General features: G+C 39.5%; 4 protein-coding genes across 6 annotated transcripts in view; 1 reads left to right on the top strand and 3 right to left on the bottom strand.

Annotated features, from left to right (window-relative positions):
- Nucleotides 1–4,645, bottom strand: part of LOC141002000 (GTPase IMAP family member 8-like) — a 4,823-nt gene extending 178 nt beyond the window's left edge. The window contains exons 1-4 of the mRNA XM_073473166.1: nucleotides 4,618–4,645; nucleotides 3,303–4,019; nucleotides 405–1,177; nucleotides 1–326 (exon numbers count right to left, since the gene is read on the bottom strand). The exon at nucleotides 1–326 is cut by the window's left edge and continues 178 nt beyond it. Of these exons, the coding sequence (XP_073329267.1) occupies nucleotides 1–326; nucleotides 405–1,177; nucleotides 3,303–4,019; nucleotides 4,618–4,645 (1,844 nt within the window). The remainder of the gene's footprint in view (nucleotides 327–404; nucleotides 1,178–3,302; nucleotides 4,020–4,617) is intronic.
- Nucleotides 4,646–9,923: 5,278 nt separating this feature from the next.
- agpat3 (1-acylglycerol-3-phosphate O-acyltransferase 3) lies at nucleotides 9,924–32,270 on the bottom strand. Of its 3 annotated transcripts, none has more exons than XM_073473036.1 (10): nucleotides 32,027–32,270; nucleotides 18,934–18,990; nucleotides 18,598–18,828; nucleotides 18,314–18,483; nucleotides 18,024–18,185; nucleotides 15,277–15,430; nucleotides 15,086–15,188; nucleotides 13,232–13,307; nucleotides 12,251–12,449; nucleotides 9,924–12,152 (listed from the first exon to the last, which is right to left on the bottom strand). In XM_073473036.1, exons 3-10 carry the CDS (start codon nucleotides 18,773–18,775, stop codon nucleotides 12,061–12,063), a joined length of 1,134 nt encoding a protein of 377 aa, XP_073329137.1. In that variant the 5' UTR covers nucleotides 18,776–18,828; nucleotides 18,934–18,990; nucleotides 32,027–32,270; the 3' UTR covers nucleotides 9,924–12,060. The 3 variants fall into 3 exon arrangements, with proteins under 3 accessions (XP_073329137.1, XP_073329138.1, XP_073329140.1); XM_073473037.1 differs by lacking the exon at nucleotides 32,027–32,270 and adding an exon at nucleotides 31,184–31,294 and having other exon boundaries at nucleotides 9,931–12,152; XM_073473039.1 differs by lacking the exon at nucleotides 32,027–32,270 and adding an exon at nucleotides 21,698–22,044 and having other exon boundaries at nucleotides 9,931–12,152.
- A 2,641-nt stretch (nucleotides 32,271–34,911) lies between these two features.
- On the bottom strand, nucleotides 34,912–44,742 carry LOC141002425 (pyridoxal kinase-like). Its single transcript, XM_073473756.1, has 11 exons — nucleotides 44,520–44,742; nucleotides 42,648–42,702; nucleotides 40,097–40,201; nucleotides 39,329–39,412; nucleotides 38,514–38,548; nucleotides 38,188–38,273; nucleotides 37,866–37,911; nucleotides 37,655–37,766; nucleotides 37,011–37,147; nucleotides 36,858–36,924; nucleotides 34,912–36,289 (listed from the first exon to the last, which is right to left on the bottom strand). Exons 1-11 carry the CDS (start codon nucleotides 44,598–44,600, stop codon nucleotides 36,162–36,164), a joined length of 936 nt encoding a protein of 311 aa, XP_073329857.1. The 5' UTR covers nucleotides 44,601–44,742; the 3' UTR covers nucleotides 34,912–36,161.
- Nucleotides 44,743–50,371: 5,629 nt separating this feature from the next.
- Nucleotides 50,372–60,599, top strand: chpfa (chondroitin polymerizing factor a). The gene is made up of 4 exons (XM_073473698.1): nucleotides 50,372–50,819; nucleotides 52,686–53,250; nucleotides 56,312–56,494; nucleotides 56,671–60,599. Exons 1-4 carry the CDS (start codon nucleotides 50,530–50,532, stop codon nucleotides 57,931–57,933), a joined length of 2,301 nt encoding a protein of 766 aa, XP_073329799.1. The 5' UTR covers nucleotides 50,372–50,529; the 3' UTR covers nucleotides 57,934–60,599.
- Nucleotides 60,600–60,948: the final 349 nt, after the last annotated feature.

The following is a 60,948-nucleotide window of genomic DNA, read 5'->3' on the forward strand; positions in this document are numbered from 1 at the left end:
TCGATTGTGGCTTCAAACTCCTTCTTTCTATCTTCACTTTCTCTCATCAGCTGTTCAATTGTCTCTTTAAGCTCCTCTGCTTCTCTTATGCGATTCATCATCATTTGGTCGATCTCTTTATCTTTCTTCTCAGTCTTTGTCTTCTCTAACTCTTGTCCCTTCATTCTTGCCTCTTCCTCTCTTCGCACTTCCTCTTCCACCTCAATCATTTGCTTTGCAGCGTTAATCACATTATCTATCAGAGCACATCTTTTACTCAGGCTTGATATCATTCTGTCTTTCCCCATTACATCTTCTTTGAGCTGGTTGTTCTCCATCTCAGCCTCCTCTATTCTTCTTCCAGTCTCTTCTTTGTACTCTTTGAATTCCCTGTCTCCTGTCTCCCTCTCCCTCTCAATTGTTGCCTTCAGAGATTCAATCTGCTCATCTTTCTCTTCAGCTGTCCTCACCAAATCGTCTACTGTCCTCTCCTTCTCCTCGACTGTCTTCCTCAGGAGATCCCTGTTCTTCTTTGCCTTCTTGAGCTGTCTTGCAGTCTTTTTGGAGCTTTCATCGAGCCTCCTGTTGCTTTCTTGGAGTTCCCTGAAACTGTCCAGCAGGTGTCCAGAGTCATTCTTCACCTCCATTTCCTCAATCTTCGCCAGCAGTTCCTGAACGCCTCCGACCTTGTTTGAGTTGTCAAATACGTGATATCTATTCCCACATTTGTCAACTAACCACTGAAGGGCAGGCCATCTCTCAATGTGTTCCTCGATGGGAGTGTCTCCCAGTTTGTCGCCCCAGGTGAACAGCACAATGGTTCGAGTCCAACTCCAAATGCCAAGGAAGCTCAAGTGTTCCTCCACTTTCAACCGGTCGGTTGCAGTGAAAGTCTCATCGCTCCGTACAACCACCAGGACAGCATTAGGAAGGGGGTCACACAGAGATGCACTGTGGGTAATCTGCTCTTGTACCTCCCGTGGAGTGTCCTCTGGGCAGTATCTCCCATGCCAGCCAGGAGTGTCAACCACAACGACTCGCTTATTGTGAACATCAGCCTGGCTCTCAGTGGACAATGATGTTGGATGTCCTGTAGGAAAGACTTCATCACCAAGTATGGTGTTTCCAGCTGAGCTCTTCCCAACCTGCTTCTGTCCCACAATAAGAATCTGAAGCAATGGAACCAATGGAAACTTTCCTGGATTAAAAGAAAAAGCAGGATATAAGCAACAACATTTTGCCAGGAATTTGTCAAGCTATGGTCCTGTTTTCATGTTTTATTGTGGTGACTAACTCCTCTCTCGTTTTAGATCCCCATCCTGTCCTTGTGTGTTTCCCACCAGTGTGATTGTCTGCCCCTCCCTGATGTGTTTCCCATGCATCCAATTATCCCCTCCTTCCTTGTGTATTTAGTCTGTGTGTTCCTCTGTCTCGTCGTCAGTTCATCTTTGTCTCTCCTAGCAAGCGTTCCTGCATTCTTCCTTGTGTGTTTTTGACTTCTCGTGTTTTTGACCCTGTTTAGGATACTCAGTCCTTTTGCCTGGCCGTTGTTATTTGTTTGCCTGATCTCTCTGTGGATTTCCTGTGTGCTGACCGATTTTTTAAGAAAAACTTGAACTGTCTCTGGGTCGTGCTATTGGGTTCCAACCTGTGCGCAACAAATTGTCATCTCGGAAAAATCTCATGTTTTGATGCTGACCTTATTTCAGAAAAATATGTATGGTAGTGAATGGAGAGATTGTGCCATGAGCTACACACATGATGTTTGTGAATTAAAAAGAAAAATTTCAGATTAATAAAGTCGTAGTTTGTGGTAAATATGGTAAAATATCATCGGGTTTTGTGGTAAACAAATGTCAGTGAACTACACTGTCTCGCTCAACACACGTCACCAACACCAAAATGGCCGCCGCCTCAGTGACAACTGCGGTTACATGAAAGGGGAGTTCATCAGTTCTGTGAGCTACGTAATATACAGGACCAGCTCTGCAAGGTTTCGGTTCAACGAGACGACGTCACTAACGCGACTGTTTAGTGTAGTCTTATAATTAGGTATGTTCACAGTCTTATATTTCATGCTTCTCAAGTCAGAAAAATCATCTTTTCAATTTTCAGACATCGTACGTGTAATTCATAGCACAATTCAAGCAGGAATCTCCATTCACTACCATACATATTTCTTCTGAAATGCGGTCCCATGGTGGTCCACTGGAAGGGGCGTGACTTCGGCTCTCTAACTTTACTAAGAGTAACCAACTTTAAAGCAAGCAGTTGCTGATTTCCACATTCACCAGATATGAAGCAATTTGAGCATTCATTTGTTGAGTTATAATTTAATAATCACTCTCTTTTTGGCTCAGTCTTTGGCTTCCAACAACTACTGAAGGAAAAATCTGGCTCTTCAGCTCCGAGTTTTTGGGGAACACTTTAAAATAACAGTCATTGAATGATTAAACTTTTATCGTTAATAGTTATTTGACTGATCACAATCAATGAAGATTTATAAACCATTTATTAAGTAATTGTAAAGGTTTATAAACATCAGTTGCAGCTTTATAATGGCCATTCAAATAATGTTTGTACATAAACTACACAGTAAACTATTACCAAAATATTATAAACATCAGTTGCAACTTTTTTTATTCTGTTTTTGGCCTTTATATGGCTTTATTGACAGGGCAAGCTTGAGAGATGACAGGAAACAGGATGAGAGAGAGGGGGAGTGACACGCAGCAAAGGGTCCCAGGCCGGGACTCGAACCCGGGGCCGCTGCAGCAAAGACAAGTCCTCTGTACATGAGACATGTCCTGACCTTGGGACTTTCACAGCCATTTTTGCGGTGACCGGGCAGACCATAAGCACAGCGTTGTGACTAGAGATAAATATAAAATTGAACCTAAACAAATGTCAAGTAGTAACATAAAGAAACGCTAAGTTTGTAAGTTTTGCCGTGGTTAAGTGGTTTCACAGAAACATACTTAACTGACATTTGTTCTGGTGATTGGGTTGTGTATTAGCTTTTGTTGTACACCACTGCCTTGTTTGATTTTATTGATGTTCGATACAAAGCTGTTTGTTTCATTGTGACGGCAGAGCTCTACACATGTAAAAGTGGCGCTTCAGGTGAAGGTAGAGCGTCATAGTTTGAAGTTTAAGTCCTTTGACGAAGCTGCTGTATTTGAAGAGTTGGGAGTGAGAACATGTTAGATTATTCTCTGTGGGTTCATCAGTACGATCAAGCTCTTTCTGCTCATTTGATTCAGTGTTGTTAAAAAAATATTGATTGTAGTCACTTTAAGTGATGCAGCATCACTGATGCTTACCCATTACACATCTGAGTGTATCTCTCTTCACCTCTGCATCCATTCGCCTCTGAATCGCCCTCTCTTCTACCTCTTCCCTTTCTCTCTCAGTTATTCTACAAACTTCCTCATCTGTAGTCACATAACCAACTCCTCCTGCCTGTATGTTTCCTGCAACCATTTCATCAATCTTCTCCAGAAGATCTGCAACCTGAGTGTTATCATCTTTTCTCCGTATGCTTGTGTCTAACAGGTGGTATCTATGCCCACACCTCTCCAAAACCGCCTTGAGAAACCTGCTACTTTCAGTGTAAGCCTCTACAGACGACTCATTCAGTCTCTCACACCTGGTGAATATCACTATTGTGCTTCTGCATACTCTGTCACTAAGCTGCTCAAGAGGTCCCTCTACTGTCCACTCCCTGCCTTGGTGAGAGATGACAGGTATGACCAAGAGGAAGGCGTGAGGTCCTGGGGGGCACATGTCCATACATGTTGACATGTTGGCCTTCACCAGGTCGGGCTGTTGGACTGAGTAGTGGATCCACCTTTCAGGGCTGTTGATTACGAGGACTCGACGGCCATCACCGAGAACGCCACTTCGGCAAACACACATCTTCATGTCTCTGCTGGTATCAAACCTCTCTCGGCCGAGGATGGTGTTTCCTGTCAAACTCTTCTCCAGCCAGTCGTGTCCCAGGATGGCAATCCTCAGCTCCTGAGGACACTGTTTGTCCCCTGGTAGCAGACGGTGAAATAAGATAAGACTTTATTGATCCCACACGGGAAAAATTTAATTGTTACAGCAGTTCAAGAGTCGGTAGCAGAGGGGAAAATGTGAAACAAGATGAAGCAAGACACTATAATAGAAAAAGTAAGATAACAAACAAAGACTATATGTACTACATACAACTTTCACATATAATAATATTGATAATGTAATAATAATCTTTATTTATATATCACCTTTCCTAACAAGGTTAAGATGTGCTTGTATGGTGAAATAAAAAAATAAAAATATATAGACATGATTGATAATTGTGCCCATAACTGTAATGCACACGTTGTGTGTTATACAACCAATGATAATATGTCGTCATATTATCTTCCTGCTATAATACAGGCCTGTTTATTCTGCTGAGGATCAAATCCCAGAAGCAAAAATAAAGCTCATTAATATTAAGGTAACACTTTCAAATGTCATAATAAGTAGGTGGTAATTATTCTGCTACTTTCCACCAAGCAGTTAATAAATCACTGGTTATTTATTCAATACATTTCCAGGAAACTGATGTTACGGCCTGTAAGATGTAGCAAATGTAATTCGGGAACATACCTGTCAGTGTCGGAGCTGTGCAGTCCATTGAGACCCGTTTCGTCAAATATTTTATCAGAGCTGATACTCAGTGTTTTACCAACTGAGCATGTCAAGCAAAATGTCGTTAGTGATGACATGCTGAGTCTAGGCTTCATGAGTTCATTTAAGTGTCAACCCAACCCAGTCATATATATCTTTCCTTTGAGTAGCAATAAACAGTTGTGTTAATCATAGAAGAGAACATATACTGTATGTAACAGTGTGATTAACCTTTGTAACCATTATCTTTAATGCCAGGGAGTTCAGTGAAGCCCTTTATGCAACTTGTCCATACAGCAGAAAATCACAGGTACAAATATGGTGACAGAAGACAAGAGGACACAAAGTTCAGTGTCATGGGAGGGTTTTACTGCTCCTTACGTCAGCTTCGAGGCTGCTGAGGAAAAAAGCAGCCCCACTTGGTACGTCATTCTCAACTTTGAAGGACAAAAGAAACACAAGTACTGTGGATGATGCACTCTGTGGACGTCTATGTACACAAAGACACACACCTGCACCTGAAACTGTAATTACCTGACGTTTTTGTCGATAAACACACACAGATAAATCAAGGTTTGTTCATTAAAGATCAGCCCAGTCGCCAGGATAAAATGTCATGTCAATATCACGTTCACATTACATGTTCTTTATATGACTTTCATATCTTGAGGTGGAGGGGATGGTGGTGGAGATACAGGTGACAGCACTGCTAAGCCAGTGACCACAGTTACAGACGGAGTTTCAACATTTGTAAGTGTGGAGCCACTGGATGTTTTTAAGGAGACGTTGAGACAATTCCCAGCCATGTTTGTGGCGACAAAAACAGGTACTTGAAAATATTTTTTCTCCGTTGTTTCCACACACAGAACAAAATCACACATGAAAACATCATTTTCACTCAGTTCAAAATTTATAACTCAGAAAATGGATCACCAGAAAAAAAATAAATTCTCACTTGACAAAAAAAAAATAAAAATCTTACTGAAAAACCTTTTCGTGTTCTCTCGCACATGATTTTTTTTCTCCTGAAATTAATTTTATTTTCCCCCCTGCGTTTTCTCAGATGGAAAAATAATTAAGGAACTTACAAAGATTATCCTGGCAAAACTTTTTTCCCACCAGTTGTCAAGTCATAAACACAGGAGAGAAAACATTTAGATCAGACTTAGAAAATGGACCACCAAAAGAACAAAAACAAGAAAAAAAAATTTTCACAGGCCCTTAAGGCTTCCGTAGTTTAATGAATAAAGTGATAGGAATTATCAATCAAAAGTGTGAGGTACTGGCATTTCAGTTATTATTAATGATGTAGTAGTATTATTTGTCTTTCTGCCCCATGTTGTTCACTGCAGCGGAGACACTTCTCAGCTGTGCCTTTGGCTTTGTTTGTCAGCCCCCTGTTTACATAGTTAACCGAATAATACATGTTTCATGGCTTCAGTCTCTTCTACCACTGTCGAGATCGTGTCTTTCTTAAAGTTTGATTTTCCAAAGCATATGCAGCCACTTCAGAACAGGTGTGCGCTAACACTTAGCAGCTACAATGAAGATTTTGGCTCAAAAAAGGATGTAAGTAACATTTTTGCAATTCAATCTGGGATCTCAGGGGCTTCCGGAGATTTGGATTTCCCCAGACGATCTGTGTGGAGACAGTTTTTTCAGTTATTTTAACACGTCTCCATCTACTTCAGATGTTTAGGAGAATGCTACATCTCTGTTTTGCTGTGAAGCTCCAGAATTTTTTTAAACTACGAAACTTCACCAGACTTTTCATGCACGGGGGTTAAAAGATACTGACTAAATTTTAATTTTTGCTTCAACTTAGCCTTTAAGTGTCTCTGAATTACTGGAGTTATACACTGATCAGACATAACATTATGACCACCTGCCTAATATTGTGAAGGTTCCCCTTGTGCAGCCAAAACAGCTCTGACCTGTCAAGACATGGACTTAAGACCTCTGAGGGTGTCCTGTGGTGTCTGGCACCAGGGCGTTTTGTAGTGGATCCTCTGGGTCCTGTATGTTGGGGGGTGGGGCCTCCATGGATCAGACCTGCTCCAGCACGTCTTACAGATGCTCGATCAGATTGGGATCTGGGGAATTCGGAGGCCCGGTCAACACCTCGGGCCCTTTATTGTGTTCCCCGAGCTGTTCCTGAGCAGTGTTTGCTGTGTGTCAGGGCACATTGTCCTGCTGGGGGGCCACTGCCATCGGGTAGTGTTGTGATGAGGGGGTGTACTTGGTCCACAACAGTGTTTGGATGGGTGGTGCGTGTCAAGTGGCATTCACATGAATGCCAGCACCCAAGGTTTCCCAGCAGAACATCGCATTGTGATGAGATGATCAATGTTATTCACGTCACCTGTCAGTGGTTTTAGTGTTGTGGCTGTTCGGTGTATATTGCTTATACCTCCTTAAAGTAAATGTATATTATATCTTTTTTGTGTCTTTTCCTTGTTACAGCATGCTGATTGGCAATCATTTGGTGTGTGTAACAATGATGATGCTTGTTATTTGTAGAGGTTCAGTATATATATATATATATATATATACATATATAAAAAAGTTGTATGTTGATGTCACTAAACATCAGCTAAAGACTTTAAAGAAAACCAGTCAGCATTTTTGAACAATGGGTATAGCGTTAACAAAAAGGAAGAATCACACTTTGTCAGCTTCCTCAGAAAGCCTTTTTATTCAGGTTCAAATTCAGAGTTAATGCCACAGCTGTTGCATTGCCAGTCTGTAAAAGAGTCCCTGAGTCAGAAGTAACTCGATTCAGTGACTGTGCAGGAGTGCACATCATGCAAAAAGTAACAGACTACAGTAAGAAACCATGATTAATTACAAAGTTGGAAAAATGCTTTGTAAGCATCATCTGTGACTACAGCCTTCTGTCTGTGGCTTTAATTAGAAGAGAGGCATCGCTGAAAGTATTTACAGCTCCAAACCTGAAGGTGAGATAGTGTCGAGTTTAACCAGCTCGTTTTAAATGTTCTGCTGTAGCCTTTTCCATCGGTGGTACATTTGGTTGTAGCCTGAACTCATGGCCCGTCATTCAAAAGAGCTATTGCAAAAGAACAGAAGAGCATCATACTCATCATTTACATTATGTACATATTTATACAGTCTCTCAACATCCCGTCACACGTCTTGTGACTGTATTTCCAAAATGTCCTCGGGACATCTGATGGACGACTTGTTAACGTGTCATTCAAAAGGTCTACTGCAAAAGAACAGCTAAGTACATTTCTACAATTTCTAAAAGTCAGTGTGACATTCATCATTTACCTTATGTACATATTTTCAGTTTACACACAGTCTCTACATACTCGCGAGTGACTTTGTACTGTATCTTAATGGAGAGTAGTGAATGTGTCATGAGGGATGAAGGATGGATGTGTGCGCCTCTGTGAAGATGCTTCTGTTGATGGAGCAAAAAAAATGGAGGGAGGAAACATGTCGAGTGTGTATTCGGCTGGTGCCACGCTCAGCTGTATTCCTTTTATATCTGAACTGCTGAGCAAAAAGAGAAACTCACACAAATCCAAATAAGTCAAAGAAGTAAGAGTTGATTTGTGATTAAATCCTTTAATATTCTCAAGTGTTTAAATTGAAGAAAAACATAAAAATAGCCTTAGAAAACAAAACAAAAGCTGACGACGCAAGAGGTGCCACTAACTGAATTATCTTCGAGATTTAAAAATAAGTCATAAAGTGGTGTTAACTTGTCATATTTGATTCCATTTGAGACTTCAGAAAGAAAGAAAAACAACCACAAGTTACATTTATATTTCTTTCCTGAATAAAAAACATCCAGTGTAAAAAGTTGTTTTGTCTAAACTTCTCAGCATCCGTCCTGCTTCTGGAATATGGTTTTTTACTGAATGACAGAATGAGTTTCTGATGTGTATGTCGAGGGAAAAAAAAAAAAATCAGATCTCTTAAAAAGAAAAAGATAACAAGCTAAGATGCTAATACATTTGAGGTAAAGCAACTCAAAGTGTCCTCTGTATGGAGGACTGCAACTGCCAAAATCAAAAACAAATAAAGAAATGGCTCAATAAATATATTAATATTAAACATGAATGTAGGTATAAATTAAATTATAAAATGTGACATAAATTGATATTTCTGCTTTTATTACCTTTGTATTAGACCCCGTATTTATTTACTTTCCCATTTCATTTTAAATGTATTTATTACGTATTTATTTCTGTATGGTATTCTTTTCCCTTGGCATTTTGCAAGACAATATATAATACATTAGATATAGAAATAGATACATGAATAAATAAAAAACATAAATTATTCAATAAATAAAGTGGTAAAACAAATTAGTTCAATAGGGGAAAAAATACAAAGGTAAATAAATACAGAAGAAAATAAAACAAATATTAATTTATGTCACATTGTAAAATATGTGAATGAATTCCTACATTTATTTTAAGTATTATTTGATGACATATTTACTTATTTATTAAGCCATTTATTTCTTTGTTTGGTTGTGATTTTGGCAGTTTCACTCTTCCATACCTTCTTGTAAAAAATGTGAACTGATCACAAACAGAGCTCTTTGTACATAAGAGCGGACTTTATCAATTCTCATTTCACTTTAATTCTTCACGTTAAAACTTAAGATCAAGCTACTTGGCAACTAATCCCAGCAACCTGCTTGCTATCTTTCAAATTTTTAATCCTTCACTACCACAGGGGGGGTGGGGGGCTCAGTTAGCGTCTACATTATCACACAAAAATTAAGCAGCACTGTCTATTAAGGCTTGCATGAAATCTGTCTGGGTGGAGAGAACTCTACAGAAAGAGGAAGTTGCTGCTGAGGAGTGACGACCCCCCCTGAAAGTTAAACCAATAAATCAAAATATTTGATTAATACTACACGTGGCATGGGAGCGGGGGGGAAGGGAGGAGCATGTTCTTGCTACCATTTGTTTGCCTTTTGGACCTTTTTGTGTCCGGTGGCTTTTAACACTGGACGAGATCCACTCATGAACTGCAGCAGCTAATGTGTAAAAACTCCGGGCTGACCGACTTTAAGATGGTGAAATGTGTGGAACAAAGCTGCCTGCGCGCATGACATGTAAACAGCTTCCTCTAACTACTAACGTACAGTCAACGGAACAACTTTCTAACCTTCCACTTTAAAATTGAAATGTTACACTCACTCATTCACTTTGGTAAATCAAACCAATTGAATGCACACTACTCCATGATGGGAGGAGGATGTAGAGGTAAGAGGTGGGTGCCGTTTTTTTTTTTTTTGTTTTGTTTTTTAAAGGGGGTGGCGAATAAGCAATCCCTTGCCTGAGCAAGCTTGATTTAAGGCAAAGGTTAAAACATCACGACTACAGAGTCTATATCTGGACAGCAAAATAATATGCTAACAGCTGTGAGGCTACATGAAGACAGTTGGTGACCTTTTATCTGGAATCTGGAAGCAGAACAGTCACATTGTGCATTTCAGCTGTCGAGACTGGCGTCAGAGGGAGGGGAGGCGGCAGGTTGAACTACTTCAGTGTTTAGACTGGGACTGCTGGTTGAATCAACATCACATTTAGGGGTCCAATTATGATCTAAAAATGAAGGATAACATGTATGACAAGTGAAAATAGGAGTAGAAACTGGAGAAATGTGGCAGAATGAAGGTGTTGGTGCGGCGGGCTACAAATGAGACCTGTAAAAGATGGTAGGTGTCCTTGATGAGGACAGTTTCACATTTGGAGCCCTTGCTGTAGTTTAATGGACACCAGCCTCTCCGAGACGAGACGTTGAAAAGGGTCAGTTCACCAAGATTTCTAAATTTGAAAAGAAAGAAGAGATATCCCCACTTAACCCTCACGGTATCTAGTCCTAGAGATGATGTAGGATTTATATTTTGGGATCTCCTCCCGACACTTCTGCTGCTAGACCTGAACAATGGAGGCGCAGTGTTTCCTCAAATTTTAGTTTATTTTTGATTGTTTCCAATTAAAATTCTTACATATTGCACCTTTAAATATATATTTTTTTCCTCTAGAAACATCTGTCGGGCCTACTTTGGGAAACCATGGGCGAGTGATTGAAATGTTTAGATGTGTTTCAAAGTATTAAAGTGCTGTAAAACTAAATATATAATGGCGTCTGTTACCTCATGTGTTGTTTTCCTTCTCCCTTTCATTCATAATGTAAAGAGACATCATGTTGTTACGGTCAGCCGCAACATTTGGATCACTTTTGGTCTTTCACCTGGAAGGCTTGAGGAGGAAATTTTGATCTCTGTAGTTGTCTAGATTAGTTTTGGTTCAAGAGCTATAAATGACTGCAACTCATCTGTGTATATTTAGTTATTTGTTTAGGACTAAAGGGCTGCTTCTGCTTGTTTTTGTTTGTTATCTAGCTTACAATATTCAATCTCCCAATTTATCTACCTGTGGTGGTAATGTTCTTACTGTGGTGGTTCACCACTCCTGAATGAATGTAGAGGAATCACTGAGGTGGGTGCTCAAATGATTTTAAACAAAATTTATAAAAACCCAAGAGCAATGTCTCAAAACATACTACTCTGTCGATGATGTCAGTGTGGTCAGCTTTCATTATTGTTTTACATTTATAGATAAACTGTCAGAATATCTGTTTCAACAAAGACATGCTGCTGTTAAGTTTATCAAATAATTTGAGCACCATTAACAACATTTTATCCAGCTGCATTGTACCAAGTTGGCAGTAGAAGTGCCAGTGGGAAGATAAAAAACCCAAACTATCTGCCTGGCTAGACACCTAGGAGTCAAATGATAAGTGTGATTTGGGTGAAATGACCCTTTAAGATTTAAGGAAACCAGGCTGGGCCTCAAGGCACCGGTTCCCATTACAAGTCCCACTTAGTGAAAGAAAAGGGAGGGAGATGTCCTGCCTGTTACAGATTGCTGCTGCCCCCTGACGGAGGTTATACAGATACGGATCGCCTTGTGTTCTGTGGGTAAAAGGAACAAGCACGTCACCACTCCCTGATTGGCTGATGACAGGTAACAGGAAGTGGAGGTAGGTAGCTCAGGGCAGGAAATGGCTCCATGTGACCTCAGACAGGTTAGGAGCTTAACCTTGGGTGTCAGCGGGATTTAACGGGACTGGACGGGGACAGTGGGTCGCTAGCTGGATTAAGAAAAGATGCAGGTGAGTACAGCAGGACTGCATCTCCCCCTTCGTATGTTCTGTGTTACACCAGAGAGCTTGAACCCCAGACCTTCATGCTCGCTCTTTCTCTCCCTCTCTCACTCTAGTGCCATTAGTATTTCTAACTCTGGTCTCTATTATTGTTTTCACAGCTGGGTCTCCTCCCCGGCCTGCCAACTGACTCAACAGTAGGAGGAGGATGGAGTTGGGTAGGGGTGAGACACCGCAGGGCCATCGGACACACACACACACACTTTAGTTTTGTTTCTTGGCCTCCGGGTTGCCGTAACTGGAACCTGTTTTCTTCACCTCTGTGACTCCTATGAGGCGGCGGATAGCTATGGAGGCTGTGGGGAGAACAAAAGGAAGAGTGGAGTGAGCGATGACAAATCGAGCGAAAGAACGACTGCCTTCTGAGGAGGAGGCTGCTGCACTGTTAACCTACCGAAGATGAGGAAGATGATAAAGCCGATGATGAGGAGGGGGGAGCCGCTGACGGCCACTCCACAAGCAAAGTTGATGAGGGGTGAAAGCAGCAGGGTGGCCCAGAACAAGAAGTTCAGCAGAGTCCATAACCTGCGAGGGGGGATTATTGTGGGTCCAGGGAACTTTCCTTCCTTGTTGTAGGTTTCCTGCAACGCGTCCTGAGCAGGAGAGGAAGAAGAAATGGTTTGTACTGTATGATGATCAAGTGATGTATCAAAACAGAAAATAAACAAACAAATAAAGAACCAACCACTCAAACAAAGTCTCAAGGGCCAGAGGCGCATTAAAGGTGCACTAAGTAGTTTTGGGGAAGAAATGTTAATCAGAAGAAGAGAAGGAGAAGGAGATCTCCAGTGACTGACATTTTTTATGCCTAAACAAACTCTCTTTGTTTTCATGACTGAATAAACTAAAAGTCTGAGTTTGGATTTCTTCTCCAAAACTACGTAGTGCCCCTTTAAGTGTCACTAAGGAAATTTCATAGCATAAAGCCACTATTCTGCAGACTTTCAAAGTAAAATACTAAAATTTAAATGTAATTTCTGTGCATGATGTCCAATATGTGATGCTAATATATAAGTCCAAGTGAGGTTTAGTGTCTCAGTGCTCCAATGTCATAGTGTTTGATAACCACATTTGAAGGATCATTGCAAAAAATGTGTCTTAATATAGATATATTCTATGTATACAAGACTGTTGGCCGGTATTTTGATATAGAAATTTTGTGTTTTACTCCTCAATATTGTATGTTCAACTAACTCAAAAATACAGAATCGGTTGGGCTCTACTTCGAAAACAAGAATCTAACAACCATGTTACAGCACATGTTAACAGGAAACACTTGTCTGCAAAAAGACAGTCAGTCACTCTCAAATGTTGTGCTCTTGTTTACATTTTGATCACAGATTGAGCCTTTAATGCCGGTTTCCCCAGAACTTACCTTCTCCTGGTAGAGCTTATGCAGCCAGTTGGCACACTCCTGCTCATCATCTGGTATATCCTCCACAGGAAACCGCCTAGAGGGTAAAGAGTAAAAAAATCATATAGGAATGAATCAATATTTATTTTTGTGTCATACACAGAAAGCTGCACAGCAAGAAAAGAAATATAAAGTGGATGACCAAACTATCTAAAAGAGCCATTGGGAAGTTATATAAAGTATTTACACATCATTTATGAGCACTGCACCTAATTAAAAGGTTTCTTACAGGACAAAGACAGAATTACTACATTCATCAGATGTGACAAATGAGGGTATTCAGCTAAAACTATGAAAGAGTAAGACTCTTAACCATGATGTAATGGACAATAAGATGTCATACACATTTCATGATAAATCTCTTCAAGATGACACGCAGACTTTTAGTTTTCCTCCGGTCCTTTCAGAGAACAGCAAAAAAAATTGAATAACATCACTTGTGGTCTGTTATGTCAGTTTCTTACCACCAGGGGGCTCTCTCACCTTAAACCCACCTCCTCTCTGCAGAATGCATCATCTGTTAAGTGATTTCAGGCTCTAAACCTGCTCATACATTTATAGCCGTCTCCACTCTACTCTACTAAAAAAGTATCCTCCACTATAATCCTTTTTTTAAATCATTTTTCCACTTTATTTCTCTGGTTCAGTTGTGCTGTTCCAGTGTAGCCTGTGCTAAAGGAGATAAGAAAGGGAGCATTGAAGCACCTTTCCTTTGCATTTAGAGAGTTAGATCTGCTCTTGTCATGGCTGCCTCTTCCATACTTCCAAGTCATTTCACCCTGTACAATAATATCAGCACATCACCTTTATAAGGCAATAAAGGCTCTAAAATTAAATGTCGACATCTGAAATGAACATTTCTGCTGATTTGACCGGCTGATAAAGAAGATGCTCTAATTAGAGTCCATACAGACAGCTTTCATTTTAGCATGGCGGTAGCTTCTTTGTAACAGTTCTCTATTAGCTGAGCTAGCTGGATGACAGACTGTGGACAGAGCAGATTAAACTATTGCATTCTACAGTTTACAAGTTTACGCTTACGGTTATTTTATTACACCTACAGTAACGAGCGTAATTGTTGTCAACTTGAGAGAACTTCCAGTTATCTTCACTTCACTCTTTGTGGAGAAGCTCAGCAGAGGAGAGGCTGCAACTACGGGATAATCAATTAAACCAAAACGCTGAGATGTACTGATAAAAAAAAGCTAATGTCGGAGCTTATCGATACAAGGGCCTTTAATAAAAAAACCTGTTTAATATCGGGTTTTGGTACCCTTCCCTAGATAAGATAAGGGGTAGGCAATTGAAAGTTTCGATGTTCTCTTCTGTTGGGTGGAAAAATATGTGCATATATATCCGGATTGGCATCAGCACTCAGGCTATATGATGTAAAAACTGTAGTATTTGCATATTGGGTAGTTTCAAACATCCAAGATTGGTCCTCCCTGTTTCGCTCAGTTAGGTGCCTTCCTGAGCAAAAGAGACTATCCGACCGCAGACATGTTTCCGAAGCCATTCCAGTGCGAGACATCCCATTGTGTTTCCATCTCATGTCCAGCTCTTTGCTCAGTTGAGTGTCCTGGCCATTAGTGTTATTGTTCTGAAACCATAAACGTGCTGGGAAACGAGCCAACATTTTGAGCGCTCTCACCGTCTCTCTCATTGTTACGGGACAAAAATGCAGTTGGTCGGAGGCCAGAAGGTTTAAAAATACATTTTCCACTTGAAGAAACTCAGTACAGCTGGCAGTGTAATGCATCATTATCACAATAACTGATGATGCAAACGTAAACGGAGTGTATCAGTGACACTCACCTTACGCTCATGTCAGCTTTGTATTGCTTGCCGTTGACGATGCCCAGCAGAGTGGGAGTCTGGTTGTCTTTGAAGTTGAGAGTCACGTCATACACAGCAGTTACTGTCGAGAGAGAAAAAGAAAGATTAAGAACAAAAGACTCGTGCATTGAGAGGATGATGAGGTGTGTGTGCGCGTTTGTAGTCTCTACCTGTGCCCTTAAGACACTGCAGCGTGGTGGTGAATCCTTTGGTTCGGGGCAGCAGGTGGTATTTGAGCTTGGGCAGGCCTTTACTCTCTGCTACCTGCATACTGATTTGGTGTTTCGTCTCTGTGAAGCGGGTGCCCTCGCAATACAGCAGGAACTGTGGAGGGAGAAGGGCAGTGTCAATACCCGCACTACAGATCGACTGATATGGTTTTTCAGGGCCGACACGGATACTGATTATTAGTGATCAAGAAGACTGATAACAAATATTTGCAGTTATTTGTGATTTCTTAGCTTCCTAGCCTCTACCTCCTGAGCTACAGCCTCGTTTCACTGAGGACATCATCACCTGACTGTAGTATCCAACTACAGTTTAGTCAATTTGCACAGTACGATTTTGAAGCTGCATTACTGTACTTTATACTTCCACTCCACTACATTTATTGGATTACTATAGTTAATAGTTACTTTGCAGATTTAGATTAATCAGTGTTGATAGGCTATTACTTGTGATGTGTAACCAGAGGTGGGAAGTAACAAAGTACAAATACGTTGTTACTGTACTTAAGTAGATTTTTCAGGTATCTGTATTTTACTCCAGTATTGACATTTTAGAGCCTGTACTTTCTTACTTTTACTTGAGTAAAGCAGTTGAATCAGTACTTCTACTTTTGTACACAAGTATCTTGAGTAAAGAATGTGTGGACTCTTGCCACCTCTGCATGTTACCACTCGGATAGTGTTGTGGGCGGGACATTGAGTGAAACCACAGTGTGGTGACAACAGACAAGAGAACAAAAGCTGCATCAGAGCCTGCATTGCATTTTAAAATTAATTTATATAACCGAAAAAAAAAAAAAAAACCCAACACGGACACCTCGGAAAAATGCTGAATAATGACCCTGATAATCCCCCAGGACGATAATTGGTCTATCCCTTACTTACACCCACACACACATATAAAGAAGTCTCACACAGTCTTGAGGTGACCTCCTTTCTTTTGTCCCATCCACTACCGTACTTCTGCTTGGTTGAATTACAGATCAAGTACACCTCAATGTGGTGAACACTATGCTAAAATAAAGTCAACATCTTATCTCAACAAGGAGGCAGACGACAAGTCTAGTCAAGAGTGTTCAGATTGTTTATCTGAACACAGAAAAACTATGTCATTAGTGGTGGCCTGACGCCTGACTTAAGGGGTAATTAGATCAACTGCTGATCTGCCTAATCTCACTTGATGAACTAGTTGAGTCAGGGTGAAAATCTGTGACACAAAGTGCTTCACACCATCGGTTAAGGTGTACAACACACAGCAGGACCTTCTGCCACCAGGTAAGATGCCATGAAAGTAAGACGCTTGCTTACTTAAACAAAAAAAGAGCTGTTTTGCCTCTCAAAGCCGACTGTTTATGCACAGTGGTGAGCCCAGTTCATGAGGTTTCACAGAAAAGAATAAACACAAGCCCTCCTGTTGAGGGATTTTAAATACAGCTGGTGCACTGTGTGAACTTATGTGTGTGTATCAGAACAGAGTCCAGCCTACTTAAGAGGAACTGGTCAAAGGGCAGCATCTGGAGTTCTTCTTTTTTTCCCCGTGAAACCCAAATACCTGACATCAACTGATTAAAAACTGAAAAACAAACTGACCTCAAAGGACGATGCAATTTCATACCGTTTTACTTTGTTTATATTTGGCGGACCCTGCCACCTTTTCTAGCTTCAAACAGTGTTCTGGGGACCTTATTTTCCTCTGAGAACAGCTTGTTTACTTGTTATGGGAAAAAAAATATTTCTGAGTTTGTCTTATTACCTCATTAATATTGTAAATATTAAAATTCTGAGTTTGAATTTCTTCTCCAAAACTACATAGTGTCCCTTAAAAGGTGCATTAGGTAGTTTTGGAAAGGAATTAAAACTCAGAAAAGGTAATATTTACAACATTAATAAGGTTATAATACAAACTCAGAAATATTTGATTTACTTCCATCCGATTAAACAAGTCTTTAAGGTCCCCAGAACCCTGTTTGAAGCTAAGGAGGCTACTTAGAAGGGTTCTTTCAGTTTTTGGAAGAAGCTTTGTATCACTACAGTTTTGGTAGTATATGCAAATACACTATGCATCAGGAGCCTCTCATTTTTTTCCTGGCAAAAATCTGACAAAACATGTCGTCTGGCAGCTGTAGGGCTTTTGTTTCAAATACAGATTGTTGTAATTTCGGATCACGTGCGGGGCGTCTAAACAAACAACAATCAAACTGTCAAGTTAGGCAGTGCGGATAAACTATATACCATGATCCTGTGACTGCACTGCTATGTCCTTTTATCACGTAGACGATCTGCATTTTAAACTTCCGTTGTCGTGACTCTCTCGACTAAAGGGCTCTGATTCTCGGCTAAAACAAAGCACCAGCTTGCAGTATGTCACCCATCAGCTGGAGTGTTTTTTGGTCTGGTGGAGCAGAGTATTGCATTCTGGTTGTAGCATTTTTATGATGTACTCAGGTCACTACATATCTGTTTGTTACCAAGGTGTTAGTTCTCAGGGGATGTTTCACAATCCTGCTTGCCCAACTGGGCTAAAGTTGACTGCAAAATCCCAAATATGGTATTTGAGCAAATGGATGTGTAGCAGCATGAAAATGAATCTAAGACAGCTGCTAAACCTTAAACACACACACAGCTTTCTACTACGCTCTTACACTCATGCCAGAAGAGAGAAGAACACAGCATGTCTGACGTGTACCTACCCACATACATTCAGGATAGTCTTTGAGCCTGGTCAGCCCTTTGAAGACAGTCTTTCGGTCCTCTTCCCACTTTCTTTTGCAGAAGACTATTTCTAGGAAGTACCAGGTCCAGCCAATCAGAGGCACCTTCAGTAGCTCATGTTTGGCTAGCACTTTAGAACTCTAGAAAGGGAGGACAGGTGTGTGTTTTCGTTGACAAGCATTAATTCAGTCACATAAAAAACGAGAGGTTTAGGTATCTTTTTTTGAGAAGAACAAGAATCAAAGTCATATTTTGGTGCATTACTGACCCCTAGGATGCCAAATCTTTCACACATGGTCCAACCACAAAGGAAGTCGATCTCGAAGTTGTGGTTGAGGATGACGATGACATGCTCTTTTCCAAACTTGTCCACCGTAGCCTGGTCGGTGTATAGGGTGCAGTCTGTGCCCGACCACCACTCCAGCAGCATCACCAGCTCTGCATGAAGACAACAACACATCAATATAAGTGATACATGCTGAAATGAGTCGTAAATGTAATGTCTGTCTGAGCCTCAGCTGCTACAACAATATAGGAATATCATCTACTCACGACTCCAGAGGGAGTAAGAGAGTCTGCAGTTGATTCTGCGATAGAGCTGCTTGTTGATGGGCCAGAGGATGCAGGTGCAGAGCTGAATGAAGTTTATGATGAGGCCGCTAACCACGAACACAAAGCCCATCAGCAGCTGCAGGATAAACAGGCTCTTCAGGTAGGCCAGAAGAGCCATGGCTGAGGAGCCTGGAGAGGTGAGTAGGCTCCTCTCTATACACTACGACCAACCTGGGGAACAGAGGAGGCAGTGGCACAGTGATGAATAACTTAACTGAGAGATATAAAAATAAACAAGCTCAAAATTCAGAGAAACTAGACAGCAGTGTTTCTTACCACGGTGGATCCTTTTACAAGCCGCGTTTACACGGTCCTTCAGCCAATACTACAGACCTGATGAAAACAGGAGAACAGAGGATGAGAAGATATAAAACATAAAAGCTTACAGTACAGTGTCATCATTTAATAAAGTGCACTGTGCCCGTTTCATCAAAAAGGACAGGCTGAATCGTGTTAGCGGTTGTTCTTAGTGTGGGTGGCAAGTTAACATGCTGCACAATATGGTAAAAAAAACCCATCATGATGTGATTATTGTTATTTTGACAGATATCCCGATTGTTAAAGGATTCATGATTAGAGAGCATGATCATCTTTGCATCACAATTTCATTTTCACAATAAACAATAGAGCTTTTGCCCGTTTTGCAGCTTTTGCAATTTGGGTATTATGATAAAAAAATTGACTGATACATTTTCGGTCCAATATTGGCATATTTCAGCATCTACACGCTCTGATACAGTTGGTAGCGGTATGCACCTTTTCAGTTGGTTTACAATCTGCCAATAAAGAAGAGGAAGAAGAAGAAAAAAAAGAAGCACAGCATGCAACGCAATACAGGTTCCGCAAGGGTTTGAAGAGGAAGGAAAAAGTGTACAAGTTTAAACACAACAAATCTTATTATAGCTGCATAAACTACAGGCTAGGAACCTCTTTAAAATGCAAAAGCAAAATTATTGGTAATTTGGTATCAGCCATGAGAAACAGTTAATTAAAAAATGTTTGCATCCCTGTTTGTAACATTTTATAGTCTAACTGGAAAAATAACTGATTAATAACTAATAAAAATCACACAAATGCTCTTTAGTTACAGCATACTCCACCAATGACAGACCCGTTGCCAGTGGAGAAAGTCTCAAGTTTTGTCTGAGCTTGTGTGAGTTTCCTCCAACAGGTCAAACACATTCAAGTCAGGTGAACTGGAAACATTTAATTTCCCCCAGGTGAGGATGTGACTGTGTTTGTCTGACTCTTAGTGACAGACTGGGAAACTGTCCAGGGAGTTTAGATGTTTGAGCAAAGCATGCTGGGATAGACTCCACCAGTCCATGTTGCTGAATAACAATAAGCAGGTATACAGAATAAATGGATGGGGAAAAGACTGGTATGTATTATGCAGACAACCGCCACAGACATCTTTGTTTAGGATAGGTGCACATGAGATGTTTTTAGAGACAACATCTCATATTACACGATGTAGTGGCCAGAAACCTCTGCTTGTTTGACAACTGTTCACGAAAATGGAGCATTTTTTTAGGGGTGACAATTACTACCAATGAGCGTACCCATCAGGATGAACAGCACAGACCGTCCAGCCATGAATGGACTGATCCAACATATGCACCCAAGCCCATTAAAGTGTAGGTCAAGCCAACCTAAAGCTGTTCTGAGAAACATGTCTAATCTGAGTTAGTCTTTTGCAGATCTGTGTAACGACACCCAATCCACTTCAGGACTGTCAACTGGGCATCCACCTGCTGGGTTTTACATTGCAACTTTCTCTCTTTTGTATAGGCTGCAACTCAAGATTTTTTTTCATTGTCGATTAAACTGCAGGGTATTTTCTCAATCAACCGATTAGTTGCTTGAAAACGACGTCAGATGTCTTGTTTCATCTACAACACAAAGATATTCAGAGAGTAGAAAATATTTACATTTCAGGAGCTGGAATCAGAGTATTTTCTTGATTTTTCTCTTAAAGATTATTGATATTTAACCAATCAATCAAATAACAAAATAGTTGTCAATTTATTTAATAGTTGACAACTAATCGATAAATCGTTGCAGCTCTACATTTTGATAATCGATTTCAGGCCTTTTTCAAGCAAAAGTGTGAATCTTTGGTGGTTCCAGCATCTTAAATGTAAGAATTTGCTTCTTTTCTATGTCATTCATGATAGTAAATGAAAAAGGCCACAACAGGGACATTTCAGTGTTATAGCAGCAAAGAGGATGGCAAAAAAAAAGAGATAAGCATCAACACAAAAACAAAAGAAATAAATGAGTAAATAAAATAAGTAAAAAAAAGCAAGATATGAACAAGAGAACAAAATAAACAAGAAACAGAAACATAATAATGAGAAGATTTATCCATTACTAAAACAATTGTCAGTTACAGCCTCAGGTCAACTGACTGTGGAATTTAAAATTGTGTCGTGCTCCCAGTTATACTACGATTAACAGTGCAGTGCTAGCTTAGCAACATCAACATATGTACAGTCAACTGCATTCACTGCTACAACTGTGTCAGCAAACTGGCAGAAAAGAGACCGTCTGGTGTTTGTTCTTTAGAACAACAGCCTGCATGCTAGACAACAAGGGAGAGACAGAAACATTGTGTGCCTGCGTGTCACGCTGACAAACACAGACTCTCTCTTGTTCATAAAGTGTATGTAATGACTGCTTTCTTGTGTCTTGCATATCTTTTTCACAAATGCAACTACATAAAACAAACTGAAATGGATGCCAAAAACATAAATAACTTTCCATCCTAAAAAAAAATTAAATATGGATGACCAGAAATCCTACACGCCTTTCTTTCCAAGCAATCCAACCATATTTATAGCCATCCTTTACCCAAAGTCTGCATCACATTTCCTTAAAATACCATCTCAGCTAGAGGACAAACCATCAACCTTAAATTAAGCCACATAGTTGACACAAGGCCAGCTCATTGTGAGTTGGCAATAAGTCTTCTCCAGTGCCATCAAACACCGTAACACAATACAAAGACTAACAAAGTGTGAAGGAAATGAAATCTTACATGCACATCCACAGGACTTCAGCCCAGGCAACTGAGCAAAACGTGTCTTAAAGTATGAAGTTGAAGTGTTGAAATACTGCCACGTGAGCATGCGTGTCATCTATCGCCTCAGTGATCTGACTATCAGTCCAAACATCCACAGTTGTCTCTGCATCATGTTACAGATTTGACCTTTGTTCCTGGTGGTCAGAGAGTGACTGGGAGGGTTAAAATGACAGTACAGCACATTTCAATTGTGGCTCCTGTGACATATTTTGGAAGGATGGTGAGCTAAAACTAAACACTAAAGAATCAAAGAGAGCAGTGTGCCGTAAGTACACGGTACAACAACTGCTACAAGTGACTGTGATCAGTTCCTGGAAAGTTACTCAGCCTGACAGTTTTTAAACTGTATTTGTTTATACAGGTAATCTCCTGAATTTGACCTTTGGCCCAGAACATCAGATGTATTAGTAGATCAGAAGTATGGAGGACTAAAACTGCCAAAATCAAAAATACATAAGGAAATAAAAAAAAAAAAACGGCGTCATAAATAAGTAAATATGTAATTGATTACAACAAATAATAACACTAAAAATAAATGTATTTTGACTTTTTTTTCTTAAAAAAAAAAATGCTCAAACTGATTAATCCATTATTAAAAACAGCTGCCGATCAAGTTAATAGTTGACATCTAATTGATTTATTGATTAATTGCTTTGATTGATTAGTATTGGGCATCTGAGTCATCACATTATTCATGCAAATAATTCATTTGTAGATGTTTGCATTTGTTGATTTACTCTAAAAAAGATACACAGACTTGGAAGAAAAAAGAAATTGCCTCAAGCCAAGTAATTAGCACTTTGGTTGGTACTTTAAGGGCTACATTTTTTTTTGGCTTGACAGTCTATTTATTAATTTAGTTATTGGTTTATTTGACCGGGATGATGCATGTGGGCATTGTTGCATTTAAATAAAATGCAACTGATGCAATGAGGGACTTCTAGCAATCGCTTATTTGCAGTCCTTGTCCCTCATTATGTATTTTAGGAATAAAAACACTAAAACAACACTCAACAAAAAAATAAAAAATGAAAACAGTCAGCTTTGTGTTGTTTGGCCACAAGCAGCCAATGGAGAAGTTCCCCATCAAACCTCTGCTGTGGCAACAAGCAGCAACTGTGTGTGTGACCGCTCAGACAGACAGGGTAGATTTGCAGACAGGCCATGAACTTTGTTCTCATTTTCTTCCACACTCTCTTCTTTCTGCTCTTTCAGCTCCTGCCTCAGGAACAATTGTGGAGTCAGTCAACTTTGAACCACAAATTTTCACTCAAGCTGAAATTAAGGCCATGATTCACAGAGCCTAGAGAGAAGTGTGTCTTATTACTAACTTTGTTTGCATTTGTGTCACCTCTAAATATAACACCACTGTGAAAAATGCAACTAACCATTAGCACTCAACATATTTGCTTCAAGAGTTGGTGCTGGGGCAACCAAGGTCTCCAGAGAACGTTACTCAAACCAAGTTCAGACATTTTTTCTTTATCTAAAACAAATCTCATGAGAACGTTCTTATATTATTTTTTTGTTATTTTGTTTTATTTTAACGGAGATAAAGATGCTGCTTGATGACTCGCATGCCGTCAGTCGAACCACTGCACTTTTTGTTAGCTGCACAACATTGCAGGCTATAAACTTCATAAACCGAGTCAAAACTAACGAGGAACAGCGTAGCTCATGTTTAAGGCTCTCCGTTCCGGTGGTGACTGTCAATGAAGTCCACAAAACTACTTTTGAAGCAGATGCTGGTTGAACCTCCTTTACTACTATCCACTGCGACTGAGTGTTCGACTGACAGTGGCATCAACAGATCGGTCAGAGAGATGCTCTGTGGTTTGCTAAAATTTTAGAACTGAAATATGAGCTCAATGCACATTTTTACTTTTTCTGACTATGTGTTTTGTCACAGATGATGAGCAAAACATGGGACTAATAAAGGCTTGGTATAGGAGTTTAGTGTCACTGAGTGGGCAAGGGAATGAATAGTATATTTCTCATATTTGTAGGCTTAGGCGCATTAAGACAAAGTATTAGTAATAATGTTAAGTAGGCTTGGGCCAATATTAGTAATATGGAATATCACGATATCTGCTGTCATATGCGATATTTTACACAATATGTAATATCGAACAGCTGTTACGGCACCTTCTGGCTTTTATTTTGAAAAAAAAAAACGCAAGGCGCATCGATATTTGGGACGTTACAAGGGTTAACTGGCCTGATGTAGTGGCATGCACAGAGCGCTTTAACATACAGACATAGAGGACGCAGTCTGTGGGAAAGCCAGCTCGCCAATTTGGCAATATTTCACATTTGAAGCGCGACAAAATGGCGAGCCATGGGATTCGAATGAGGCTACATGTCGTCGTAATCAGGTGTTAACTAAACCGGGCAACAACACAAATTTGAAGTCTCACCTCATTATCCCGCACAGTCGGCGAGTCCAACTTAGGGAATGAGCGGCTATAACATCGCCTAATGCGATGATATCATCTTCTGGATATCGCCCAAACCCAATGTTTAGTGTTTATAAAAACTTATCAAATAAAAATATCTATAACATATGCATGAATCAAAGAAGCACATGGCAAATTAATATACTGAAGACAACCCCCTGACTTTACAGCGCCGACTCCGAAAATCCTGATTCGGGGACAGTCTTACTTCATTGATGTCAGGGAGTATGTTGTTTGCTTTTTGCACCAAATGAATTATAAACATGATAAACTCTCAAATACACTACTCAAAATTAGTTAGGGAAATTGGGATATTTAAGTGTTTCACTTGATTGATTCTGCGACATATCTGAATTGTTGTTTTGTGACTATTTACAAAATTAATGCAACACATTTCATTTGACTTTTGTCAATATATACGCATCCATATCCCAATATCTCCAACTCATTTTGAGTAGTGTACTTGTGAAACTAAAATATGATTGCATTTTTAATGCAGAATAAATACAATATTTTCAATTATCCTTGTTTACTTTCAGTTAAACTATGTTTAAAGTACGGAGAGTGTACCAGACTCTTTGCCTTGTATTGTGAATTAAACTTCTGTTGAGCTGAAGGTATTTTGGGTCACGGATGTGTGTACATAGCTAATGTTGAAATTTGACTTCCCTTTACACCACTGTTTCACCCAACAACGATCTTAACCACAGTAAAGGTTTAGAGCCAGACAAAAGCGTGTTTTTGAAACACTGCAATAAATAAAGACATCAAATTAAGAATTTAATGAAGATCCTCTAAACTGGCTATCAAACAGTTCATTAAGGATATGTATTGAGTGGGACAGTTGAAAAACTAAAAAATTAGTCAGCGCTCCCTGGTAAACAAACTTTGAATGTGTGATACTGTTCGGCTAGCTTCGCTGCAAAACCAGTCTGTTCTACTCGATTTGTGTGAGACAAGAGCGCTATATGTCCTACAAAAAACACCATATATATCGTCTGTTATAATGTATTTACAAGCATGACCAAATAATGACAATATAAATGTTTGTCTATATGTGAGGTCAATAGATAAACAGCTCTTTGTTTCTCAGCCCAAGTGTATCAGTGCTCCATTTCAGCTATCCAGGTTAGTAGTAAAGTAGTCAGAGGAGGCATTTAAATCCCAAATTGATCAAAACGTTCACACTTTAACTCACTCCTCAAAACCCTCATCAGATGATAACAAAATATTGAGCTTCAAACATCACCATGACTTCATCACCATGACGCACTAATCAATCAAATCAGCCTCTTCCTTGTGGTGTTCTGAAAGTGTTCTGGTTTAACCAAACTTCAGTTGTTCCCTTTCTCTTTTTGTCAAAGATGGAATAAAATGAGTTCAGAGAAACAAACATTGGGTTTGACCATGAAAACAACCGCGGGACCCTGTGGGTGCAGGGCCCCCTTGTGACCCCACTCAGCCTGGTAGAAAGATTAGAGACGCTGACTGGGTTAAAGCTGCTTAAGGCCGGACAGCCGCTTCTGCTCTGCATCACCTGAATACAGCTTCTACGCCCAACAAATGACTACTGCTTGCTAGGACTCTCTAACATGATAAGACTGTTGAAATGTGCATTAGAAGACATCAGCTAAATACTGGAAAACCTCAGGAAAATCTTGGCAGGTACCGCAACTTTGCAAAGTCGTTTTAATTCGGACAACTTCATTTGGCTTGCAAAATTTGAAAGGCTGATGCCCTGGAGTGCAATGCTGACATCTCTCTTTTTCACAAGTTGTAAGAAATCTAGTGGGGCCCATCCTAGCCTAGCCAAACCACTTCTACTGAATTTAACTTACCAGTAGACATAGTAGGCCATTGCCATGACCACCAATGCCCCACAGATCCCAGTGAAGATCATCACAGCGCTCTGGTTCAGCATCTTGGCTGCTGGTTCTCTCACCGAATCAAAGCCAGAATAATAAAAACATACAGAAAAGGCCTGCAAAGAGCAGTGGACAGTCACAGGCTCTCCTGCTTCACAGCCATAATAATCCCACAGAACGAAAGAGGGAGATTATGATGATGACAGCAAGAACACAGACAGATCCCAGATCCTGTTGGAAGAACTGCCTAATCAGCACAAGAGTTTACTGAGAGCCAAATGACATGAAAGTACAGATCTCTTGAGGTCCAAAATCTCCCAAAGGCGCCAGTGGATTCTTACAACAGTCCACCAATGAATGCTAGGAAGTCTGAAAGATGGCTCACTTCTGGAAGGAGGGAGGCACACATGTACTGTAAGCAGTGTCTTACATGCATTCCCATCCTCTAATCCACTGGATCAGATTAGTGCTGATTAGCAGGCTATGGGCACCCTGGATATGTCACATTTCATTAACATTAACAAAGAAGAAGGCCGGGCTCTCCCATACCAGCGTGGAGTTAGCAGAATGGCATCTGTTACGCCAAAGGAACCAATCACCACGTAGAGTTTCTCGCCTCACCTTGCCATTGGCCAACTGTTAGTGACACCTCGTATTAGGCAGAAGTGATAACCTCGAACAGAGGGCCAAGAGTTTCCTTAAACAACCTCTTCAGGTGTGTTGCCAAGCTGTGCTTTGTTTTGATCAAGTGTAATTAGGATGCATTAAGCCAAAGACTAGAAATCACTGATACCTGGAATTCAGTACCTTTTTTCTATACTTTACTCTGTACAGACTTGCTCCTAGGATGGTCCCCCTTCCCGAGTTGGGAAGTCGTTCTTCCGACTTCAGTGTGTTCATGGCATCAAGTCGGAATTCTGGAGTAACATGGAGGCCAAAAACTATGTTTTGATTTTTATCTCTCAGAGCATTTCAACAACACGTTGACGGCTGTATCCACTAATTGAGTGACAAGGTAGGGCAAACCCATCTATATAAACAACTGCCAAATAGAGCATCAATAACAAGCAGTAAAGGGCAGCAATACGCTGTTGCAACGTCTTGTCTGTCACATCCAAAAAAGAAGAAACACAGGAATTTTATCATGATGTCACAACAGCAGTGCTTGCATACTGCAATGTTTTCTTGCAAATTGTATGCAAGACACATACTGTTGGTTTGGGACTAAGTGAAAAAAACTCATACTGTTTTAGCGTACTAAACCACATGGTGGTAAGGAATTTCGGACGTAGCCAGTGGCTGAATTTTGGTCATAAAATAAGATAACGTCAACAAAGACAGTGAAAAAAGCCCAGTTATCTCCAATAACTTCTCCATCTAGCTAACTAATTGCACACAGATGTCGATAAAGTTGTTGGTGCCTTGTCAACCTTGCAGGAGGGTTCAGGGGGGACCAAGCGTTCAGGCTTTCAAACACAGCACAATCTTTAAATTATAGATATATAATAGAACGTGTTGCTCTGTCAGCTTTGCATATTTCATCACAAATATTGCAGCAAGTGTTGCCCTGACTCAACTTGCTCTAGGGCTGATACCTCAGTTGATTTATTGAGAATCAGTACTCTGTAGTACCAACATAATTTGGTTGGTACCCTTAAAATGATAGAATTCGGTACCCAACCTTAATCCTCCTCTCGGATAGTTCTGGGCAGTATGACCTTGAAATAATAATTAGTTTTTGGCCATATGGCAATATATGATACATACCTTGATATTTATGAAGTGCTTTTCTCCTCAAAAGCACTTCATAAATGTTACAACTGGGCAACAAAAAACAAATACCACAATATTTTTGACCAAATGGCCACTTCTTTAATATTGCAACAATATTGTGAGGTATTTTTTACAAAATATTAAGATTTCTGATAAATATTCATCAGAAATGTGGATGTAATGACTAAGTGGGTGAAGACAAGCATTAGAACAAATACAACAGTCCGATACATATTGTATATATTGCCTGGCCGTACTCTCTCATCTTCTTGACAGTACCTTGAAACAGTATTTACAACATGTCTGTTTGGTTCACCCACACAGAGATGAAAAACAGAGCTGGTGGGAAAGCCAACAAAAGCCTTTGGGTTCCTACACAGAGCTAAAATCAAATGGGTGGTTCAGACAAGCTGGCAGAGAGATGCATAAATAAACTCCAGGGTTTACTGAAGCAAATGGGTCAAAGGTTAGAGTACAGTCCAGAGGCTCTGCCATGGGGCATCAAAGCCAAATATAAAAAGAGATAAAAATACATTGTGATAGCTGGACAATGAAGGGCATTCATGTTTCAGAGCATGAAGTGCTTTCAGTCCTGCACCACTGTGCTGCTGAACACTCACATTTTAAAGCCACACCACTAAACTACAACTACAGCCATGTTACCCCTTTCACGCTGAAAAAATCAAAACAGAACACCCACTAACATCTGGCTTATTTATTGAATAGGAAAGGCTACAATCGGCCTTCATTCTGGTCAACTGACTCTGCAGTAGTTATGAGTGTTTATCTGCTCCAGCTCCCATCAGCAGTGATGGAAATGCTAATTTTCAGCCCAGTTTCAGTGCAATGCTATTATGTGCATTGAAGTAAAGGATACTGGTGCACAAATACTTTCCTGATTGTCTCCATTCAAGCAACACTTGACTGTGTTCAGTTGTCATTGAGTTTGAAAGAGAGACTCAAGTTAAATATCTTAAAAAGTAGCTGCCATAACATTATCACTGTACCCAAACCTTGCCAGCTCCCTCATCGGTACTGCACATGTTCAATTGTCAACAGATATTTTAAGGCAGAATGACGTCTCACTCCTTCGCATCTTCCGTTATTAGCTCTGGAAAATATAATGCCTCTAATTCTGAATGTTATTGTTGAAGAGACTCTTTTAAAACAAGTTTTAACGTCTTCTTGAGGTAATCTGACGAGGTATATGGTCTGCTGCCTTCTACGGTTACCTGCTTTCTGTTCTCAGAAACACTCAAATACTCCATATAAAGACTTTGCAGAAGGGTTCACTATCTAAGAGAGGACAGAAAGTATTTAACAAATAAGGCAAAAGGCTCACGTAGGACGGCCTTGCGTTACTTAAACATGGTCACAACCCTGCTCTGGATGCAGCCATAGTAAGACATGATGACTGATAAGGCTAAAGGATACACATGGCGTTTCTTGTTGTCAGCAATAAATTGGGACTCATGGCAAAAGTAGGAGCAGGGGTTAATGGGTGAAACTGTCAGACTGCTCAAGTATTGAAAGCTCAAAGTAGCTCTGCAGTTCACCAGATTGTCACTAAAATGATCAGGTTAACATTTTTTACAGTGCTAGCGTGTAATTACAGTCCAAGATGGCACCACTTGGATAACAGCTTATCTTTGTATGTATGTCTCAAAGTCCTATAGGGCAATACTAACCCTAACCCTGACATGATGAGCTGATAAAGAGTTCAATAGCTTACGTGCAAACAGTCATGTCACTGGACTTCGAACAGTTTCTTCAATTACCACATGCATTTATATGACTCGGATTATACAGCAAATTATTTCTCTCTTGTAGGATATTTTAATTAGTTTGACACTGGTACAGTCCAGTTGTTCTGGATAGTAATGACCCAAGTTTCTCATCAGGTTGATGCCAAAAGGTTTTGAGGTTTTCAGTTTTTTGTACATTACAGTAGAGCCTGACTGAAACTGTAAACTTCACTGGGAATTTAATAATTATAAATTACCCCAAGCATCTTTTTCTGCATTATAATCTCCCCAAAAAACTTTTCACATCAGTGCATATCGGACAACATATACGCTGATACGATACTTCTGTCATTGGCCAATATATAGACCAACCATCTCCAATGATAGTCACACAGTCATTAAGTCAGTTGCTACATGTTTTATCTGATTAATTGGGAATTTAAGTCCCTGCAGCCACGATTTCTAACAATGCTGAAAGAAAAGATTAGACAGTAAAGAGCAAACTGTCTCAACAGAAAATGAACAGATTGTAATTAAGATAAGCTATTTGTCTTGGGCGTTTATCGGATAATACCTAACAATTCGCAGCAATAATAATTAATCACTCATATTGCCAGCACTGAAGCAGTCTACACATCTCCCTGTCAAGGTCTGTTGCACGCAGACACACCTTATTAGTGGCTCTACAATATCAGTATGGATGGATATACAATATACATATTAGAGCCTGACCGATATATCGGTTGACCATTGTATCAGCCGATACCGGCCTATTACAGATATATCGATATCAGCTTGTGTGTTGCCCGATATGAAAATTTACATTTAACACATCATAATGCTCCATTACATATCTTTGTCACAAATTATAGAGGGATCATGACGAAAAAACTACACCTTCTCCATAGTCATATTCAAACAGTTTGAGCTTTTCCTGCAACTTACATCGGCGGTAAATTACATATCTATTAACATACATATATACTAACAACGATTATCTCACTGCATCACTTAAAATGAGATGTTATTGTGCTATAACAATTACAATTACAACACAAAAAAGTTGTGCAACCTGTGTGTTAGTAGACTCGGCAGTCTATATAACTTGGTTATGGTCGTAACATATTGCAATATTTTGATGTCACTTTACTGTAATGCAGTCTCTTAAAACTAGGAAAAGACAAACGCCATATGACAAGACAACAAAGACAATAGCTAGTCTCATATCACAGTAGTGATGTATGACCGATAATACTGCCCAGCCCTAGCTGAGCCAATATAAAGCCATTAATCATCCCTGTGCATACCTTGAAAACACATTAAAATTCAAGCATTTGAAGGATTTCAAGCACCCGTACGAACCCTGTATACCGATATTAAAATGTCCCTTTATCGGACCCAAAAATTGAGCATCAGTCAACCACTCCATATTCATTATTACTGTCTATCAAGACCAAACACTGTGTCCATCCTGTGACAACACAAAGCATGAACAGTCCCCAAGCATTCAAATGATCACTGCTAAACATCAAAACATCCTTTTTTTTAAAAAGACACTGCTGGCAAAAGCCTGTCATGAATGATCACAGTAACATCACTTGCCTGTAACGCTCTGCTCGCCTCGTTGGTTAAAATTAAAGCTGAAGCCTAAAGTTAGGACTGACTGAGGAGAGCTGCAGACTTGACTGAACTCTAGTAACCTCACGTCTGGATGTGTGGTACGACATTTTCACGCAGGTCAATGTGGAGTCACCTGGTCCACTTGACGTACAGCGAGGCACAGACGGCTTGCAGTTTTTTTTTTTTTTTTTAATGAACCCAGAGGCACTTTGTCTACTCTGGCACACTGTATGCTACTTCTGTACACTTTGTACCCCCTGAATAAAACCGTACAAGTGGACTGTATGTACCAGTGCGGCGAGGTTAGCTTAAAAAGCTAAATACCAAGTAGCCAGCATGCACCTTGCGTCCAACCAGTGACTGGGCTTATCTTTTGACACATGTCTCGACTGCGGCCGTAGATTAAGCTCAAAGTTGCAAACACACATCCTCACACGCCTCTGCTTTACGTAGTGAAATCAACAAATATGTCCTGCTACTGCTATGAGTAACAGCGAATAAGTTAATAACACCAGCTGACAGGAGGCTAAGCCTGACGTGAGTGTGCAACTCAGCCGTGCAGCACAAGGGCAGAGTGAGCTGCTAGCGGTGCAAGCTAGCATGCTAAGTTAGCAAAACCCAGTGTAGCTAGGGTAATAATTGTATTCAGGGGGAGGGGGGGATGGAGTCGGCTGTTTTGGTTGTTCAGCCATTAAAAGAGTGCCAAATTCACCCACATTCATTAACTAAATATTCAACTGACCCGTGTCGCTTTCTAACAGCATGCTATGCTAGTCAGCGAGCTAACGCTAGCAGTCAGAGCAAGTGTCAGTACTCTGGGCTTACCTGAAAATTATTCACTTGGGAGGCGGGCGAGTCGGTAGATTTTGTTAGACTTGTTCGCTGCTTTCTGGCATTAAAGGGGCGTAAAAATAACCCTCCTGAAGAGTCCTTCTTGTTTAGTCCGTTTCCTGAAACGCAACAAAAATGACTTGAGCTAATGCGATTTGCAAGAGCGCTATTGTTTGTCGGTTAAAGCCCCACATTTCCTCAAAGCCCATCTGAAGGTAGCATGCCCTACATCCGGTCCGGCCCCTCAGTCACTCTCACACAAATAATTAATATACACTATATTTATAAGCAACGGGCCTCTGCAGCCCCACACCAGCCGACCAAAGTACCCCAAGTATAGATTAAAAGTAGCAGAAGTATATTTACTGAAATGGTCTTCCCCAAAATGTGTTTATTTGAGTCTACTGATGCCAGCTGTAATACATCAGTCCACTGTCCCTTGAATACATGAGACTTTATATGTTTAAATATATTTCTTCAATGTCTCAAAACATGAATTTGACATCAGTTATTCATAACATGTAAAATATAAAATGCATGTTATCCACAAGTAATATTTTTGCGTTATAAACAGCGCATATAATATAATATATAATCTTTATTTATACAGCACCTTTAAAAAACAGAGTTTACAAAGTGCTTTGGCAATCGAGCAAAAAGCAGGAAACTAACAGGAAGATAATAGTTACAGAGTAGACACTCGAGCACAAGGAAGTCTGGTCTGAGGTGAGTTAAAACAAAGTCCAACTTATTATTACAAGTAAAATGAATAAAAGTGATAACACGGGCAAAGTCACAGAGAAGGAAGGGAGGGAGAAGAAAGAAAAAGAAAAGTTAAATAAAAAAATAAAATAAAAGTAGACAATTAATTTTAAAATGTGAATACAAAAAAATAAATAAATAAAAGAACAAAACAATAAAGGTTATTACATGTTAGATATGCAGTATAACAGCTGCCCAATACCAGTAACAGCTTTCTTTTATTGTCTTAGCTGAAAATCAAATGATTCTGAAAACATTCAGCCTTTATTTGCACTTTTTATTTAACACCCTACATGTTGAATATTTCTTTCCTGGCCTCAGATGTGTAATAATGCATAAAACATAAACTGATCACCAGAAAAACACATCTAGTGTTGTTACAGGCAGTTCCTGAGTAGGTGTGCACGTTTTCCAACTTTAGAGCTCTTTAGCCCTCTGCTGGTGTTCCTGCAGAGATGCAGCATGAGTCTGAAGTGAAATGTGAAATAAAGTGGTTGTGCACACGAGCCCAAAGTCCTTTTATGTGACAAATCTGTAATGTCTGGTGATCATCGAGGACTGAAGCTGCCAAAATCAAACACAAATAAAGAAACAGCTTAATAAATAAAAAAATATGCCGTTAAAAGTAAATATGAGCGTGAATTTATTCATAAAATGTGACATCAATTGATATTTCTGCTTTAATTAACATCTGTATGTATCCCCCTATTTATTTACTTCTAATTACCTCTATTTATTAATTTTTAATTTTATCGGTAATTTTATTTCCCCTTTGCATTTTGCAAGATGATATGTAAACAAATAAATACATAAATAGATATGTAAATAAATAAATACATTCTAAAATTTAATAAATCAAATGGTAAAACAAATGAACTCACTAGGGGGATTGATACAAAGTTAATCAAATACAGAAGAAAATTAAAACAAATGTCAGTCCATGTGACATTTTATACATTTATAAATGCCTACATTTATTTTTAGTGTTTTTTTTGTGTGCAAATAATGAATTACTTATTTATTTAAGGTGTTATTGATAATATTCAGCCACTAAATGTGGACCCTTCAAGTGGTTGACCAAAATGACCTTTAAGCCATTTATTTATTTTTGGTTTTGGCAGTTCCCGTCCTTCACGGTTGATAACATCTTACCGAACATTTTAGGATGAGACATGAACCCACTCACAAAAATAAATTCATCCCTTCTGCTTCTCAAGAAACCCTCTAGTTCCTCCCTCAGGTGATGCACATGAATAAGACGTCCACCGAACTGCTCACTACGCTCAGGATGCAGTTGGACAGACACGTTGGCCTGTCTGGTTAATTGGGTTAATGCTGGCTATTCATACTGAGGATTAGTGTTGACAAAACAGAGCTGTCACCTGGTCCTAATCACACATTAAAGTAAGTACTTGGCCGCTGACTTGTTTGCTTTTCTTCCTTATTTCATCATGCTTTTATTTATACTCCCCTTTCACATTAAAAGCACCTAATACAAATTGATATTTCTGTTTGAATTTGCTAATATTATTTATATATTGTCTTGCTAACTGCAATGGAATAAGAATTGCCTATAGAAACAAATACAGGAAAAAAAATGTAATAAATAAACTTAAAAATGAATAATTGAATCAAGAACATTAAAAAATAAATGAGAAATAAATAGTTAATACAAATAATAAAGCAGAAATATCAATTTATGTCACATTTGATACATTAATATATGCCTATATTTAATTGTAATATTACTTTTGGTGCATTTAATGGCATATTAATTTATTGAGCCATTTCTTTATTCATTTTTGATTTTGGCAGTTTCAGTCTTCCGTACTTTTATCCTCTCTCATCATTATCCCATTCAACCTGAACTTGATCTGGGGTTTATACGTCTGTATCTTTCACATCAAGAAAGAAAAAAATTAACAGCTGTCATTAGTATGCAGACAGTTAAATGAACAATTCATGTAAACACCTGGTTGAACAGGTGCTCAATAATGCTGCTTTACTTTGACTTAATAGACCTTAAACCAAAATAAGGTATCAGTAAAAAGAAATACTACATACATCTCAAAACCAACAATAAATAAATAAATAATAAGAATACAATCAAAACACAGTTTCAGTAAAATAATCACAATTTATTATTACTGTTCTCATATTGCTCTACATCAGAGCAGCAGCTCAATGCTTGGCACTTGACTTTTCTAACATCATGTGTGAGGATCGACTATTACATTGGTACACAAAAAAAACATTCACAACCAATGTTTTTCTTCCTAACCCTTTTAAGGCTATTACACAGAATGGTCTCTCATTACAGACTCTTTTGTTGCGATATGACAACAGTTAAAAATGAAGAAAGAAAAGAAAAAGAACATTAGTAAATATATTATTAAAGATTATCTGTGCAAATACCTCAATTTGAGATGTTTAAGACATGGATCTAACATGTTAAACGTCTGCTAGCTCGAGAAAATCAATGGCATTTAAAAAAAAAGGAGGTGAAAAACATTTCCAGAAAATCGATTAAAAGAACAGTTCTAGAAATCAGCTGTTATCATGTTTATCTTTTACGTTACAATCTGTTTCAAGCAAATCTAAGTGAAACAAACTGGGTTAATGACTCTGTATAGACTACACGTAGATTGCATATGATGTTGTGGGAGATACAAAACACATCTCAGCACTTATAATGCGTCCGATCTGCATGTATAAGGTGGTAACTTTACTTAAAGTGCATGACACAACACCCAAGTACATTATAAGCACTGCATGCATTCATACCTTTGTATTATAACCATTTCAGAAAACTCACAATGTAAGAAAATGTTGTGAATCTGACATCATTGTAAAGAAATGTATATTTTCACGTTTGTTAGCTCCTTATGTTCTTCATCATGTGCTTATAATGCCTTGTGAGCAACACACTTCAAGTACATGTGACTAGTCCTTACCTACAATCATAACCTAAACGAGTAGATGCCTGATCATGCATACATCACTGGTTTTGTGTATTTTTCTATTAAGCTTAATTCAAATAATAGCCAGAAATAATTTTACTGTGTTAAAGATGATTCAAGTACACTTACACTATCTTTAAACCTAAACATAGTTGGCTAATGTCCTTTTTGATGATGTCTACACAGGCCATAGTACAGACACGTATGGCAGTGATCCCAGTGAGAGCAGAATGTACATATACGACACATCCTGCTGACCCTTCGCATGAAAACCTTGAAGATTCTGTAAGGCAGAGACGCGCAACAGTCTTTGATGTGAAAATCCTACATGTGTCTGGCGGATGGCCCGGATCTGAAGCTGATTTGTACCAGCACGATGTGAATTGTTCACAGTAACGTCACCGTCTTCACTGTGAAGACTTGTGTAGAACCTTGGCTTCCACGACGATGGCAGGATTCTCGATGTCGGCTTTGCTCTGAACCATCCTCAGCTCCAGTTGTGCAGGACTGGGCCTTTTCCCAGGGCCGGCCATCTCTGAAAGGGGGAAGAGAAGAAGAGCGGTTGAAAGGAAACACCAGGGGCTGAATGTATAAACGATGTGTACACATAAAAAAACATTCATATGCCTTTTTCTGAGCATAGACCGAGAGCAGTCAAAGGTTCATTCTTGTCTCAGTGAATGCTGAGGCTGTTAATCATCTCATGGCCTTTTACAAGCAGTTAAAAGACATATGAGTACTTTTACTTTTAGTAATTCAAATACATTTTGCTGATTATACTTGGATACTTTTATTTAAGTAAGGTTTTAAATGCAGGACTTTGTAGTGGAGTATTTTCAAAGTGTAATATTAGTACTTTTACTTAAGTAAACTGCTAAAAAAAATAGCAAAACCAAATCTATGAGATCAAAACTAAGAGTAATATAATAGACTACGATGTGAGTCTGGGTAACGGTTGTGGTCTTTACATACGACACATTACTGTACTGAGTGAGTCTGAACAGCAGAAGGAAGCAAACAGTGTTCCTGCATAATCATTAAACGACTTCAAGGGAACTAGAGCGACCACATGACAAACAGAAGTCGGAAACACACAAACCTACCATTGGCATAAGTAATGGTCCTCTTAATGACATGGTGCATGACTGAAACAGTCTTTTCACAGGCAGCCTGTGAAAACAGAAGAAGGTTGGGATTAGTTTATTACGGAGTAATGTAATTAGCTTTTTCACTGTAAAGTCAAGTGTGTTACTGACCTTCAGGTCTTTGGGGTGATGGTGAGTCCAGGCGAGCAACATGGCAGCAAACAGGTCTCCTGTCCCCACGAACACAGCATCCACTTTGGGGATGTCCATGCAGATTTTCTGACTGGTGTTGGACCCATCTGGTTTCACTACATTGAGGACACACAGGCTAGTTAGTGTTTCCCCAAGTTTGTGGAAGGTTTAGGTTCACATATTTGGTGGGAGGTTTGGGGGTCCTCCCCCAAGAGAATATTCCGTTTTTCAACCAAAAAAAAAAAAAATTCAATTCCACATCATTTAAAACCATTATTAAAACTGTACCCAAGACATTCACGTGGGACTAATTACAACGATTGTCATTTACTTTGTTTTGATGCTCTCCACATTGATTGTACATTCTTTTGGCTAAGTTGCAGGGAGGTCTGTCACTGCCAAAATCAGAAATAAATACAGAAATTTAAAAAAATGGCTTAATAAATAAGTTATGTAATCAAATGCACCAAAAACTAACAATAAAATAAATGACAAGAGCATTAATGTCTCATTATTCACTTGCACGCACTGATACAAATATTCTTCAACCAGAAAAGAAAAATAAAGAGTTAAATCCCAAAGTGTAAGCAGACGCTCTATCTGGGGAAAAGTTGATGTGGTACCTATTTTTTGGCTCCCAAGTGCCACCAGGAACTGGTCCCCTTTTGTTGAGGGCAGGTCTGAACTGGTGAGGACGACGGTTTCTGGACCCATTTTGTGGAGTAAGTCCATTACCTGGGGAGTAAAGGGAGTCGAGTTTCATCAAGCTTTCTACTTTCTGTTGTGATAAGCCATGTAAAATACGGCACAATGAGAAACGCATAGGATACTCACCTCAAAAGCATCTTCCTGCGTGTTGATTTTCCTCCCAGTTAATAGTCTGTGTGAAAACAAGTCGCAATTGTTTCAATGACAGAAAGGTTAAACACACTTTCCCTCGCCTGCATAATGTATTCATTCAACAGGATCATTATGAGGCGCAGCAGCTACAGTCACAACATTTGGCTGCATAACATAATGATCCATGACTTCTTCTATATTTCTTCCTATTAGCTAAAAATGCCAAAACGTTATCATCGCCTAACTCACTTCTACTTTTATGGATTTTTCAAGCTCTGCTTTATAGTGCACTATTAATTTTGATGACTGCACTCACTCTGCTTCAAACTGGTTGGGGGTGAGGATGTCGGCCAAAGGCACTACTTTGTCCCTGTAGACTGGCAGCAGGTTCTCTGGAACGTACTGAAACAAACACCAGAAATAAGATCAATGTGGTTTCCCTGCAGTTTCTAAAACATACTTTCAAGTGATACCTATATTTTCATAATGATGGTCAGATTTGTTTACCACAATTAGTTGTATAGACTCAATAATATATGAAATATGGTTCTTCCTAAGTTAACTTTAACTCATGTGTGCAGGAAATGTAACAAAGGATCTTTGTGTTATAAAGTAAATGCTCATCAGCTGTGTAAAGCTTACCATAGCACCGTGGTCTCCCATAACAGGATCACAAACTGGAAAAGCAAAAGCAAAATTTAGGGTAACATTATGTAACTTTTAAACCTTAAAACAACAGCTTCAGAATCATGTTGATAGTTCAGTGTCTAGTAATAGGGTGAATGGTGTCTCCTTTCTCAACCACTCCGCCCTCCTATCACTTGTTTCTGCACTATGTAACTTCAGTGAGAGGGTAGGATCACAGCGTCACATACATATTTACTTCAAGATACAAGTTACATAACATTGTTATGATGTAATGACTTTTGTTTGTAGTTAGCACCTACATTACGTCTGACAAATTGTTACAGACCTGGGATTTATATGTATGACTCAGAAACTGTGGGGGGCGCCAAATCACACATAATGCCAATTTCTACATAATGTTACTTAAATACTGTGCGGTTCACCTAAAAACATTATTTGAATTGCCATTATAAAGTTTCGACTAATGTTAATAAACTTTTACTATTGCTTAATGAATGGTTTATAAAGCACGTCATTGTTTGTTAACAGTCACATGAATATTAACTAAAGTCTAATTAACTACAAATTTATCATTCATTACTGATGATTATTGTTATGTTATTATGTTAATGTTTTTCCACTTTGAAATGTGACACTAAAAATAGAAAAAGCACTTTTCACATCTGTTTCATAAGACAGGTGTGCAGGAGAGCGACAAGTAGATCAGGAGTTGAAAGCAACGTTTGCCTGATGAAGCTCTGGTACAGAAACGTCACAAATAAAGTATCTTTGCAAGTCAGACAGTGTGCTTTCAAACACTGTTCACTCACCATAAACCAGGCTGGGATTGGCCTTCTTCAGCTCCTGAATGATGTCAACCACCGTCTCCAGGAAGGACGTGTCCCTGCTGTAGCCTGTGGGATGAAAGTGTAAAGACGATGAGGAGAAAGGTCTGTTTTACTTTGCCGTTCCCTCAATCAATAAATCAATCGATCCTCCCATGAAGCCCATAAAACCAAGTTGTACGCCCACACCCAACAGTTAAGCTTCATAACTTTCACATTTGAATTCTTAATCAATATCAGTAATTCTGGGGAGAGATAGTTGATGCAGACAGAGCCATCAACCCAAAGTCTGGGTACTTGAAGACCTGGAAATGAAACTCAACAATCTCTCTTTCCAGGATTGCTCACCTTTAACGGGACGGTCCAGCAGCAAACAGCACTGTAAATTACATTTATATAAACCACAACAACTACAACTAAAACGCTCTGTTATAGCTCCTGTCTCTTTAAGGACCCCCCTCCTGAATACTCAGTCTGCTCTGATTGGTCAGCTCACACACGCCTGAGCCAGCATCGCTAAAAACAGCAAGGCAGCTGTGCTAAATCAATTCTTATGTGCCGAACTAGACACTGAGCCAAAATTATGCAAATGTATGACATGGTGATGTAGCGTGATGTCACAAAGTCGCAGAATTAAAGGCGGGACTACTGACGAGGCGTTTCAGGAGCAGTGTTTTCAATGCTGTGGAAAATTAGTAGTGAAACAGGTTGAATTGGTCAATATTGATTTTGACAACACTAGCGTCGTCTCACCTGTGAGGATGTAGTCATAGTGGTTCACCTTGTTGAGCTTAATGCCCTCGTATAGCACATTTAGCTCCTCTGCTGTCAGCACTTGGCCTTTCCAGTGGGCGTAGCCTGGGATTCAATAAGCAGAGTGGAGATTCAAAATGACATGACATTTTACAGACATTGATTTTGGATTTTCAGGGAATCACGACACACACTTCAACACTATCTAAACAATGAAAAACAGTGTATTATTGTAGCCATGCGGTGTATCAATCAAAAGGAAGTGTTTTCTCCTCCTTCATCTGCCTTTCCATCCCCCCACTCGTTCTTCTGAGTGTCGTGGACCAAACTGGGCCTCCAAACTGACTGAATGGGATGCCTGTATCCTGGCTGCCAACTTCCCCCCTTTCTTTGTCCCCCTTTCACCATTAACCTAGAATAAACCCTCAAAAAGCTGCTCTGACTGCAAATGACTGAGCACAAACACACTTTGGTGTGTTCTTCATACAGAGTTCACACAGAGCCCAAACCTGACCCCGAGCCAGCGTGAGCGTCCCCTGCAGCGAGGACTTAACAGAAAGCACGAGGCAAAGTAGGGGCATGTGCTGGTTGGAGGGGAAAATGTGCATAATGCTCTCCAATGCAAGTGAAAATGTGTGAATATTAATATTGCTTACAGTATGAACTTCAAGTCGGATTATAGTCTACATCAATTTGCCCAACACTGATCAACAGAAGAGCAGATATTTTTATTGATTTAAGTGGTTTCTGTGTAAACGTCTCCAGCCCCTGCGGCGAAAGCACATTCTTCACATACTTTGGCAACATGAAGTCCAGATCATAATCCTGAACTCTCTGCAGGTGTTCCAGCAAGTTCCAAGTCTCAACATGAGAAACTGTAGTTTTCTTTAATGGAGCAATGATGAAGCAATATTTTTACTACACAAATTGACAGCATGAAGCTTATCTTTGTGATAATGATAAGGTTGTGGACTAATAGATATAAAAAAAGGTCACATTTCACATGCACGCAGTGAGTCCCGTCTCTGGGCGCAACATTGTGTTTTTCCTGCATATGCAGAGACAGCCAGTCACCAGCACTATTAGATCTTGGCACAACAGTCATGCTGCGTGCTTATCAGCTCACTGACTCTGATGAGATTAGCTGCTTAGGTAATGAAATTTGGTATCAAATGACAAGACATTTTTTAATACTCGATAGTATCGAGGCAATTTGGTCGGTACAACAAAAGTTTTTTTTTTTTTTTAAGTTCCATATCCAGCCCTTCGTGTCCTTTTGTTTGGATATTTTCAAATAAGACAGCTGATTAATTTACTCAGTGATCTCCTAAAACAGACATCTTCTTCTAAATTTGATTCTATTCTTAATAATGGAGCAGACAGAAAGAATATTCATAAAATGTACACAGCATCCGTTACAAACAAATGAGAAAAATATTGATAAAGTTAGTGTGAAATGACAACATGAGAAATTGACATAGAGGGACAGAAATGTTCCTGTTTCAAAGTTCATAAATGTTCATATAATTTACATCTTAAGTTAATTCTTTACAAGATGCGACACAAAATATGCATAAGATGAATCTGTGTACATATCTTCTTTATGCTGATGTAAGAAACTGTAGTTTTATGCATAGGTTTTGATCTTGTGACCGCCTAACCTAATTTTGAAATTTGTTGATATTTTATTGCTAACTCATTGAGTGTTTATTAGGTACTGATGGACAATACAAGGGGAGTTAAAGTGTTAAAATAGATATTGATCTTGCACTATTGCTATCCATATATGTGTATTTGTGTCAACTGTTGTTATCAGTTCGATTGTTACCCTTTTAAGGATTGTGTTTGCTGACTTATTCTAACAGCTGACTTTGCATCAATTGTCCTTTTAAAGGTTAAACAATACACAATAAAGATGTATTCAGTGAACATAAGACGGTCAAAGAGAAATAGTCCTAAAGGAACATTAACTTTTTGAGTAAATCAAAGTCCCTTCCTCTCAAACTGACTGGTGACCAACAAGATTCAGTCAGAAGTCAGATAAAGAAGACAGAGCTCATGTAAGTGTTTCTGTACAGGCAAGGCAAAGTACAAGAACTTCGGACAGTCATTAACTTACTCATTAAAAAGACACACAGTGGTGTAAACACTGTTTTGTTTCTGTCAGTCTTACTCAAACATGTTGTGTCCTGAACAAACACGTTCAAAGTAAATTATCTCCAAAACCAAATTCTGAATGGTTTGAAACGTGCTTTTTCTTTATGGCAACAGGTCTTTTTGAGGGTCCTTGTGTGGGTGCTAGCAGAGAAAAAGATCCAAACAAAACAACTGCTAGTGGCCAAAGTCTACACAAACTTTCAGATACTGTACGACACCACATGGATCACCTCTTCACAGCCTCCCAGACATAAAGCACTCCCACTCCACATACCACACCAGCTTTGAGGTTCGAGTTTTTAAGAAAGTGGATAATGACTCCATTCACTTTGAGAAACTGAATAAAATTCAATCAGTTGTCTCGCACTGCACAATTGAAAAGCACTCAGCCAACCTGTGTGATTGGAGAACTGCACAGAGTTGATGGAGTCCACTTCAAAGCCCAGCACCTGAGAAAAGAGTAATAGAGAAGCTGTTGAAACAGTGACGTCTGCACACAACCAGGTCTCATTGAGCTCCAACATCGCACTGTACTGTGGGAACAGCGTGGTGAATTACTGTGAGAGCACTTCAGTTTGTTTGTTTTTTTACAGTTATATGTCCCATTGTCTTTTTTTTTTTTTAAAGGACCATACCTCATATTTTAGTGCACTTAGTTCCTGAATACTCTCTCCCGCACCTTAAAAACAACCATTTCTGCCACCTGTCTGAAAGTTAACCAGCTGAGCTCTTAGTGGAAACTTGTTGGAGATAAGAACTAGAGCCCGAATGATGCTCAATTCGTGGGGCCAATGACAATATTCGGGACTAAAAAGTCAGATATTGTTATTTCAGCCGATATAAACGTTTTTTTTTTTTTTTTTTACAAATTCATCCCTGAAATGTCGTTATCACACACAGAGGTAGGATATTTTACTGTTTAACAATGACATTTATTTTCTAAAGTAAACTTAACTGGGAATTTATGGGAATTGTAAATTACTACAAGCTTATTTTTTTTGCATTATAATCTCTTTAAAAAAGTATATATATGTCTGGCTATAATGAGGACGATAAAATAGACAACTGTTGTAATTTTTGCTGCTTCTGCATGGAAACACAATACAAATATTGCAAAATGAACTGATACATACATGATATTCATTATAATGCTTACAGTAAGTCTCAGAAATTTGATTGATATGGAAATGAAATGAAATAAACCAATGCAGGGCTCCAGGTTGCGAGATTTTTCATTGGTCGTACCAGTGCAACTAAAATTTAGCAGGTCTGATTTTTTGGGTTTTTTAAGAGTAGCCACAAAAAATAATTTTTTTTTGGTTGTTACAAAATCGTGTTGAGTGTACTATGATATAAATTATGTATTACACATATCTGTGCCTAAGAAATTAGATAAAAATACATTATTGGGTGCACCTAAATTATGTGTTGGTGCACCTTAATGAAAAAGTTAGGTGCACCAGGTCAACCAGAGTAAAAGTGTGGTCAGGAGGGGTGCTCCTGTTTTAGTCTTCAGTGCGACTACACAGTTTTCATTGGACGCAGTGGTGCAGGTCTGATTTTTTTAGTAGCCTGTAAAAATATTTTTTATGGTTATTACAATTTCTTGTTGAGTGTACTATGATTTAAATGAAGAAATACAGATATATGTGCCTAAGAAATTAAAAGAAAATGCACTATTGGGTGCATGTAAATTATGTGCTGGTGCACCCAATTATGAAAAAGTTAGGTGCACCAGTGCCTCTGCAATGGCTGCCTAAAGAGGTTAAATCAAATCCAAAACTCTTTTATTCCTTGATAAAGTTAAGTATTTGGTATATTGCTTTAATATTACCTTCTGTGTGGGGGGGAAAACATTCAAAGCTCCAACTTCTACAAATGGTTTGCTACCTGTAGCTGCTACAGTGTGTTTAGTAAGCAGTGGAAAAATCTGGCAACTAGACTCTGAGTCATTCTCATATTTCGTCATGAAGATAGTCATATCAGAGCACATTTCTCATTGAGTTTGGGGACATTTATAGTGTTTCATATTTTACAGCCACTGTCAATTAAGCTAGGTGGGTCCTTTCTTAGAATTAAAATAAAACGGAAATGTTTCGTTAGGACAGGAAATACTGTTACATTCAAAGCATGGCTCCTCTCATACATCAGGAAGTCACGCTCTGTGTAAAACACATTTTAAATATATTTTCCTGTACCTGTTTTTTCCTCTTTCTTGTAGCCTAAACTGAGACCTGTTCACCTGCACGTCAGGTCCAGCTCTTACCTGCAGCGGGAATGTCGCCGACTTGTTCCCCACGTATCCCCTGACAACATGACTCTGAATGGACAACACACGACACTCCATGACCGCAATTAGCGCCGTTTAAAAACACCGAGCAGAAACAGCAGACGTGACGAGTCCTAAAGCTGCATTAAAGATCCGTTCAGGCTCTGGCACGCTGAAACTTAGCATGTGAGGAATAACTCCAGCATTGAAGGGCAGAAGCGGCGCTGCTGCTAGTGACATTTACGCTTTTTCTTCAGGCAGCTGGAAGGACACCTAAACTGGTGCTTTCACGGGCTCATGGAGAATGTGGGAGACAACGGCTTTCTGCCAGAAAAAAAACGGCCACCTCAGTTTTTAGTTAGTTAAAAGATACGTCCACCATTTCTGAATACTGTTTTAAAACAATTGACAGGTTCCTCATGTGAATATTGTCATAGAATTGACTTTCTGTGATCATCCTCCCTTTCACACTGACCAGTAAAGGATCCCTTCGTACGCACTTTGAATGCAGCCTACACAGAAACATTTTTTCTGAGACCTTTTTTCTCAATTAATGCAGCTCAGCTACATTGAGTTTGTCTACAAGTAACTTATTTAAAATGAGTTTTAATAGTGTTGATTAAAACTGAGGAAGGTATGAATACACATAAATTAAAGCTTAATGACTTTTAAAAAACAAAACAAAAAAAACTACTTTTTTTTCTTCTTTACATTTTCCTGCTAATAAAGTAGGTCACACCAATGACGTCAACTAAAAGCTTCATATGAAATCTCAAGATAAATGTGAACATTTCTTAAAGCTGAAAAGAGACAGTGGACTGAACCATTTCCTTACTTCACAGATCTTCAGGAAATAGGTCAAAGGACGAAAAGTGATGTCATCAGTGGGAGACGATTACTTTCATTATATATTTCATATTATTTATTTCTTTATGTAATGTATTTGATAGTTATTAATACATTAGTGCATTTTAAAAACATGGTTTTGAACTCAAAATACAGCACTTTCCTTCTATACATGACTGTGGGGACAAGTAGTTCTGTGGTGCCTGGAATATTAAATAACAAATATTGACAAATTAATGGACCGAGACACAGTTCAAATAACCTATATTTGTATTATAACATCTGAAATAAAATTTAAGTCTAAAGTGTTTTTCAGGTGTAATTTTTCTGTAAACGGAGGGGACAGAAAAATAGATGTTTCCATAGAATGACCCAAATCATGTGTCAGTATTTGCAGTGTAAGTGATCGGGAACAACCATCTCCTCTACCTCCCAATATGGCAGTCAGCACATAGGCCGCCTGTGACACATTTAAATCACACATCAGTGTTTTGCCCAAACAACATTCTCTCCTGGTGACTATGCTGTTTATATGAATATGAGGCTTCAGCAGACTGAGAAAAATAGAAAAAGTTACAACAATTTTAGCTCTGGTGGATTCAAACATGTCCCCATGGTTGAAAAAACGTACCCTCCTGGATGCCCCTGTTGTAGACAATACATGTTAAAGTGCCCTCTATGGTGGCCCAATGTGCAAGGAGATGTGATAAAGTGCCCTGTCAGTGGAGGAACTGTGATGCAGTGCATGCAGCTGGTGCTCTTTTGAATTTTTGGGGCTCTGCCCTTCAGACAGCCCGAGTTTGCCTCTGTTTTTTCAATGCAAATTCTCCCTTTGTGCTCCCCTGGACAGTTTTCCCGTGCTGAAACTTTGGAAGATATCCAGGGGATTTTTTTAATTACTCATATTGGCTTCATATAAACGTTGAAATGGATTTTTCAGTTGATTTGGCAACAGATGTGGACAGCTGGCTATTGTTTGAAGACAGGCTTGAAAAACTGTGACCCTATCCTTTAGTAGTAGCTGAGCAGTTTTTTTTACTCCTTACAAAACACTTTTAATTGATACAATATTCAGAATAGAAATCATACATTTTCAACAATTTAGTCCAAAAATAAAATAAAAATAAATACAAATTATTCACATCATTTTTAGAATCAGATTTTCAGACCTTCATGTATACAGCAAAATTCCAGGGGTGGAAGTAACTAATCTACCTTAGTTACTTTTAATTGAGTACAATTTGAATTAATATCTAAACCTTTCATCTGCATTTTTGCAGCCAATAAGGCTATCTGATCACAAATGGGCCAATGAAAATGCTGACATACTGACAATATCAGTAGTTGTACTTGTAATTGAGTAATACTCCAGTAGCTGTACTTGTACTTGAGTACAGACTTTCAGTACTCTTTCCTACACTGCAAAATTCACAAATCAATGACAAAATATAACCAATTAATACTATAAAGTGGTTAAGCACAGCCAAGGCTGCACTATGCTTGAATTTTTTTTCATTATATATTACATTATATGCATATTAGTAATGATTTGCATCAGGATCTTTATTAAAATACACACAGCATTAGAAGGTTATGGCAATTAAATGATTGTTATAAATGTTTGATGAAGGTTTTGTATAAGGATGGACATCAAACACAAAAAGTTACCTGTGAATTATTGCCATGTAATTCATCAAGTGGTGCCATCTGTGGGTGATCCTTTGCACATGTAAACAGAGTGTTTGTGAGTGATTTTTAGATGTAAAATAGTCCACAGCTAAAATAATTTGGCAGTTGTTTATGAGAAAACCTCATTGTTTCCTTCTTAATTTCAGACAGAATATGAGTTTTACTCCCCCCACATTATACTTTAATTTGTAGTGTAATTGTTTTTATAAAACTACACATTCATTTTGTCACGTCTGGAGCCAGATGTAAAATATGGCAAGTCATTGTTTATTCCTTTGACCTTTGATCTTAGTTGAGCAATTTGAATAAGCCTGTTATGCTCAGAATTCTGATCGACTGAGGTAAGTATTTCGGGCACCACTAGAGGGCACAAGAGGAGAGAGGATTGATTTGAATCTGACTGACTGAAAAGAAAAAAAGGCTGTAACCATAATACTCAGAGAGAGAATGCTTTTTATATTTATATTTAAATGAAATATCACAAAGAGGGACATTAATGAAGATGTAAAGTGAAGAATTCAATACTGACATTTGTGTATGGTCTTTGTTTATTAATCCATGTTCTTGCAAATCTGTGTGCATGGATGTACATGATCAGCCACAAGCACAGAAACCACACTGAATCATGTTTTTCAGGCTTTTAATCTTGTTTAAACTGAGAATCACAAACAATCCCTTTACCCAGCTCGAGTGGGAACATCAAAACATGCCAACCTATCATTGTACCAGCCTGAAGGACTGTAACTGGACTATGAGGAGTTCTCTTATTCAGATGCTGCTCAGGCTGTGCAGGTCAGGGGCTCAGGAGGAGGGTGGAGGTCTCGCTGAGATCACGGGTGAGATCTGGGGCAGCGAGTTTCAGGAGAGGACTCAGATGAAAGATCGAGTGAGCAGACCACAAAGCACACTGGCCCTGACATCTGGCTGAGGAGCACAGAGGCCAGATAGAGAGCGGCGAGAGCCAGGTGGACGAGCTGAAAGGCGAGCTAATCATCGCTAAAGTACGCGTGAAGCAGCTGCAGAGAGACTTCAGGTACATACTGAGGACTTGTTTTGTGGATCGTTAATAATGATGTTCTGTCAGCGCGCTGTGGTTCTGACTTAAAAATCTGGATAAATCCTTAAAGAAATAATGTGGTATGGAGAGGGTAGTTTGAGATTAAGTCAATGAAAAAGAGAGTTCACTGGGTTGTAATATTTGTGATTATATTCAAGCCCATATTGCTTTTAATCATTCACAAGACGCACAAAAATCTACCCTTTTCTCTTTCCCAGCCCAAGGCACCACATTGATTTCTGTGGGAGCTGGACTTCACTGCCAGAAAGAGCCAAACAAGGGACCTGGAAACACAGAATAAACTTGAATATCTTAAATTATGCATTTTAAATCATAAAAATGATACAAAATTTAGACTGGGTGTGCAGTGTATGAGTGCAACAAAAGAAAATAGGGAAGACAAGATACAAAAGCTTGTAATATTAGTTTGTAATAAGTACCAGAGGAAAGAACTTGATGATGAAAAGATGCTCAGTGTACGTACATACAGTCTATATGGTATGTATACATACAGTTATTCATAATAAGACAAGTTGCATCAATACAGGGCAACAGTTCCAAGAGAGAAAGAGTGCATCATTGGAAGTATTCACATCCTTTCTCTCTTACTGAATGTCTGTATATTATTTTTCTGTTCAGGACCCAGAAGGACGACTAGAGTCACATCCATGTGACATTAACTGTAAATTAGTTATTTATGTAGCTTAAAATCACAATTCACAACGTGTCAGGGGACTTTACACTCTGTACAGTGTACAATGCCATCTGTCCTTAGAGCATTGATTTGAGTAAGGAAAAACTGATGGAGCTTATTTCAAGTGTCAGCCTATATAGTATTTTTTCTCTCAAACTTTATTGACTACAATCATGTTAAACATAAATAACATATACACAAGTTTATGGGAAAGGGGTTGCGCAAGAAGCTTTAAACATTCAAGAAAAGCAAAATAATACATAGGAGAGAAAAAATAAACAAATTCAGGACCACAGATAAATGAAAAAGTAATATTAGACAATTATTTTATATTTTTCAAATGCTGTTTTTTTTTTGCTGTCCTATTTTTCAACCTGACTACGGAAGACTATGTTTCAGGCCGAGACATACAGTACCTAAAGCAATCTCGGTGAATGCAAGTATGCAAGAATGTAACTAAATTCATTTACTTAAAAGTCCTATTTGTAGGAAAAGTTGATTTTTGAGTCTCACTCCCAACTTTGCAGATTACATGTTGCATCAGAGCCAAAGTAGTGCATCTCTAAATTAATTTATTTTTCCTGAAATTCCCTCTAATTAAACCCTTTAATAATAACTACTTGTTTGGGTGACTTTCATTTTTAGCAAAGTAACATTTTACCGCAACACCTGTACTTTTAAAGGAGCACTATGTTTATTTATGATATTAACAAAGTAACACAAACTGAGACTTTTTTTTCCCATAATTGAATAAACAAGCTGTTCTCAGGGGAAAATAAGGTCCCCAGAACACTGTCTGAAGCTAAAAATGTGTCAGGGTCCGCCACATATTAACAAACAACAGTATGAAATTGTGTTTGTATGTTTATTCAGTCATGAAAACAAAGATTATTTATTTAGTTTGTTTCGGCATTTTCTTATTAAAACTCCTTCCCCAAAACTACACAGTGCACCTTTAAGTGTGACTTTTCAGTATCGACTGCGACCTCGCACAATCCAGGTCAAACTTTTTGCACTACTGGATAAACCTGGACAGTCTTCACCTACCTTAAAATTGGTCACACTATATTCATAATTTTATATTTTTTATTATTTCTTTCAAGTATCTTTAGTATTGTTTGTTGTTTTGCACCTACAGATCACAGCAAACTCCTCATACGTGTAAACTTACTTGGCAATAAAAGCAATTCTGATTCAGATGTTTCATGCTCTAATAACATTTATGGTTTTCAGTCTGAACATGCTACCAGCTGTATGTAACCCACTGTTAGAAAGAAGCCCTCCTGGTACAGCTCAGTGCAGTGTGTGACAGCTGTGTGGGTAGAGCCATCACCTGCCGTAAACACACCGCGGGTGCGTTCCGGTTCACATTTCCCTGCCGTCGGTCTGTGTGAATATCCCTCCGCGCTGCGCAGCCTGGATTCCTTCACACGGTCTGGAACTAGCCCCGCCTGTGATGCTATCGTCTGGCCGGGGCCGGGGGGAGGAGGAGGAGGAGGAGGAGGAGGAGGAGCCAGGTCGCAGCTAGACTTGACACGTAAGAATCCTGCGTGAATTTCAAGGAAGAAACCTCATCTTCTCTCAAAGTTGATGTCGATACAGCTGCTCGGCGTCAGACTCGATGTACAGTTGAGCTGCCCCGCACCAGAAGCCTGTTCGGACGCGTTGTGAAGCGACGCGGTGGGGGGACGACCGTGAGGACGTAGCAGCCGACGCGCAAGATGAGATTCTCGGCGTTTGTTTCTGTGCTGCGCTCGGTCGGCCCGGTGGTGATCGGCATTTCTTTGGGGTTCACGTTGAGTCTGCTGAGTGTGAACTGGACGGAAGACGCGTGTTACCGGGACGCTAAGGACGGGGGGGATGTGACTCTGGGGCAGGACGCACAGCTCAAAGGAGCCCGCAAGCCCAACTCCATCTCCACCGTCAACGATGTGGAGTCCGAGGAGGACTTTGAACCGAGAATAGTCCCGTACAAACAAGTCCAGCAGAGCGCCCCGAAGAAAGTTTTCAGGTGAGCTTTGTGTGACTGTTACCCGCCTCACTGAACACATATGACACACAGGCTGACAACACACGGCTTATACACACAGCTCATCATTACACAACAGGCCGCAGTGTAGCTCGTCCTCACTAAATGAAGAAGAAACCACTGTGTTGGTCCACTTTATGCCAGGTGTACAGGTGTCACCTGTTGCACTGACAACACAACTAATAAGACTGATGCAAATACAGCTATAAGTGGCACGCATGACTCATTTTTAAAGGTGCATTGTGTAGTTTTTGGGGGAAGTAACTTTAATAAGAATAGAAAGATCTTCATTGACTGATTTTTTTTTATTATGCCTAAACAAACTCTTTGTTTTCATGCATGGATAAACAATAAACAAACTGACCTTAAAGGACAGCACAACTTCATACTGTTTTACTTTATATGTGGCGGACCCTGCCACCTTTCTAGCTTCAGACTGTGTTCTTGGGACCTTATTTCCCTCTCAGAGCAGCTTGTTTGTTCAGTTATGGAAAAGATAAATAGCTCAAGAGTTTGTGTGAGTACCTCATTAATACATCTATCTAAATATAAAAATCCAGAGTTTGAATTTGTTCTCCGAAACTTCACAGCGCCCCTTTAAGTATTTTCTCCTCTTCCTGATGTTATCGGTCTGATCAATTCTTCCTCAGCTGGAAGCCATTGAGCTATTATTAACTTGGCTAAATATTTTCCTCCATGTCTCTGAATGCTGAAGGATCTCTGCCCCACATTTTCTTCGTAAACAGGCAGACATTTCCAAGATTTCCTGGATAGAGACCTTGTTTCAGTGTTAGCCTTCAGACCCAGAAGTGGTTGAATTCTGAGAAAGCGACTTTTCCCTGTGGACGAGTCCTGCTGAGGCCAGAGCTGTAAGCATTCAAGCATCCAGGTTTCAACAGAAAAAAATTATAATTTTCACTATCGATGAATGACCTCTGGTTTCTTGATTAACTGACTATTACTCGTTTAGTTAATTGAATGTCAAAAAGGCGTGAGAAAAGCTCCCCACAACTATCCGGAGAGCAAAGTGATGTGTTCAAATGTCTTGTTTGTCCTAAATCCAAGTAAGTTCAACTTACTTTAAAGGGGTGCTGTGTAGTCTTGGAGAAGGAATTCAAACTCAGAATTTTAATATTTACAATATTAATGAGGTAATAAGACAAACTCCGTAACTGAACAAACAAGCTGTTCTCAGAGGAAAATAAGGTCCCCAAAACACTGTTTGAAGCTAAAAAAGGTGGCAGGGTCTGCCACATATAAACAGTAAAACAGTATGAAATTGTGTTGTCCTTTTAAGATCAGTTTGACACAAAGTATTTTGATTTCAGATGCTTTTAGTGTACGAACTCATGACCACAAGCAGTCATGCATTATTGACATTATTGTGTTTACTTATGGAAATAATTGTGGTGAAAATGAATTATTAACCTTTTTGCTTGAGCCTCCTCAAGGACCCCAACCTTGAGAACCACTCTGCAAAACTATTAATCCTTAAATCATTACAGCTCCAATAAAAGGCATTCTGTGATGTCTTGTTGATATAGTGTTAAAGTTGGGTTGGGTTGTGGTTGCAGTGTTGAATCATAATTCAAGTTCTTGCATGTTTACTTTCCCAAAGAGTTAATGGTTTTTCTTGTTTGTCTGCATGCCCAAACAGATAAATTCATCCCGAATTTCCATGGAGTTTGGTGGACAGAACCACAGTCTTGTGTCATTATTAATCCCATAATTGTCAGGGTCATTTGATAAGCTAAATATTACATTTCAGCAACAAAATGTTGTCTTTTAGTGTTTTAGTGTTTTATTAAAAGCAACATTTATTCAGTAGCTGTTTGATGTCTTTTTCAGGGCTAAATACATAAGCACAGAGTTGGGGATGCGAGAGCGTCTGTTCGTCGGGGTCCTGACATCCAAAAACACCATAAACACCCTGGGCGTAGCTGTCAATCGCACCATTAGTCACCACCTGGACACCGTTGTCTTCTTCACCGGCATGCGCAACCGCAAAGTCCCTCACGGCATGTTCGTCGTCTCTCACGGCGACGAGAGACTGATATGGAACATGTTCCAGAATATCAAATACATTTTAGACCATTACATCAATGAATACGACTGGTTTTACTTTGTCCAAGATGACACCTACACAGAAGCTGACAGGATCAAATCCCTGGTGGATCACCTGAGCATGGACCGAGAGCTCTACATGGGCAGTCCTGAGGAGTTCATTGGCGGAGAGATGGAGGGGAAGTACTGCTACGGAGGCTTTGGGTACCTCCTGTCACGTACCTTGCTCCTGCGACTTCAGCCCTTCCTGGAAAACTGTCGGAACGACATCCTGAGCGCGAGGCCCGATGAGTGGCTCGGAAGATGCATCATCGATTACACAAACACAAACTGTGTCAGTGAATATGAGGTAGGAGGAAATGATACTTAGCAATTCTGAGAATCTGAATCACAGTGCTTCTTTGTCTGATTGCCAAAAAGATAAACTGATTTATGAGTGCACTGCTTTTATGATGTCAGTCAACCCAATTGCAATGTAAGTTTGTGCAAACCACGGATATGTTGAAACTTGACATTTCTTTCCGTTTAGTTTTCAATTTTATCTGCTGTGCTTATGGTCTGGTGAGGTTTAAGCACAAAAAACGTTGTTAGGAAAAGATCATCTTTTGGCCTAAAACACCACAAACATGGCTGCTTAGCTGCACGCAACAACACTCAAACCTCAACAGAAATCTCTCAGCTGATTCAGGACCCTCAGAAGCATTTGGAGGCACATCTTGTCTTGGTTTAATCTGAATTGACCAAAGATCTGTGACTATAAGACATGCAGAAATGATCACAAACCACATGAGAGTGAATGTAGATCAGTAAGTATTAGGAAATCTGATATACATACAGGAGGTATAAAGATCAGAGCAATCACTAGAATACATTTTGTCAATGTGTGTCCCAGAAAACCATGGATTTGTTGAAACTTTGCGTTTCTTTGGGTTCAAGTTTTTTATTTTCTATTGTGACTAGACAATGCTTATAATCTGGCTCGGTGTAGGCACAAAAACCACTTGGTGAGGGTCAGAAAAAGATCATGTTTTGGCTTAAAATATCTGCTCGAGATGACCCGCTGCGTGTCAAAAATATCTCTTTTGGTTGCAACAAACATGGCAGGAAACTGTCCCTAGGTCTCTTTAAATATCCAGTGGTTTCAGACTTTGAAATGTTGAAACGAAGTCTCAAACCACAGCCAGTGGCTTGGCAGCCTTCTCGCCTGTAACTCCACCACAATCCCTTCCCCATACACATGTAATATGAACATAAAAGTGATTTTCAGAAACTTAACCTTTTTTATTCTGGCTGCGTCAAAAGAGGTCAAAACTCCAGCAACACTTGTTGGACATGGAACAACTTTGTTGTTAGACCAATGCATTTCGGCTTGTAGGTTGCAAGCCAGTGACCGCAGTTCAAGACTGCATTTCTGTATTTGTTTGAAGCTACTGAATATTTTTAAGGAGACCTCAAGACAATTTCCAGCAAGGTTTGGTGCAACAAATAACATCTCCAGCCGTGTTTGTGGTGACCAAAGCAAGTGTTTTAAGCCAAAACATGATCTTCTCCTAACCTTAACCAAGTGGTTTTTGTGCCCAAACCTAACCAGAGCACAAGCACAGCGTTGTTCATCACCAGCATTTATTCTGGCGATTGGGTTGAAAGGAGCAGAAAATGGAAGTAAAGCACCAGTACCTGAAAATTGCACTTAATAAAACTTAGTACGTATTTGAGTAAATTGTACTTAGTTACATTCCATGTACATAGTTTCTATTTGTACATAGTTACATTCCTGCAAATGTTTATCGGTTCCAAATATCGGCTACTGGTCTCCCTGATTACTAACAGTTGTATCAGCCCTTATAAAACCCATATCAGTCTATTCTTAATCACATTGTATTAATTCAACACCGCACATCTCTTTTCAATAATGCACACATTTTTAATCTTTAAATCAGTCCACCGGCCTCCTAATGTTTGACGTTTAAAGGGAACAGAATGAGGTCGTCGGCAGTTAAAATGAATGAGGACGCTGTCAGTCAGAACAGTTGTGAGACAGGTTACAGCGGGGGTTTCTCCCTCTCGACATGAAAAACAAAAGTGTCACTGCAGAAATCATGCTTTGCCTCCGGGACAGCACTTAAAACTGACAGGCAGCTATATAAAACTGTAATTACCATGCTAGCACAGAGGTGGTATTTATATTACAGAGTAGATTGCTAATACCCTTTAGCCTTTCATTTTTTCTTTCCACAGCTCCAGCAGCAACGTGGAATAGGTAAAGAGGCAGGCAGAGCACAGCCTGAGTTCAACCTTGCTTAGGTTCAATGGTGTGAAAATCCCCTGTGGGTCAACATGCTCTGCTCCTGTAATGTCATTAGCATTTAAGGTCAAACAAGCTCTGCGGAGCCCTGATCTGCCCTAGTGCCCTTTCAGGTGATTGTTGCTGCATTTGGCACAGTTTGCTTCGTCCCTGCGAAAGTTTGTGGATTAAAAATACATTGTTAGAATGTGATTCATGTTAAAGTGTCCTTAAGCGTCTTTATAAAATATACGTGCGGGCCAATATTTTTTCGTAGACTTATTCCACCGGCTTGTGCTTCCATTTTCTCCTCCTTGGCTGTGACCCAGTGCAGGAAACCATCTTGTGACACAGTTGAGAGTGAGTTACATGGCTAACTAAAGTGCCCTGAGCCAGAAGAGCTCCAACAGAGCCCGCCTAGATAAGGGAGTGGAGCAGGGGGAAAAAGTTAAAAGGCCTGGTGGGGCTGAAGAAAACAGCTTGAACACCGAGCCAGACATCAATTTATGTGCCAAGAGAGAACATTGATGACAATTAGGCATGGACAATGCTTCAGTAAGTGTTCCACTTACAAGCTGGAAGCTGTTGGCTGAGTGTCCTCGCTGCTCAGTTAAGCAGTGTCTCCATTCTTTGTTCTTTTAATAGCTTTATCAGATTGGATTCACTTTTTTTAATCACTCAAGCTCCTTAGGTGGTTACTCTGTTTTCAGCTTAAATGACTGTGTCTTTAAGTGGGATTCAGGTGACACTGTCAGCCATTTGTACAGGACTCACCCTTAATTTCCCATCTTTTTAACCTGATCATAATTTAGTAATAGAAAAAGTAGCAGAATTAATTTAGATAAAACATCTCTTATTCCCAGAACAAATTGAGTTCCTGAAAATGACCAAAACTGTGGTTATATAGGAATAGTGTTCTATTCTTACAAAAGGAATCTGAGTTTTTACTGTATAATTATGGTTGAAACATGGCGATGAGCCCAAGACGCTGCCTGCATAGCGTGGATAGTGTAATGTTTGTTTAAATGGAAGTAGTGCAGCGTGACAACTTGGAGTAACATTAGGCATGTTTCTGTCATGCTGGATTTAAGATACCTCGTGAAAAGAGCTCTCTGTTTCTTCTCAGGGGCTTCAGTACCATCATTATGAGCTGGGAAAAAACTCGGATCCGAGCAAAGAGCAGAACGAGCAGTTCAAGAATGCTCTGACTGTCCATCCAGTGTCTGACCCTGAGCAGATGTACCGGCTGCACAGATTCTTCTCTGAGATTGAACTCCAGAAGACTTACGATGAGATCGCTAAGCTGCAGGTAAGCTGATTTTCAAGTGTCTCCCACGGTTCAGTCAAACATAAAAACCTGAGAAACCTGAATGAGAAGTCTCTAGTTGCTTACCTCTATTGTACCACAGTTTCAGTTGCAGTATTTGTTGTTTTAGTGATGGGTTGGCAGCTGTCTGGATCAGAATGCCTCTTGTGTTTCCACAGGCAGAAATAAAGAACGTGAGCGTGGTTGCCTTTGAGGGCAACCGAAGTGCCCAGTGGCCCGTGGGGATCAATCCACCTTTTGAACCTAAATCTCGTTTTGAAGTTCTGAAGTGGGAATACTTTACAGAGGAGGAGATTTATTCATGCATCGATGGCTCTCCGAAGTGTGAACTACGCGGCATTGATCGCATGGATGTGGCTGATGTAATTGACGTAGCCATGGGAGAGCTGAACAAGAAGTACAAGCCTGTCCTACACCTGAAGAAGCAGCAGCTGATTAATGGCTACAGGCGCTTCGACCCCACCAGGGGCATGGAGTACACTTTAGACCTTCAGCTGGAGGTTGTTAACCAGAAAGGTCACAGCCGTTCCATTACCAAGCGGGTTCATCTGGTGCGACCTTTGAGTCGGATTGAGATTATTCCCATGCCCTATGTCACTGAAGCTACAAGGGTTCACATCATTATACCGCTTACTCTGCAGGACCGGAGCTACGTCGACCATTTTCTGGAAGTCTTTGCCTCAAATGCTTTTGAGACCAGTGAGAATGCCATCCTAACGTTCTTGTTTATTTATGACCCAGTGGAGGCACAGCAAGTTAACCAGAATGATATATTCGCCAGCGTGAAGACTCAGATAAATGCTTATGAACGCAAATACCCCGCAGTGAAAATCCCGTGGATAAGTGTCAAGACGGAAACACCTTCACAGATCAAATTCATGGACATCATCTCGAAGAAGCACCCGGTCGACACGCTGTTTTTCTTGGCTAACGCCAACACAAACATGAATTCAGAATTTCTGAACCGATGCCGCATGAATTCCATAAATAACTGGCAGGTGTTCTTCCCCGTCCATTTCCAGGACTACAAGCCCGATGTGGCGTATCACAACCAAGAGCACCCAGTCACAGTTGATCTGATCAGGGACGCGGGACATTTCGACCGCAGGGCGTTTGAAGAAGCGTGTTTTTACAACTCTGACTACATGGCGACACGCACACGAATGGTGACAGATGTCCAAGAGAATGAGGAGATCCTAGAGACCCTGGATATCTACGACATGTTCGTAAAGTATTCAGGTCTGCACGTGTTCAGGGCAGTGGAGCCAGCGTTGCACCAGAAGTACAGCTACCAAGCCTGCAACCCGCGGCTCAGTGAAGACATTTATCATCGATGTGTTCAGAGCAACTTGGAGGGTCTCGGCTCTCGCTCCCAGCTCGCCATGTTGCTGTTTGAGCAAGAACAAGGAAATAGCACTTGAAAACACCGGTGAACTTCTTGCTCCTGAGTGTGTTTACATGGAGCTCGTCTTACCACCTATAAGTTGACCCTTAAAGACAGTCCACGACTCGGGCTGTGGTTACATACGTGACCCTGCCTGACATTCCCCATCTTTCTCTGCGCACCAAGGGTCATTTGATTTAGCTAGTTTTGAAAAATGAATGCAGTACATTCCGAATGAAACCTGTTCTTAAATGTTTACAATGCTTGTCCATGCAGATGAGTTTCTAGAACCAAATGTTTTTGCTACTCGATCAAACAGAGCCTTGACGTAGGGCAGGCTTCTCTACACATCCAGCAGACACAGGGCTCGAGTTACTCTCTTATTCCAGAATTCACTGGGATTTTATCCGGTTTGGTTCTTTAACATCCTGGAAGAAATGTCTTCCTTTCAACCAGTTTGTGTTGAGGAGGTAAGGTACAATATTAATTGCAGATACTGTGCTGGTATAGCTGCTTATAGTTTTGTTTGAGTTGAGAGGGGCAAAAAGCTGCAGGTGTTTGTTGCCTCGCAGTGGGATCGGTAGTACCAGCAGCAGCGCTTTCACGTTTATAGAATGTCCTTTGATTTAGTAATAATATCAAAGATATCGTTGAATGGAGCGTCAATGTAAAGCTCTAATAGATATGCATTAATATATTGCTCCACAGGTTGTGTGGGGAACTGAAACATCGAGCTTTTGAGATTTACTGATTTTTTTGAGTATTTACAAAAGCACATCTTTCTATTTGTGCCTTGACACTGACTATATATGGTGACTGTTTTGTAATGTTACACAGTTTAGCTGTTCACCCATTCAGGTGATGCACAGTGGAGGTTTTTCATGATCAATTTTGGTATTGTTACAACAAGCACAGCTGTTTTGAATGGCTGCTACATAGATGGGAGAATTGAATGGATTGTCAGTTAATCGTATTTTTTTAAAGGTAACGTGGAGACATTGTGATCAACCATCCACAGCTTGTATTAGTGCCTCAAAGCAATTTCTTGAAAGTATCTTCTGTTAGTCTTCAAAGGTCATAGTTAAGATAAAGATGAGTGTTTTCCAGTATGATGCTGCGAGAGAATTTACATGCAGGAGGCAAAGGACAAATATAAATAATGGGGGGAAAAATCACCTGGGTGAATGTCTGAAGTGATTGCAGAGGTGTGTCATTTTGTCCTCATTGAAGTGAAGTGGTACTTTAAAGCAGAATTTAATTAGTTTAGAAATTGAGACGAATGTATTCTGTATTTTTTCCACGTCACCAAGCAAAGCAGACGGTTTTCTACTTTTAAAGATGTTCCAAAATATTTTGGACTGTATTGTTAAAGATTTTGTAAGTTATTGAACGTTGTCGTTGTCCTCCAGAAATGGCCGCTTTCTCCCAGTTGCAGTGCAGTCCAGTGGGAGGCCTTTTTCTATATTATTGAGCGAGGGTGGAGGTAGCGGTACTGGACACCAGAAAGTTATTAGTATATTATAATGTGCAATATTAAAAGATAACGTAACTATATGGATGTCCGATGGAGGACAGGGCTTTTAATTTCATTTTGCTGCAAGTCCAGCAGTGTGTTTATCACAATACTGTATGACATTACATAAAGTGAGACTCATGCTTTTTGTTCAATGTTAGGTAAATACACTGTAATTTGTTTTGACAAGACCTTTTATGTATTCTGCTGACACTAGACACTTTTCATCATCACTTTGAAATACATCAAATCAAGGCAAGTCCTTTTATTTAACTTTAATTGGATCAAAGTATATGGTGGAAACGCTACATCCACAGTGGTGGTCCTCAACAGTGTTTCTGCCACGTGAACAAAGACTATGGAGGTCAGTTCTTGTCGAATTTTTGTACATTCATTTTTCAAACGCATCTCTTTCTTCACGAGAGCAGTTTTTCACCGCGACAGTGCTCCAGCTGACATTAATATGAATGTTCACCTTGATTCTTTAAAGACACTAATAATGTGCAGAATTGGAAACTGAATCTTCCAAGAAACCACTGTGAAAGACGGAGGGCTGAGAATTACAATATGAAGTTACTGTGGTGATCTGCGTCGTCATTGCCTTCTGTAGACGCGAGGATCGTAAAATTAAGCGAGCGTGGCAGATTAATCACCCTGTGTTGTTAACACAGCCGCCATCGCTGAGCGGAGTCTCTGAGTATTTTGTCCATAACTTATTTATCTGTCATTTCTCGATGAATTATGCAGATTCTGGATACTTCTGCACTAACAGAGGCTTTCATGACATTCTCTGTACATGTATAAATATTTTATAGACTCTATTTTTAAGCCTTTTCTAGCTTTATTTACACCGCAATTGATATTTTCATTGTTTTTGGTGACAAAATGAAACCTATACTGTATCTTTGTATTTTGTTCCTTGAAAATCACGTCCTTTGACAATTTAAATGTGTATATTTCACTTTCAATTGAGTAATTGTTTTAAAAGAGCAGTCAAATACATAGGCTTCTTTTTTAAATTTCCCTTGATGTTCGGACCTGTTGGTTTACATTATTTTATGTATGTGGGTACTAGTATAACCAAAGCAATACGTTTTAATAAATGTTCATCACATTTAAATATGTGCTGTAATTCCCAATGAACTGTGAATTATTGTAATTTTTAAATAAAGAATATTTGAATATAAACATTTCCTTATTCTTGTCTTTATTTTCTTTAAAGATAAGAAAATAATAATTTCTGTATTCCAGCTACAGAATCCAGTTTGTCCTTTAGGTGTCAGCAGAAGAGCATGTTTACCGTCTGCAGCACAGGTCCTGGATCAGTATCTGCTGCCAGTTGCCGAGGTGAGCGGCGTTCCTGAGCATTTCAAGAAATCAAATTTCTAATACAAACTGGTGTGTTTATGTCTATCCATGTTCTTCCCAGCATGTGCTCAGAAGAGACTACAGTTAACATTCCTGCCCATGTCAGAGCCGAGGTATTCCCTGTGTCTGGGTTGGGTAAAAACAGGGAAAACGCTGCGACCTTAATTACAG

Source organism: Pagrus major, chromosome 9, assembly GCF_040436345.1.
Source record: "Pagrus major chromosome 9, Pma_NU_1.0".
In the NCBI taxonomy this organism is placed as follows: domain Eukaryota; kingdom Metazoa; phylum Chordata; class Actinopteri; order Spariformes; family Sparidae; genus Pagrus; species Pagrus major.

Excerpts from the sequence above, each read along its gene's own strand:
- agpat3 (XM_073473036.1), bottom strand. The coding sequence starts at position 18,775 with ATGGCTCTTCTGGCCTACCTGAAGAGCCTGTTTATCCTGCAGCTGCTG. Across the intron at positions 15,189-15,276 it reads GCAGTGTCTTAAGGGCACAG|TAACTGCTGTGTATGACGTG; the intron begins GTAGAGACTACA and ends CTCTCTCGACAG. Across the intron at positions 12,450-13,231 it reads ATAAGCTCTACCAGGAGAAG|GACGCGTTGCAGGAAACCTA; the intron begins GTAAGTTCTGGG and ends TCTCCTGCTCAG.
- LOC141002425 (XM_073473756.1), bottom strand. The coding sequence starts at position 44,600 with ATGGAGTGTCGTGTGTTGTCCATTCAGAGTCATGTTGTCAGGGGATAC. Across the intron at positions 38,549-39,328 it reads CAATCCCAGCCTGGTTTATG|TTTGTGATCCTGTTATGGGA; the intron begins GTGAGTGAACAG and ends TTGCTTTTCCAG. Across the intron at positions 38,274-38,513 it reads TGGGAGACCACGGTGCTATG|TACGTTCCAGAGAACCTGCT; the intron begins GTAAGCTTTACA and ends TGTTTGTTTCAG.
- chpfa (XM_073473698.1), top strand. The coding sequence starts at position 50,530 with ATGAGATTCTCGGCGTTTGTTTCTGTGCTGCGCTCGGTCGGCCCGGTG. Across the intron at positions 50,820-52,685 it reads GCCCCGAAGAAAGTTTTCAG|GGCTAAATACATAAGCACAG; the intron begins GTGAGCTTTGTG and ends TGTCTTTTTCAG. Across the intron at positions 53,251-56,311 it reads ACTGTGTCAGTGAATATGAG|GGGCTTCAGTACCATCATTA; the intron begins GTAGGAGGAAAT and ends GTTTCTTCTCAG.